Genomic DNA, 72,089 nt, shown 5'->3' with positions numbered 1-72,089 from the left:
ATTGCCCCAAAACCCGAGGGTGCCCCACGTCCGGGGTCGCCCCAATAAGGGGTTGCACTGTACTTCCCCACACGCCAATCAATCTACTGGCAATACATCGAACCCTCCATTAGTTATGCTTGTAAGGCGTGGGGAAGGTTTGTCAGTAAAATGAACGGTGAAAAAATCGAAAAAAATCAAGAAAGATTTTGGAAAGCACTACAAGGACCGAATGAGCATCTATCCATCGTCTCATTTAAAGAAATTTTGGGAAAGAACAATGGGCCTAAAAGCCCTAAAACTCCACCACCGCGCCCTCATAAAAATTGTGTCGGGACTAGAGGGCAGCACCGGGCAAGATGAAGACCCTCCTCAGAGAAGCCTGGATCACCAGATTAAATAGTTATATGTTTTGGACGGTGATCTTGGTTTTAATAATAAGAAATGTTTTGCTTCTTGAAAGAGAGTTATTGTCTATTTTTCTTTTATCTCATTTCTCATAACTAGGGCAAACAAAAGTCATTAAAGTCATATCAAAAAAGAATTGTTAGTTTATTATTTCCATCATTTTAAATTATTATTATATTTTTATTTACTTTCGATATATAGTTTTATAGGTCATTAATGTCATATTTTTATAAGGTCGTATTTTTTTCATAAAGTCATAAATCATCAATTTATTTACGAAACCAAAATTTAATTAAAGTCATATAATTAAATTAATAATAAAGCACTCATTGAAACAAAAAAAGAGATTAGAATCAGGAAAATGAAGTTGATTTCTAAAGATGTGGTTTCCAAAGAATCTTTCGCAATTAGTTTGGTCGAAGTGATGACCAAAGCAAATATTCCGCTGTTCAAATTAAGGAATGTCCATTTTCAAACTTTTTTTGAAAATATGATTCATAACCATACTGAAATTTGAGACTCTATAATCTTTGAAGTTTTATCCACAACCTTTGATCGTGATTAAAGTGATATTTATGAACATTCCACGTGTCAGTTGATAAAAATGTTTCAAATAGTGGCTTAGAATTTTATAGTTTTGTTTTAGAATACTATAAGTTTTACAACAGTAGTAACAATTCCATATTTGGGGGGAGTTGTTTTCGCGTCAGATACACGAGTGACTTTTTCTGCAAATGCTCCGACGAAAGCGGTAATAAATTTTTAGTATTAAAATATGAACATTCCACATGTCAGTTGATAAAAATGTTTCAAATAGTGGCTTAGAATTTTATAATTTTGTTTTAGAATACTATAAGTTTTACAACAGTAGTAACAATTCCATATTTGGGGGGAGTTGTTTTCGCGGCAGATACACGAGTGACTTTTTCTGCGAATGCTCCCGACGAAACCGGTAATGAATTTTTAGTATTAAAATATCAGATACAGATAATAACACCAAAATTTCCCAGATTACCAATAACGCAATCATTGGTTTTTCGGCGAACATGAATGTTTTTTATTTTTTGGAACAAGAAATTTCTCGTTATTTTTCATACTTTTGAATTTATTTGTTTTCTAGACTATCTTGTAATGTGAACCCAATTATGTTGAATAATTTAATAAATGAAATATTATCAAATTTTCTACTCCCAGAACAATTATCGATATACAGTAAAGTCTCTCGAATCCGCCGACTCTCGAATCCGCCATACCCTCGAATCCGCCAATTATAATTAATAAATTCTCTTATCCGCCATTTTTCCTAGAAAAATTCTCGAATCCGCCAAATTCTCGAATCCGCCATATTTTTTATAATGAATCCGCCATGTGTCCTAATTTTAAATAAATTTTTAATTAAATTTACTGATATATAATCAATTTATTAACACGTTACATCTGTCTTTGTTGTTGTATTAATGAAACGTAACTGTACAAGACTAAAAAACAATCAAAAAATTGAGATTTTGAATTTTATTCAAACAAATAATGAATTATCTTCACTAAAAATTTCTGAGATTTTTTCAAAAAAATACAACTTGCCTGTTTCTCGCCGATCTATTGATGATCTGAAAAGTAAAAGAGGATCTAACATTATGTTTCATAACCTAAGATCTGACATTTCCCGCAAACAAACTTTAAATATTGTTTGCGGGAAACTAAGCATAAAAGATTCAATATTATTTACATATTATGCTTGGAATAAAATAGAAAGTTCCTTAATTTTAAATTGTTCCATTCATGCAAAATGTACTCAAAACAATGAAAATATTAATTATGAAAATCCCTTAATTGAACATTATGATAATATTCTGGAAAAATGAATATTATTGATCCGTTAGAAGAAAGTCTTTATATTGAGATTGAATATAATGAAAGTGAAGAACTTGAATTAAATAATTCAGAAAAAATAGAACAAGAAATTAGCGAAGAACCGTGTGAACAAAGTCAGAAAGTTGTTACCATTAACGAGGCTTTTATCGCTTTAAACAAATTAAAAGAGTTCTATAATCAAGAAGAATTCTTTAATGTAGAAAATCTTGAGTATATTGAAAACATTGGATCTTCAATGATCCAAACTCTAAGAAGAAACAAGTCGAAACTTACTGATTTTTTTGTTTTTAATTTATTATTTTGGCTTAATAATTTAAATTATTAATGGATTAAAAAATCGATAAGTCTCTCGAATCCGCCAAATTCTCGAATCCGCCAGATTTTGCCGATCCCCGAAATTGGCGGATTCGAGAGACTTTACTGTATTTGTTTTCTTGTACTTGTTTACAATGGAGGAATCTATACGTTTGAAATAGATTTCTACACTATTGTAACCTATACAAGATAAGTTGCAAAAATTGGGTCCGGAGAAAGCATGGTATTAAATTGGATAAACATCCAGTATTTTCTTTTATAATGAATTCCAATTACTCCGAAATACTTACAACCCAGAGTGAGGCTATTGGATTAGCTCACAATGCGATTAAACAAACAGCACGGACTGACCGATTTACGGGAGGATTTACCCATATTCGAAACATACGTTGTTGTTGTGGTGCACTTTTTCTGTTCATTTGTTATTCAATAATCTATTGTTGCTTCTTTTTTTCTTTATCTCATCAATAATTCATTCATTGTTTCTTTTCTCATGTCATCTTGTTTTTCTTGCCAAACATCCAATTCTCGTAAGAGGGCCGCACGTGCTCTTCTTGTTCTCTGTATTTTCACTTATCCTGCGCCGGTCTTTCTAGGGCCAGTTCCGCTATGATCCAATGCTGGAAGTGCCCAAAATGTCTCGTGCCTAACCTACCCGAGCAGACTAATCTTCCACCCTCAATTCCCGCTTCCAGAGGTCCTAGAGACCGTTATATCGCAGATCTTATAGATCTCAGAAGATATTCAGAAATAAATCGATCAAACTCGTGGGTAAACTTAAATAATTATTTATATGAAGGTTCTAGTGGTCATTGATTCGTTTACTAAGTATACTGTTTACCGTCGGTTCTACTCCCCTTTCCGAACATAACGGCGACGACTCAGACTTGTGCACATTCCCTGTTGGATCTTCAATGGAAAGGGTTTTCTGGAGACAATGATCTTCTTAATTACACGCGGTTGCGCTCGTTGGTTTCTATTGGTGTGTTGCGTTGGCCACCAGAATCACCTAATCCAAGGATTTCCTTCAGATGTATGCATATGTCTGTTGTAACGGAGTCGGTTCTACTCCCCTTTCCGAACATAACGGCGACGACTCAGACTTGTGCACATTCCCTGTTGGATCTTCAATGGAAAGGGTTTTCTGGAGACAATGATCTTCTTAATTAGTTCGGATACTTGTTCTCTCATTTTCTTTTCTTTAAAGTATGCTGTTGTAGAATTAGCAAAGAATAAAAGTGCATTGGAAATTTCATCTCTACTTGAGAATATTTTTTACGTTATTGGAGAACCAGTCATTCTCCAAACTGATAACGGAAGAGAGTTTCGCAATTCTGAAATGGATAAGCTGTGTGAATTTTTTAAAATAAAGCATATCTGTGGAAGACCTAGAGCATCTTGGGTACAAGGACAAGTTGAAAGGTTTATTTTAAAGCTATAATAAAAAGGTTCAACCAATCAATTAAACGGTGGATATCCTCAACAAGTGCTTCAGCTGGAAGTTTTGGAGTTTACTTCAACATTATAAAGAGGATCGTATATGATTACAATCGAACAAAACATGACACGACCAAGAATATTCCTTTTCGAAGTTTTATGGGAATTAAAAAAAGACCAGACGAAAATGAAATAAATGCATTAATGGCATTCGATGGAACTGACCCAGAAGAAGAAATAAATTACGAAAAAAATGAATGCTCGGAAGATGACCAGCAGAATATGAAGATTCTGGAAAATCTTCAAAAAGCAGGCGAGAAAATGAAGAAAAAAAGAAAATGGCAATATGATGAGGAAAATATAAACGTGGGAGATAAAGTGATTATTAGACATGATTATGATGGAAATGTTTCAAACAGAAAGTATCCTTTGTATGATGAAATACAAACGAATATGTATACAGTGATTAATCAAGAATTTCATAATTATGATCTAGAACAGACGTCACCAAACTACGGCCCGCGGGCCGGATCCGGCCCGCGACAACATTTTATCCGGCCCGCGCACTATTTCGAGATATTCAATTAATACCTTAATAATTAACTTAAATAAAAACTTTAATTAAAAAATTAAACTATTTTGCAAGATTTAATTCGAAAAAAAACTTATCAGCATTAACGTTAAATTTTTCTTTGTTGCTATGTCTAATATGAAAAGAAAGGTTGACCGCGAATGCCGTGTATTCAATAAATTATGGGAATTGAAGTATTTTTTTGCGAAAGATGAATTAAAGCAGAAAGCTTATCTTAATAATAAAATGGTATGGTGTGTGTCTGTCTGTCTGTCTGTCTGTGTGTCTGTCTGTCTGTGTGTCTGTCTGTCTGTCTGTGTGTGCACCCAACTTCAAATTGGCAATACGATGTCCTCGACTTACATGATGAGGTCCTTAAAACCTTCCCCCCCAAAAAAAATTAAAAAAAAATTTTCTGCATTTTGGTTAAAATGAACAACTACGATGTCCTCGACTTACATGATGAGGTCCTTAAAACTTCCCCCCCAAAAAATTAAAAAAAAATTTTCTGCATTTTGGTTAAAATGAACAACTACAATGTCCTCGACTTACATGATGAAGTCCTTAAAACCTTCCCCCCCAAAAAATTAAAAAAAAATTTTCTGCATTTTGGTTAAAATGAACAACTACAATGTCCTCGACTTACATGATGAAGTCCTTAAAACCTTCCCCCCCAAAAAATTAAAAAAAAATTTTCTGCATTTTGGTTAAAATGAACACTACAATGTCCTCGACTTACATGATGAAGTCCTTAAAACCTTCCCCCCCAAAAAATTAAAAAAAAATTTTCTGCATTTTGGTTAAAATGAACAACTACAATGTCCTCGACTTACATGATGAAGTCCTTAAAACCTTCCCCCCAAAAAATCAAAAAATTATTTTCTGCATTTTGATTAAAATGAACCGCGAATGTCCTCGACATTCATGATGAGGTCCATTAAAACCTTCAAGGCAAAAATCTCACGTATTAAGAATATCCTTGATGAAAACGACAGCGAGAATATTAACAATGATGAACTCCCAATTATTCGCGATAAAGAAATTGAATTCATCCTATGTTTTTCTCTTTAAAATTAAATGCATATATCATTATCGACCATGAATCAAAATTAAAGCTATTATCATATTTGACTTTGACAGAATGTGCAATCACAGATTGCACGACTTTGAATAGAGTGTGCAATTAACAGATTTTGAAAAACCACTTTGATAGTTGAAACCACATTAGCACAATCATTAACACAATTTACCACCAATTGACGCACGACCTTGAATAGAGTGTGCAATTAACAGATTTTGAAAAACACTTTGATAGTTGAAACCACATTAGCACAACCATTAACACAATTTACCACCAATGACAGCGCAATCAGAAGAATTTGCGTAAAAATATTAACTATTTACTTGAGTTTTTCGTAAAGATAGAATTTATTTTCGGTATGCCTCTTTCCTAAACTTTTTATTATTCAAAAATAATTTTTTAAATAGATAACCGAAGGAGGAAAAACGAAGCTGAAGAAAAAACGGTCAGCTTAATAAGGTAATTAATTAAATTTTTTTTGTGTGTCGCTTTCTTGCCTGCCGCATTTCCGCCTGCCGTATCTCCCCCTGCCCCATTTCCGCCAGTAAAAAATAAAAAAGAAAAAAAAGGAATTACAAAGGAAAAATGAAAAAATTAAATATAAAAAAAAATAAACCACAAAAAATGAAAAAAAAGTTTGCAATGACAATAAACAAGGCCCAGGGACAGTCATTAAGGTAGTTGGGTTATTTTTAGAGAGTGAGTGCTTTTCACATGGACAGCTGTATGTGGATGCTCGAGGGTAGGCAGAAGAGAAAATTTATTCATATATGCCAAGGAAGGACGGACGACAAACATCGTTTATCAACAGGCGATAGAATAGGGTTACATTAAACCAGGTAGTTTTATACATCTACATAAACTTATAGTTGTTTGATGAAACAGGCCCTCCGCAGGAGCTAGGTCGCGGTGAGCGAAGCGAGCTGCCGAGCTAGTTGTTTAATATGCCACGAACATCTCTCTGTTATGAAGGACGTCAGTTTTCACACTTTTCTTGTTTTAAAAGTTTTTGTGAGGCAAACTGTAATGAGATCGACATTACTTTCCAAATTGGAATTATCAAAGAATTAAAACATCATTTTTTACATAAGTTTTCTGAACTTGACAAAATTGAAAGCGATATAATTTTGTTCGAAAATCCATTTTCTTGTAATGTTGAAAATGTTCAACATGAATTACAATTAGAAGTTATTGACTTACAATCAAATGAACAGCTCAAAGATTGTCACAGACGGACCAAACTCGCTGAGTTCTACGAATATCTCAAGGATGATGAGTTTCCGAGACTAAAGAATTTTGCGATAAAGATGATTTCTATATTTGGCACAACTTACCAATGTGAGCAAACGTTTTCGAGGATGAAATATGTTAAGTCTGCCCATCGTGCAAGATTGACTGACGGACACTTAAAATCAATTCTCATGATAGGATGCAGCAATTTAAAACCAAATATTGATGAACTTATCAAAAAAAGATCACAGTTCCATAGCTCTCATTAAAATTTTTGTTTACTTTATTTTTATTTAAATTAGTTTTTATTGTAAAAAACACACTTATGAATTTCTAGTAAAATTATAATCCTATGCACGTGCTCCGGCCCGCGTTCATTGTGTTGGGGTCAATCCGGCCCGCGAGTAAGAATGATTTTCTTCCAATCAAAATTGTTCGGTAGAAGTGCTTGAGGGCGTTGTTGATCGAGTCGAAATCATGTACATCAAAGTTAACCAGTGCTTTGTAAATGGAATAGGCAAAATTGACCCAATCTGCGTGCTTGTAGTCGTATTTCAGGTTGCGGGACTCCTTTCTAATGGGCGATTTGACTTGGACTTTTATAATTAACGGATTGTGATCTCTCCGTAGATCGTAGGTAACGCCCCATTTGACCAGAGGTGCGAGGTTGGAAGAACAGAGGGTCAGATCGGGGGAGGTAGGCTTGTCCTTGGTGTTGTATGGAGTTCTTGTGTGCAGTAAGGGGTTGTTCAGGATTACAAGGTTGTCCAATTGCTCGAGAATAGACTTTCCTCGGGAGTCAGCGGTTTGTTGAAAGGCGTTGAAACAGCCATTCGGTCTCCCTTCTATCTTTCGTCTGAACCGAGATCAGGGATCCAAGTTTCCTAATGAAAGAGATTGATTCCGGACCGAAGACTCCAGATGACTCCACAATAATCGGTTGCACTATGAACCTGTCTTTGAGCTCTGAATATTTTAATTTTTTAATTTTTTCGTAGTTCTGTGAAGCATATCCTGGAGAGGAGGCTGAGGCGATCAGATTTGTCTCTGAGAAGGTGTCGGTGCAGGCGCAGTCCCAAACAAGACACTTCCCGTTGGTGTACGGGAAAATTGTTATCCCATCCGGCCTTTTTCCGTCTGTGCGGATGAGACCAGGAGGCTCCAGCTGTGCCGGGAAACCAGCTGCATCCAAAGCGTTCTTGACAATTAGGTTCATTGCATGATGTCTTGGAAACCGGCCTGCACTGCGTCTGCATGAGAGAGCGTGCCGTCCGAATTCGTCAACGGAAGCCCCGCAACTACAGCGGTGCTGGCGACAGATCTTCATGCAAAGGCGTAAGGAGATTGCAATTCGCAATGTCTCGTCGTCCAGTTTGTTTCCGACTGAAGGGATAGGACATGGATTGAGCCACGCTACGGATTGTTTTTGTGAAGCGCTTCTAAGGCATGCAAGTCGAGATTGATCAGAGACCTCTTCCAAGTGGTGGTAAATTGACATAGAATACAGGTCGTCCCAACATCTATGTGAGAATGAGTTAGCAGGTGTCTTGAGGCCTTTGTTCGACCAAATTTCGATTGCCATCTGATACCAGGAGGATGCGTTACGTTCAGTGGAAAGGGGGAGAACAGCAACCACCAGTGAGTCACACGACAATCGAGAAGAGAGGAAAGCGGGTAATGCAATATCTGCTGGGGAGCGGAGACCAATGCCTCCGAATCGTATTGGAAGCGTGGCTTGGGTCCACGAGGCTTCGTCAAAACGAATGTTGCAGAGATTTTCGGCACTGTGTTTCAGCCCTGTTTCCAGTTCTTTGAGAAGTTCAGGGTTTATAAAGCAGGGGGCAGAGCGGAGAACGTGTTGTAGCTTGGGAAGTGATATGAAGTTTTTCAACAAGAAAAACCCTTCGTGAGCGTCCAGGATGGATAGCCTGCTTGACATAAACTCAAAAGTGGATAATTTTCCGGACAGTATTTTCTCGATTCCTTCCGGGAAAATGGGAGATCCTAAGACTTCAAGCGACCCTTTCCTGGTTATAATGCCACCCGGTAAGACTGAGTGATATTTTTCCACTATAGTCGCGAAATCTTCCTCGTTGGCGTTGAGGTTTATGATCTCACATTTTGAAGGGTTCAACTGTAATCCAATTTTGTTCAGACTTACAGCGAATGATTTGATATCCAAGATGACTTGGTGAGCAGGACCACCAATGGTAATGTCATCCAGATACCAAACGTTGAGCGGTGATTTTACGGCGTGTGCTGTTGGGTTAACGCCCATGGAGAAGAGTAATGGACCAAGGGGGTCACCTTGTTGCACCCCAGAGGAGGATAAGATCGTGTGTCCGTCTATCATTAGTTCAGGTGTGGAACCGTAGCACATGCTGGCCATCGGGAGTAATGGAATGTTATGTTTGCTGCATTCTTTAAGGAAGCATGAGCGGTCGATGCAATTAAAGGCATTTTTCATGTCCAATTTAGCAAGAATACAGTCGTTATAAGCAGAGTGTGAAAACTCTGTAAAATCCCTCACGGCGTGGACAGTGGCTTCGCAGCCACCTTTAACACCGACACCCATCTGTATGTTATGGAAAATTTTCGGAAACAGATGTGAAGACCTGGCGCAAGCGATCTTAGCCGCCAGTCTCCTGAAAACATTACCGACGGATATGGGACGGATTCCACCGTCCTTTTTATTCAGCGCGGTCAGGTTACCCGAGAGAAAAAGGAGCGTGGGAAATCAGACAGAGACCCTTCGAGGAATGCGTTCATTAGACCACAAATATCCGTCAAAAGACGTTCTCCGGCTGCGGAAGCTGAAGAGGAGACCAGATCCATGATATGACTTAGACGGAGGCCATCGATTCCACCGCTGCTACTAGGGCGAAAAGACTTCAGGGCTCTCAACACTTCGTCTTTATCGACATGCACAAAATCATGATCCGGGCTTGGTGTTGGTACTGTTGTAAGAGAAGATGGAGTGGGATGTTTTGCTAGGAGGGACTGTATTGTTTGTTCGTCAACCCTCGCAACTTTATCGTCTGAGGAAATTATTCTCAAGGCGGCCGAGAAGTCTCCCGACATTAACTTGGAACGTACTCTCTTCCGTAGGTTTTCGTTGTGGTTTAGTCTTGGTTTTGACAGTGAGTGGCTTTCCTGAGATATTAATGTGTCGATGGAAAAGGGGAGGTAAGAAGAAATAGATCTTTTAAGTTTGGAAGTAAAATTCCCGGGAAATTTATCTCCACGGGTCAGGCCAAGTCCGAAAAAGGGGAAGCAGAACGCTTTTGCCCAATCCTCGTCCCTGTTTGAGGACATAGCTCTGGATATCAGATGAGACAAGGCCTCCGCAGCTGCTGGACGAGCTGGTTTCGGTAAACGGATAGGGATGCTTCTCGAATGACGATATCTTGATAGATAGGATAGTATTGCGTTCGATGAAGTTAGTATATTGGGAGATTGATCATGGGAACTCTCAAACAATGTGGGTGTGTCGTGGAATGAGGCAGCTGCCAGGCAAGAGTTACAGTGCCATATTGGGATGCTGGAAGCAGATTTCTTCGAAATCTTGAGACATCCAATATGGAAGTAAGCATGGCATTTGGCGCAGTAAATGCCGTTTTTGCGGCAGTTAATTTTACTGCATTTACCACATGGTAATGGATCGTGGAAAAGGGATGACATGTAAAAATAGGAAAGAAGTATTAAGAAAGATAACAGAAATACCGACGAAAGAAATAGTAACAAAAAAGATATGAAAAATAACAGATAAATTGAAAAAAAATTATACCACAACATTTATCAAATATTATAAAAAATAAGTAAAATATAAAAATTTAAAACAGAGTGATTTGATGCGTCAGGTGACACTTTCTTGGGAAGAATTGAAAATTATCAGAGAATTCAAGTCCAAAGTGGAGGATTTGAGTGTCTTCAATAACAAGTCTCAACGAATGCGGCTTAACAGAATAGCTAGATTAATTGTCTTTATGGAGGAAATTCCTTATATTCTCGTTGATAATGTTCTCAAACTTTTCTTTTATGTGGAGGACCATGAGATAAAAATTAAATGCATAGAGGTTTATCGAAAAGTATTGTTTCTCAGTAGATGCACTTTTTGTCAAGTACGTTTCTTTATTTAAAATTAGCTAAAACGATTAATGAACACCAAACCAGAGATCAAACCCATTATTGCGAGCAGACTATGTGACCGATATTTCCCAGACTTGTCGATTCACGACATTGAATGACTCATAATATTAATAAGCAGCTAGGTATTACATGTGATAGACTCTTTTTTAAAATATGCCACGGTTGAGGTTATTAAAACGAAATCTGCCGTTGAGGTTGCTTCTAATTTACAATGGATTATTAATCTTGTCGGACTACCTATCATCCTGGATACTGATAACAGAAATGAATTCCATGATGGAAGAACTATGCGAAAAGTATATTTCCTGAATATTCAGTTGTTCGTCGAGACAGACATGAGAAAGTTGGTAAAGGCATCCTGACTATCATTCGGGTGTTACTGACAATGTATACACTTTGCTCCAGGATTGCGAAAACTTTGAACCTTTGACAATAAAAATTCGTTTCCCGAGACGTTCGATAACATTAGTCAACTTATATCCTCCTCATGTCCCACTTGTACTCACAGATTCTTCCCACTTTCCACATTAAAAGATGTGATTATCTGTGGAGACTTCAACGTAAAGCACCCGTTATGTCGAAGAGTCAGGTTCGAGACAAGAGGGACGAGATTTTTATTGAGGACCTCCACAGTCTGTGCATCCTCAACGAACCGGCTTCTCACACCAGAACACCCACTAGAAGAAATGATGGTACTGTTGCTTCATCCTGCACGAAAATAGCCTCTAAATGAATTAATGAAAATTTTTATGAATATTAGATCGAAAATTTAAAAAATTAAACTATGCCGAATTTGTAAATTTTATTCAAATTTTTTAAAAAAAAATTTGAATTTTTTACCGGCTTGTGGAGATGAATGATACAGTTGTCATGCGAAAATTTGCAAAACTGAAGGACTATGAATTTCCCCGTACTGATATGGAGTCAGTTGCCTTCCTTCAAGAGGTTGGAATCTTTCCCAAAGAAAAAAAATGTCAAAACAGATCTCAAGAAGAGCGTGGAGGTGTCTAACAGACAAGATCCTACGGGGTGTGGCACAAACGACGAGAAGTTTGTAACTTTCCTTCTTGTTGTGGCGAGTGTGCAATTAATAATAATTTACTAACTCTGCATCAATTGTGGATCATCAGAACACTGGACTACATATCGAGGCTGCTCATCAGTGAAAAATGATAAAACTACAGAAGCCAATCCACATGGTGTCCCGTGGAGGGATGGTGCAGTTGCTGGCAAGAGCACGGCCATCTTCTATATCAATAGGTTGAAGATTAAAAAACTTGAGAATAGAAAACGAAATCACTTGTGAATTTGTGCCTTTCAAGCTATTATGTGGACAAGAGTGGATTCTGATTGAGCGAATGTACTCTAAGAAATTAGCTGAAAACAAAAACTCGATTGCTGATTTCTTCAAACGCGGCAAGTTTGCACGAATTGCTGGAGATCTAAATTCTAAATGCCTATCTTTTGGCTGTCGAAAAGAAAACCGAGATGGAAAAATCCTGCGGGCTATATCCGATCAAGTTGGTTTTGATGTTTGGACATTGGAATAGCCAAATCATTTTTCATGCTATAGAGATGATTTCTTAGGACTGTTCCTAACTTCACTTTCATTGAAGCTCTTATGTGAATCCCTGAGGAAAATCGAAGACATCGGGAATGATCATGATAACGATATCTTTTTGCACTATAGAATTGCAAAAACGGACTGGGCCTTCTATAAACTATTCATTTCTTCTGAACTTGGGAACTCCTGTTTGACAGTCTAGAACAGGGGTTCTCAACCTTTTTAGCTCATGGGCCAAATCGATAATTAAGAATATCTTTGCGGGCCGCACAAAAAATATTTTATGTTATTAGTGAAAAGAAGGCTTTATTAAGTAATAAAAATCAATGCGAGACTTGATTCTGTTTGGCGTCTATTATTTTGTCGAAACAGGGAGTAAAAGTCGAACACGATGTGCGTAAAAGTTGATTTAGGTCTCCATCAGTCAATCAATTTCGATACTTTGTTTTTATTTGCGTAAGTTTGCTGAAAAGAGCTTCACATGTATACGTTGATCCGAAGACTGATGCATTTTTTTGAGCATTATCGACCAAGTTCGGATATTTCCACTGTGGAATTCGACCCCAAAAATCCAATAGTTCACTTGACTTAAATAGCGCGGTAAGTTGTAAATCTGCCTGCATTTCAATTAGTTCCAGTTGATATATGTATGGAGCGGTTGCAGCATCTGTTTCCATAGGTGACGAAAATATTTTCATAATAGGTAGAGCTTCTTTAAAATCATTAAAACGTGTTTCGAATTCATCGATTAAGTCACTAATAACGCAGATATATTTTTCATAGGATCCATCTTCCCTGTGATTTGAAAGTATTGGGAAATGAATGGTAACTCTACTTTCAATTTGTATATCCAAAGGTGTAGTTTTTCGATAAATGCAGAAACCATTCCGTACAATTCATGACATAGTTTGCCCTTACCCTGCAGAGAAGTATTCAAAATTGAAAGGTGCGTAGAATGTTTCGAATAATGCCTCTCGACATTATATGTCTTAAGACATCGTATGACAGAATGACAAATTAGGCAATGTGCGTTACCATTTTCTTCAAAAACGAAAAATTTTCCCTCCCATTCGGGGTTAAATGCACGATTTTCATGAATAATTTTTCTACTTCGTTTAACACGTTTATCAGACATCACAAACAATATTATTTAAACATTTAATATAAAAACAAAAAATATTTAATTTATTTTTATAATTTTAATCGGGCCGCACCAAAATTGTGGCGGGCCGCGGTTGAGAACCGCTGGTCTAGAAGAATGAAGATGCAATAGAAAGAACAGATGAGTACGTTAAAAGCCTGTTGAGCAGCTTCGTGGAGAATTACTCTGAAACAATCTACTCAAAACAGAAAATCCTAAATAGTTCCGGGGTCTATGAAAATACATTGTCTTTAAAAAATAATATTTATGTCAAAGCTTAAAAGATGCTAGGATCCCTAGGACAGAACTCTACTTGAAATAAAGAATAAGTGTTATTGAAAAATCACTCTGTCATACAGCTCAAAATGAAAAGGAACGTGCTTAGCTACGCCAATCAAAAATGCTCCATCCAAAATACCCCAAATTTCCAAAAGAAAGCAACTCCAAAAGAAACCTGCAGGAAGTTTCGACGTCGCATTGATCAGATCCCCAAAGTTCTAGTGCATACTGACAGAATTGTTGCTGTGGAGACAGTCTGCCTCGAATATATAGGGTAATATCGTAACATAAGGTATTAGTCCTAGATACTTTTGGCGGACGTTTTTCACGAGGATGTAGTGTGTTTTCGCAACGTTTAACTTGGGTAGCTTAAGTTATCTTTCATTTGAAAAGAAAACTTAATTATTAAAAGAACTCGTCAGAATAAAATAGTATGGTGTGTGTGCGCGCACCAACTTAAATTTTACAAAATACAGATAAATTGTGAAAATCCTTTCTCCTTATAATTAGCCAATAATGGGGAACAAGTCCAAAATGATGAGGTCCTCCAAGAACCATGAACCTAAAAATAAAACATATCAAGGATATCCTCGATGATAAAGACCTTAAAATCTTTCCGCCAAAAAAATTAACAAAATATTTTCTGCATTTTAGTTAAAATGAACAACAAATGTTAAACAATCTAGATATAGCCCGTATTAACTGTCGCATCATTTTTTTCTATACTACTATTCAGAGATTTTTTTGCAAATTTGGTTTGAACTTGGTTTATTTTCGACTTTCACTTCTTTGCACTTGGTTTGGACTGGATTATCCAAATAGTGCTAGATTAATTTCCCTATAATAACGTTAGATAAACAATATAGCAACTAGACTTTTTTACTAACACCAGCTATCCTGAGAGAAATTTCTGAGAGAACCAGCTACTAGATGGCTCTATTATTATTTCGCCCCTATACCCCGTATTGACAATCAATTTGCACATCATAACTGCGATTGATCATTGTTTCCACTGGTTTCGTCTTAATTAGGTATGGTTCGCCATCTTTTAGGTCTTAACGCATTAGCTAACACTTCCTAGTAAACCGTAGTTACAACTAGTGGCGTATATCGTAGGTTTAACGCTTTTAAATCCAGTTACTTTTATTAAGCCGCATGGAATAACTCTACTATACTTGCTAGTACGGTAATCTCCTTAGTCTGTGTTTTAAGACGGGTCGGACAGAACCCTTATGCATGTTAATCATCCAAAAGCTAATTCTCTGTACTCATCAACAAGCTGCTACAAGGCATAGTCCAACTATAGCAAAAGCCTACTAGCACGCGATTACGCACTAGCACACCGATATTAACTACGAGCTTTCCAACTGCAGTGACTTTAGTATGCTGGAATTTCCGCGGCAGCTGGCACCAGACTTGCCCTCCAATAACATCTATTAAAGCTTTTACAGTTATTTCATTACGATCTCTTAGTAAATGCCCGGATCCGTTATGTATGATCTTATGACAAAAGTGGATAATTTATGCACCTGTTACAATCCATAAATCTGGCAGTCATTTCTCATACTCCCTTTCCGGAATCGAACCCTGATTTCCTGTTACCCGTTGTAACCACGGTAGGCCACTATCTCACCGTCGAAAATTGACAAGCGCACATCTACTGCTTGTGATCAGCAAGTTTATCTAGAGTCAACTAATTCTAATAATTGCGCTGCAAGAAGCCGTACGTATGCATTAGCTCTAGCTTTACAACAGTTATCCACCGTCGTGTGAAATTATCAAGTAAGTTATGTCCGATTTGATGAGCAGCTTATTGGAAAGCATGAACTCTCACTTGCATGGCTTAATCTGTAAGATAAGCATATGACCACTGGCAGGATCAGGTATCTATTACTTCGACTAGAACGCCAAACAAAGGACGTTCAAGGGAATTTAATAAAAACCATTTTTTAGCGCAGCGGTTCTCAACCGTGGTCCCCAGAAAATTTTTAGTGGTCCCCAGGAATTTTCAAAAAATAAAAATATATTAAAGTTAAAACTAATTGTACAATTAAGTATAAATCAAAAACATTGAAATTAATCAAGCGGTTCTCAATCGTGGTCCCTAGAAAATTTTTAGTGGTCCCCAGGAATTTTCGAAAAATAACAATATATTAAATTTAAAACTAATTGTACAATTAAGTATAAATCAAAAACATTGAAATTAATCTGATTTGATTAGCGTGGTTTATCATTCTAGTTATGGTTAACAAGAATCGTCGTCTTTGGTCGGATTCTTACGTACAATTTGGATTCACTAAATTCATTGCCCCAAATAATGAAATAAAGGCAAAATGCATGATTTGCCATCAAATTTTGGGAAACAATTCACTGAAACCTTCTCAACTTAGGCGCCACAAAGAGTCTGTACACCCAGAAAATTCTTCCTCACATGAATATTTTAAAGTCAAAAGAACGAAGTTTGATTCACAGCCAAAGCTTGAGTGGTTTAATAAATCTCAAAATAAACCGAGATTAGAAGCATCATATGCTGTAATTTTAATTTATATCTAAAACAAATAGGTCTCAATGATTATCGCAAAAAACAAAGCTGCACATAATTCTGGTGAAAAGTTAATCAAACCAGCGGCTCTTGAAATGGCTCGAATTTTGTTTGGTCCGGATGCAGTTACCAAACTTAAGGACATACCATTATCCAACGATTCAATTTCCCGTAGAATTTCAGAATTGTCATCTGATATCCTGAAGCAATTAATTGAAAGAATCAATAAAAGTAAATGCAGAATAAGTATTCAATTGGACGAGTCAACTGACATTTCTAACGTCTGTCAGCTTGTGTCCTATGTTCGCTTTGTTGATGATGAGAATATTATTGATGAGTTTTTATTTTGTTTGGAGATGGATGGACACACTCGTGGAGAGGACATCTTTAATATTTTTGACAATTTTATGAAGACGAATAAAATCCAATGGGATAAAGTTGGATCTATATGTACTGATATCAGGAACTCAATTTTCAGCAGAGCTTGATTGAACTTCAATGTAATCAGTCTGCTCAGATTATTTTCAAATGTACTTCATTATTAGATTTTTGGTATTCTCATTAATAATTACTTTTTATTGTTAGGTGTCAGATGGCGAAAGAATTCCCCATTTTGAGTAAAACTGCATTGGAATCAATACTTGCATTCCCCACTACTTATCACTGTGAAATGGCGATGTCGTGTCTGACTTTTCTAAAAACAAAATATAGAAATAAACTACGGGTACAAGATGATATGCGAGTAGCTTTGTCGAACATAGAGCCTGGTATAAGTAAAATTATTCTGAACAAACAAGATCAGAAATCTCACTAAATTACTATTAAATTTTCTGTTATTTTCATAATGTTCATGTTATTTTTATAATAAATATTTGAACATGTTTAAACCTGGCCCTGACGAGGCCAAAAATTGTGCGCTAATACCAAAAAATGTTTATTTTATTTAAGGTGGTCCCCACAAAATTTTATAGTGCAAAAGTGGTCCCCAGTCTAAAAAAGGTTGAGAACCGCTGCTTTAGCGGTTCGAGTCCACATGCAGAACATAGAAAAAAAATTTAAATAAAATCACATTCTATCTAAATTATTAATTTTCTAATTAGATTGTTTGTTTCTATGGAATTTTATTTTAATTGTTATTAAATCAATTTTAAAGTCGTTTTAAAAACACAGTTTGAATGGAAAATTATCACACTTCACAATTGATTGGCGAAGGATCATTTGGCAAAGTTTACAAAGGTTTAAAAAAACATTCTGGAAAAGTTTTAAATCTTAAATTCATTTTTTAAGATTGTCGCTATAAAATTCATTCCAAAACTCAACCGTTCCAACAAAGAACTACAGAACATTAAAAGAGAAATCGAGATAATGCAAAAATTACAGCACCCAAACGTCATACAAATACTTGATAATTTTGAAACTGATTCTGAGGTCTTTTACTTTTATAATAAATTAGATTGTTGCGGTGACAGAATATGCATTTGGTGAGCTATTCCAAGTTCTCGAAGACGACGGAAGTCTTCCCGAATCTTTAGTTTGTTTCATAACATTCACAATTCTACCACAGGTCAGACCAATAGCTGCTCAAATGGTTTCGGCGTTGTTTCATCTGCATGCCAATTCTATCTTACATCGAGACATGAAACCTCAAAATATTCTCTTATCCGACAAAGGGACCACAAAGCTTTGTGACTTTGGTTTTGCAAAATCTATGAGAGTTAAAAATTTTGTTTTAACTTCCATTAAAGTATTTATATGATATTTATCATTAAGGGAACTCCGCTTTATATGTCTCCTGAATTGGTTGAGGAGAAGCCTTACGACCATAAAGCTGATTTATGGTTTTTTATGTTTTTTTAATTAAAGGGCTCTTGGGTGTATTCTGTATGAGCTTTTTTGTGGGCAGCCTCCGTTTTATACAACCAGCATATTTCAATTGGTGCAACTGATATCAAACGAGACTATAAATTGGCCGCAAGGAATGAGTGATATTTTTCGGGATTTTTTGCAGCGCTTGCTAGTAAAAGACCCTAATGAAAGATTGGGTTGGCCGGAACTTCTCGAACATGGTTTTATCTCAGATTTAGTTTTTGGTTTCGAATTTATGAGTAAATTATTTTAGTACATAGCGAAGATTTAAATCGACCTTCACCCTTTACACAGCCTCTTACCAATTCGTTGATGCTTCAAAGGACAGAAGAAATTAAAAATAAATCTCACCCAACATCAGATACAAGGGTTTGTTTCAAAAATCCAAATTTGAGAGTTTGTTTTTTAATTTTATTTTGTTGGAATTGAATCAAAAAGATGTTAAATCTCGGATTGTAGACGCCGTCTTCAATAAAACAATTACACCTGTAATCATCAAACATAAATTTGGAGTGGTAGTGTATATTAATATTATTTATAGACTAATATGACAATTACAAAGTGTGGCGAAATTATAGATCATCTTTTCAGGTCAAAGGAAGATATGATAAATTTCATGCAAGATTATGAATTTATAAATTTTTTAAAAAATAGTGCTCATCAAATATTTGATCAGGTCGTTAAATAAATATATTAAATAATATTAGATTCTAAGCTGTCCAAAACACGACTTGTTATCTTCTACCTTAAACGGAATCATCCGTTTCGTTACATACGTTTCCACGCACTTAATGTTTGAAAAATATTCAAATTTAACTTATTTTAAAGTGATGATGAAATTTTTGAAACTATTTTGGAAAAATTCAATTTACCATTTCTCTACTTTGATTTTGCAGAAGGATTGGTCCGTCTGAAGACTGAGAATGTTTAAAAACAGTTTTTCCTATATTTAGGTTCACTTATTGGAAACATTCGTTGTCTTACTCAATGGTTCGGTATCTACTATGAATACTTTGTGTTCTCTCAGGACATATAAATGCACTTTCAAGTATTTTTAATGATGCATGATATAAATCAGGCCTATTTGTTCTTTAGGGAAATCAATATTAAAAATCGGAAGACTTATTTTTCAATCACCAAGTCTAAAAACAGCAGGCTTTTCAAGTTTTTTAAAAGTTTATAATGTTTTAAAATTGAGTCATTAGAGTCTTAAAAGCTTTTTTCTTCTTGTCGATAAGCTTACTCTTGAGGAGTTGTCATCGTGTTATCGTTTCCCTATAATATGTGATAAAAACTGCAAAGAAATATTTTCTTTATATATTACAACAGAATCCGACATAGACCAAAAGATGTTGATTTATGAAATTTTTTCCATTGTGTTTTTTGGCTCTGTTAATTGGTACAGACAATCTTTAGAAAAGATTAAAGTTTATAAAAATTTATTTAATTATTTTAGTTATCAGAAAATGTTGCAAAGCTTCTCATAAAAGAAGAAAACAGTATTACAATTCAAACGCTCTTCCGTGATTTACAAGTCCCAGCTTGTCGATACTATTCATTGCAGGTGAATAATTAATATTTATGATAAAACATAAATTATGGAAAATTATAATAGATAATCTGTGCATTTTGTGAATCTTGCTCAGAATTTTCCAGCAATTTGATCAATTCTTACGAATTTTTTAATTTTTTTGTTAAAATCACAGTAAAAGCTCAAAAAAGTTTTACGAATTGCGAAACCGAAATTTTGATTCGGATTTTGGTACTTCTTCCTATCAAAAGATCAAAAGCTGGAGAAGGAAGGTATTCTTTTTATTTTACTTTTTTAAGAGAATGTCCATTTTATAAATTTGTTTTGAACATTTTTCACAAAAATACTGATTTAAATTGTAAAGTTGTTTGCATTTCGTTTTTCTACACAAATTATTTATGTCAGCGGATTATTGAAGACAACCATAAAACCACAATTGAAATAATTGAAGACATTCTTAAGAACGTAAATGAGGTTTTTATATTTAAAAACCTGGTTTTTAGATTCACAGCCGTCCTTTTTCCGAATGTGGTTCATGTGATGGGGTTACTTTGTTTCTTTTGATTTTTGCTGTACATTTGACCAGATTTACATATTAATAGACAAAGGAAGAATTTCTGGATTCAAAATCGATTCAGTTACTTGAATTAATTTGGACAAATGTTTTTTACTTTTTTGCTGCTTGGGAAGACGAAAATTCGAATAATGCAGCTCCGGGTTCTTTACGGTACCTTTTTTCGCTATCGGGTCTTGCAAACATCGTTGAACTGACTTTAACTATATTTTCAAAGGTTTTTTTCATAAGTAATATAAATTTTAGAAATGCTTTCTAGCTTATAATTTATTTAAAAAACCCGTAGGATTTGTCAAATCATTTAGTCTCATTTCATCAGTCCAAATGCTTCATATAATAGTGGATAGGTTTAGTATTTATCAAATATTTTTTAGAAATTCCCAACTTTGCGAAAGCATTATTTTGGGGTTCTTACAACTTCTTATGGTACCATTTTCACTAGATTTGCCCCAAAACGAGATTCAGCCAATTATACGGTATTTTTTCAAATGTTCATTCCAGTATTTACTCGCAAGATATCGATATTATTCCATCACTTTTTAATGTTATTTCAGCTTTAAAATTTTCGGAAGACGTCGTAGCAATATCTTTCTCTTTGGTGTGTGGTCTTTGTCATTTTGACAACGCTTTCGTTGCTTCAACAGAGGCTGCATTAAACGAAGGACATGTAATTAAGAATTATTTATGTTTAGATTTTCGATATAATGTGGGGACAAATTGGAATAGTCTGCGACCCGGTTTTTGCTGATATTGTAGCAATATTGAATGTCTTAACCAAAACTTCTTCGGGAAGGAATTGCGCCTTGATTTTAAAAAATATTTCAAAAATATCAGGTTTTAGTTGCTGTGTAGTTATTATCCATTATTCCATTTATTCAATCTCCATTTATTAAAATAATTAATTTCACTATTTCATAGATATTTCACGGGAATTTACTAAATTGTTAAAAAGTAGAAATGACTACGTTAGTTCGTTGTTTTTACATTTTATCGGAAATTTATTTTGCTTTTCTTCCCCTCAAAGCACTAAATTTATTTTACAGTATATGAATCTGTCTAAATTTTTTAGATATATTACAAGTGAAGATTTTGAAAGTCGAATTTGTTCATCTCGGTCACTGGAAATCAAAAAAGTTAAAATCTTATTTTCTATATTTTTCTTAGAGTTCATTGTATTGTTTATCTTGTGTCTTATGTAATCAGAAAGTTTGTAGTGACGTCTTTGAATGGGGGATTAAACAATTGGGGAATTTTTTAGTGGACATAGATTTGTCTGTTCGCAAAAAAGCTGCCGAGATTTTGATATCACTCTATGAAAAGTACGACGTTTGTAGAAACTTGTCTGAATTTTTAAAATCAAGGTGACTTTCAGTAGCTTTTATTTTTTAGATTTGGATATATTTTTCTTTCAAGCTCGGATTCTGCTTTTAAAAAGCTGGAAGAATTAATCCAGAATGTTTAAAATTTTTATGCTGTTATTATTTTGTGGTTCTAATGTGGTTTAAAAAGAATAACAAGCATTGTATTTTTTGGCACATCCAACTATAATGAAAAATATTAGAGTTTTATTATATTCTATTAGTACAATACAAATATTTTTTGTTTAGTGGTGTAAGGATGGTTGGTTTTTCTCAGTCTGGAAAAGTCATTTCCATGGACGCATCCACAGAATACCAAGTAAATGACGCTCAAGAAAATGTGGATTTGTCTGTTCATGGCTGTGTCTTATGCCCCTGTCAAATACAATGAAACTCAGCAGCTCTCGTCAACTTTGTTATCCTTAAAAGCTATTTGTGAGTCTATTGATTCGTCCAACCCAGGAGAGTGGATGTCATCTCTTTTGAACTATGTCAAAGATCGTCTCAAGCGAGTACCTAGGGGAGGGTGGCCACTTATGGCCAGCTATTTTAATTCTAAATTTGGTAAGAAAAATCGATATTCGAATTGAAAAAACTTGCTACTACTTTCCGCGGAAATAATGAAATCACCAAAACTGGACATAATATGAATAGAAAATTACCTGATTTGACACTGTACAACAAAATTTTTGAAGAATTATTAATTCAAATTAATCAAAATAAATCAATACCAATCGAAGAAAGGAAGCAAACAAGAAAGATTCAATCTCAGCATGTAAATCATGAAGTGTGATTGAAATGATTAATAAAGCCCTAATTGAATACACGTCGAATAACATTCCTGCAAGTATTGAGGATATTTCGTCTTTGATATACTCAGCACAATGTGTATATCAACAGATATCAAGTAAATTGACATTCAAGTCGAATTGGAAACAAAAAATCCAAAATAAAATTGAATCTTTGATGGAGAATGATCGGTTAATATCAAAGCATTTTATGTCCACCACTAAAGATGAAGAAAGGAAGAAGAAAGCAGTAGACATTCTCTGCTCCTACAATTATAAGAAGTCTAAAAGGGGGGAGTTTGAGAGAAATCGTCTACAATAAATGATCAAATCAAAATTCTAAACAAAAAGTTATCAGTTTCAGATTCAAGAAGGCAATATGGAATAGATAATAGAAACTTCGAGTTGAACAGAAGATGTTCTACAGAAAGCTGAATCCCAATTCTGATAACAAACAAATTGCTGGTTTTGACTCGTCTGAGTGTCTCAAGTTTTGGGGTGATGTTTGGAAGAAAAGGGATAAAACTGATTTGGGCCTTGGAGTGAACAAAAGAGTAACTGGAGTGGAAGATAATGCACCTGACGTTAGCGACGAGTTTATATCAAACTTAATTGAGTACCTTCCTAATTGGAAGGCTCCGGGATGTGATGCTGTGTACAATTTCTTTATCAAAAGCTGGACTCTCTTCACAAATTTCTTTTCCAAGAGATCAGAAATATTATTAATGGTGTCAGTCAACCACAAGGATGGTTTTACACTGGAATTACATTTTTAATCCCAAAGAAAGCAAACTCTGTTGATCCGAAGGACCTTAGACCAATTACATGCATGCCGTGCTTATATAAATTGGTCACAAAATGTGTGAACGAAAAAATCGCTGTATATGCTGATACTTACGATCTGATAACGGAGTTCCAGTTGGGATCTAAACGCCATTGCCAAGGAGCAAAGGAATTAGCGCTTCTAAATAGACGCGTTAATGAAGTTTATGGAAACAAATTATTATGTGCATGGATCGACGTAAAGAAAGCTTTTGACTCAGTGAGTCACGAATTTCTTTTTGAAGTTTTGGAAAACTCAGGACTACCTAAATGGATAACGAAATTTATGATGTCAATAATTCCTAACTGGAGAGTGTCGTTAAGATTAGGAAAAGAGCTGCTTGGAACAGTTAATATTGATCGTGGTATACTCCAAGGTGACTCACTGTCACCACAGTTATTTGTATTGGTCTTGGATCCATTAAGCAGGATTTTATCTTTAAAATATCCGAGTATGTCAATCAATACTGGTGAAGACAAGTCCTTAACCTTTTCTACCAATCATTTCTATTCATCGATGATTTGAAGCTTTTTGCTCAGAAGGAGAGACACTGGCACGCATGATGGAGGATGTGAACATTTACTTTAAACTGGCTGGTTTGGAGAAGAATTTTGAGAAATCAGCGACAAATTGTTATTTGTTGAGGAATGAAGCTACATTAATGGATGGACTAGATAGCTATCGCTATCTGGGGGTGCTAGAAGACAGATGCAGTAATGTTCTTAAAGAGGATGTACTCAAAAATATTAAAGAAGAAATGCAAAAGCGTATTGGAAGACTATCGGAAACTAAACTAAATGCAGTCAATCTATTTAGAGCAATTAATGAGCATGCTCTATCGCTGATTAACTATTATATCGGTCTACTCGATCTGGAACCATCTTGTTTCGAAGAAATGGACAAGTTTGTCAGAAAGCTGTTGGCTGATTTGAAAATTCACATGAAGCCAGCCTGTAAAGAAAGACTGTATCTGCCAAGAGATACACTTGGAAGGGGACTTGTATCAGTTGCCTTTAAGGCGGAAAAAATGCTGTTGGACTTCAAAACCAATTTGGAAAGGCGAAAGTTAATCTCCTTGAGAAAAGCAGCAATTTTGTGGGCCGAACAGAAAAGGAAAACCCATATGGCCACAATCACAGAATTCCTGCATTGTAAATATGGAACAACCACACTCGATGAGATTGCTAAATCACTACGTGACTTGCAGATAGAGTCACTGTTGCTTAGTATTAAAAAGAAAAGGTTGCATTCGAAGCTATTTGAGTCGCTTGAGAATAATACTTTTGATATCCCAACATCTTCAACATGGCTAAAGAAAGGGAATACATCTCCTAAATCTGAGGCAATGTTCTCTTTTCTTCAAGACAGAAACGTCTTTTTCAGAAACTCTGATGAAAAATGCCCACATTGTAAATCCTCGCCTAAAACCGTGGACCATCTTGCGACGCGATGCAGTAGAGATGCTAAATTCAGATTATACCAGAAGGCATAACGAGATTGTGAGGTGTGTTCACATGCACTTGTGTCGGAGATTTGGAATGAGAAGTCCAAGAGACTGAAAAACCACTCCGTGCAGTGTATAATGTCGAATAGCTCTGCGGAAATTCGGGTCGATACTACAATTCCAACTGAACTAAAAATACAATATAACAAGCCTGATATATTCCTGTATGACAGAAGGAAAATTTGATATGGATCATTGAAGTGGGTGTTACCTCGATAGATAATTTGAAATCGGTGGGAGTGGAAAAAATGCATAAATACGACATTCTAGCCAGTGAATTACAATAATTCACAAGGCTAAGGTAAAGATTGTACCGATTGTCCTCACGTGGGATGGGATAGTCTCTACATTCTTCAGAAAATATATGGACCTTCTTAAAATCAAAGAAAGTGTGCAAGCATACATCCAGACTGTTGGTTTGAAAAAAACAATGGAAAGCATGATAGTAGAACACAAATTTGGCTTCGAAAATATGTCTACCTCAGGTAACTCATTTGACGAAGGACGGAAATCGGTGAAGAGACGGCGAGATTCTGTAGTTTCCGCCGATGAAGGAAACAACTCCGAAGTGGGAACAGATAGCGGGAAGAGGATTCCGAGAGTAAACTTGGCGGAGCAAACTAATATGGAAAAGGAAAGTTAATTAGAACAAAGATCTTGAAAAATCAATTGTTTTTTTTTTCTATTAGTACAACCATCACACATAATTTTTGTCTATACAAATAAAGATTTCCATTTAAAAAAGTTAAAATAAAATCAAATTTAACGACTATAATCAATTATTAATCATTCGAAAGTAATAATATTCTTGAATTTGTAAAATTTGCTAACCTTAAATCAATCAGCCTTAATGGTTACAACGATTTACCTTGACTACAAATTAATTTAAAATTATTATTTAATTAGAAATTAACAATTAATCTGGTATTTCAAATAAATGCACTACAAAGATGAATTGAATATTTACAAACCATTATTGTTTATTAAAAAAATGTAAATTTAAAATAACAATCTTCAATTTAGAGAATTTGACACGCCTGTAATGTGCTGCAGATTTAACCAAGAATGCTCTATTTTAGCACTAGGGCTATCGTCTGGAAAAATCCATGTTAGTCCCTTATTTATAAAATAGATCATTTACATTAACTTGAATTTTGAGACGTCATGTCTAGTCGACTCAGATATCAAAACTAAACAGTTTCCGTGTACATGCATTCGATTTATCCCCGACGCCAATGAACAAGTTCTGATTGCTTCATGTAAATTAATTTTTGTATTTGAAGATTCAAATGGAACGACTAGAATATGGAATTATAAAAATGAATTTTGTCTTCGAACAATATTCGATCAAAGATCTACACTCTCTTTAGCAATGCATTTCTCAGGCGATAGATTCGTAACTGTCGGGGAGAACACTAATATATTTATTTATAATGTTGAAACTGGACAACGAATTTCTCATTTACAAGCTGGGTATATTTGAAAAAATAAAATATTTTTATTAGACATAAAAAGAATGTCTTGTCTGGTCATTCTCTCGCAGTATTTTCTGCAGTCTATCATTCGGAAAATTCATTTTTGACTGGTGGCTGGGACAACACAATTCAAGTGATTTTATTTTTATATTAAAATATATTTCAGTATTGGGATGATCGACAGAATCAATCTTTGAAGTGACGGATGAGTATAAATTGGTTTAGGCACATTTATGGACCTCATATTTGCGGTGAAGCTGTCGACATTGACCCAACCTCAAAGTTAATTGTCACTGCGTCTTGGCGTAAAGACAATCCAGTTCAGGTTTTTGTTGTTTATTCATTAAATATCAGATTTGGAACTATGATACATGTGAACTAGTGCAAAACGTTCCTCATAAGAAAAATGACACGTCCTTTGTATGTATTGGTATTTTATTCTTACAGTATTATGGGGGTAAATGGATATCTAATGATGACATTATCTGTCATGGAACTAATCAAAATATTTTAAGGATATATTCATATCACAGCGGCAAAGTATAAACATATATTTGTATACTAGGATATTGCAACAATAGCTAATCTTCCAAGTGCCGTAAATTGTGCTGATGGAGGAGTAATTCTCCTAAAAAATTAGTCGCATTTGGATCTGGAAAATTCATATATTTTGTTAAAATTGAATTTTAGTTTATTTATTTTTAAATTGAAATTAATTCTTTCAGATTTTCTTGATCGTAACTTTCCTTTTACAAATATATATTTGAAAGATATTAAGGAACAAGGTTAGATTGTTAGCTAGGGTAAGTGGCTGAAAGGGTAGCCGAGAGCCCTAGGGATCAGCTCAACGATGTCGCACTGCGTATTGAATGGCAGTTTCCGCGGTGCATGACGCCTGAGATTTGCTGAAAGAGCCAGCTCGTCTCCCTATTCGAAAGTTATTAAATTTTTTTTTAAAATTAAATTCATATAATTTTTATTTGTTTTTAATCAACTAAAATTTAAAAAGCAAATAGATAATTCTATATTCTATGAACAACACGTTGTCTGTTTATTAATGGGAAACTACATCATATATTTATTTAAAGGAGCATTGTATCTCTTACTACTGACTTTGAAATGCTACAATTTTTTATATTTAATTTTTACAAAATTAAAAAAATTCTTCAGAATTCTTAAAACAAGAAAACCTCAAAAAGAAAATAACTTTACATTAAACCAACCAAGAACATGTGCTCTTGTATTAAAACAAGACAACACAAAAACTGGATTAAACATAATAAAACATTATATTCAGTGTTGTGTCGATAATAAAATCTCAAATATACTCATATATGACCCACAAAGTAAAATTTTGAACAAAATATTTCAGATAAGTATGTTTTCGAGGAAAAATTCATCGGAAAAATCGCCGAATATCACAATTATGATTTTACCTGCGGAAGGGTTCTTTGTGGTTCTAAATTGTACTGCTTATTCTACATTAACATAGAAGCGAACCGTTAGTAGTACTTCTGGGACCGGAGGACTCTAAATTTGCGTATATTGAGTTTATTCGTGAATTGATATCACGAAATGTCAAGGCCGAAACTTTAAGCCAGGCTTACATTGAAAATGAATTGAAAAGTTCAATTCATATGATAAATTTATTCGTAGATTTTTATGGATTTCCTCCCCCTGATTTTCTTATAAAGTCATCTGATCTCCCCAATTTATGTGGCTTTATTCCATGGTATTGTGCATTTGCAGAGATTATGTATTTATTCAATGTCATTTCTAGTGACTACGAATCTATGGACTATGAAATTGACATTTCAGACGCATTTTCTATCTTTGCAAAGAGGGAAAGAAGATTTGGAGCATGAATCGTTTTAAGACAATATTAATAATACATTATTGGTTGAAATACTGTTTTATGAGTAAATCCGATGACTATAGACGTGAATTGATATAATAAATTATACTTGCATACATATTCCGTTTATATAACAAACTAATGGAACGAACCATGGTGATATATGAGGACGACGTGGTAGGCTTCATAATCATAAACGGTCATGTTAACGCTTTCTAAGATGTCAAAGCGGTTAATTGTGTGAAAAATGATTTTAATAGTGAGACAACTGTTAAAATTGTTTGCTAAATTAGAGAATTTTAGGGAATAGATTGATGCGATCTCTGATATAAAGAGCAAGTGGTTATCACTTGATTATCCTGTTTGACCTCCTTGACAAAATGACTCAAATTTTCTAATTTTTGTTATAAGTATGACAAACTAGAATTGCAGACTATTTTCTGTCCGATGTTAAAGGCTTCGTACAGAAACGTTAAAATCAGTCGGGTCATGTACATTTCAGTTCCTCGAAATTATGGCCGTCGTCCTTGAAAATTATATCCAAACAACGCTAATCCTATCACCCCTCAGAACAGTAAGACTGGTTTCATTAGGAAAATTATTTTTATTCAATCCAACTGCTCACATATAATCCGAGAACAATTCCCATTCAGACAATTCGGTTGCGTGTCACTAACATGAGATGGTTGTTTGTGTTTTAATTTTTTTTGAACTGGCGGCCACTCGTTGTTGCTGCTCCATGTACTCGGAGGTCATCACCTGAGAGTATGAAGATAAATTAGACTTCTTAAAAGTCCACCCTGAGTGATTTCACCGTGTAAAAGTGTGCGACCTGTTGGAAAAGAGGAACATGGAGGAGTCGACATTGAATGGCAAATCATTATTCCCATGGATGTAAATAATGCCAGATCTTTCATGATAATCATTAGAACTGGAATCGTGGATCTCTTAGAGTGATAGAGATAACCACATCTGCGTAAGGGAAGCGACTGGGAATGATATTATTAGCAACCACTTCGGGGATGTTAGCCATCTCGACCATCAAATAGCGACTATTCGTGACTATCATTCTATCATTCCTGAACAATATCATTTTCTAAAGAAAAAATCCCTCATCAACTTGTATAGCAAATTTACAATTACGTAGTCGAACAACCAACTGATTACAAAGGTCTTTAGATATATCATCAATTCTTCTAGCAACTGTGTTATCAACAAGTGGTATTTGTCGTAATTGTTTGCAAAAGATTCCCCAAAGCTGCTGGCAAAATTAAATTTTCTCCGATATTTTGCGGTTTCTTACATTTTTCTATATTTTAAGAAATTTTTTATGTAGCTAATAAAGCATTTGATGAGACATAAACAAGTTTTTGTTAACTTTTTCGTGTTTTGAAACAAAGCAAGTAGAGGAGTACGCCTGAATCCTAACAGTAAGTAGGATGAACAATATTTCCTCTTTTTTGGAGTCGTATTGATTATATTTCAATTATTTTGACTCTACTATTCGTGAATTTATCCATGTTGTTGAACTTATTTAAATTAAATTAATTTTTGAAAAAATATAATTCTTAAATTAATAACAATTATTATCAAAATCTTCTAAAAAATATTTATAAGATTTTTGCGCCTCATCATTTGGAAACCTCTAAAATAGTCATTCACGTAATCACATATCTACCCCACTTATCAGAAGTCTCAGCTTGTTTCATGCTGGAATAGTCAATGAATCCGGAATAGCAGGAAGTGCCCATCACAATTATTTTTACTAGAATAATTGGGCTGTTCAGGCATGTTGGTCTTAGTCGATGAGGATTGTCCGTCTTCGAAACACGTGAATTGAGGAATGAACGCCCAGTCTGTAGGACGTAAACTCAAAAAAATAAAATACCAACGCTTCTCTTTTTACGTAATGAACCTTTAAGTAGGACGGAGCTCATTCAGCAATCCTCCCAATGGACTGCCCGACCTTGTTGAGAAACAAGTCGGTCTCCTTTCCCGCGGCTCCAGGGCGATTAGCGTAAAACGGTAGCGGTCCGCGAGAGAAGAATAATTCTGTAATTTCATCCTTTCGGCGTGGTTTGCAGCCGAACAAGGGTTCGCAGCGGAAGAATGGATCCTCGACTTTGAGAAAGTATCCACAACAGTAACATCCCATACAAGGGCTTTCCCGGACAAGTACGGAAATATTGTCATCCCGTCAGGCCTTTTGCCGTCTCCCCGATCGAGTCCGACCGGTTCGAGGAGGCACGAATGGCCCGCCGATTCGAGACCGGCCTTCACGATCTCATTGATGGCCTTGTGTCTGTGTTCCCTGCCTGCGCTCCTCTTGCAGGAAAGTGGGTGGAGTCTCTTTTGTCAACAACCTCACCGCGCTTTTTCATGAAATCGAAAATTCAAAGGCAGCTCTGAGAGCACTAAGAGTAGAAATTGGATGTATCGACAACCAAGTTGTGGAACTTATATACGCGGATGATATTGATTTTATTGCGGAGGATCGGAAATTAATAAAAATTATTATGGAGAAAGCAAGAACAATTTTCGATAAATGGGCACTTAAAGTTAATGAAGAGAAAACCGAAATAACCACCGTCGAACGTATGCCAACTCGCATAGATGAGAAGTGGCGAAACGTCCGAAAACTCGGATCTCTTCTTGGCGATTCCGAAGATATTACCAGACGAAAAATATTATCAACAATTGCACTTAAACTTCAATCTATCTGGATGAGAAAAAACCAAATTTCGACTAAGATGCGCCTACGATTATATGATGCATTTGTCCGACCTGTCCTCATGTACAACGCAGGTACTTGGGGAACATCAAAGAAAAACATGGAGCAACTTGACTCTTTCCACAGGGGTCAACTGAGAAAACTCCTCGGCTATTCGTGGCCGAAGAAAATATCAAATGATGAATTATACAGGTTAGCTAACTGTGGGCCTATAAGTCTAAATATACTTGAAACCCGCTGGCGCCTGTTTGGACATATTTTACGAATGAAGAAAGAAACACCATGCAATATGGCCATGGAAGAATTTTTCGGCCATACTGAATACTCTAAATATAGAGGACGTCCAAGAGACTGTCTTCCGGGAATACTTACGAAGGAATATGCTATGATCGGAGGCCGATTGAAGGATGCAGACGATCTGGACGAAATCGGAAAGAGGGCAAGACGACGGAAGGAATGGAAGTGGCTAACGACAAGAATAGTTAAAAACATGGCACAAGCGAAACCATAAATTTTGTTTACTGGCAACGCGAACGTGCATTAACTAACTAATCTCGCTACATTATTAGTCATAAAACATCTGAAGAAAAAGACATAATAATTGGCATGTATAAATCTTGAAAAACATACAGAGAAATACAGGGTGATCCGGACAACCCGAAAAAAGTCCTCTGCTTTTCTATCTCTAGGAATTTTGAGCCAGCACACTTTCGGACAGGGTGCAGAGCCGTTTTCCTTAGGAATTCTTTTGACGTGCTGTAATTTCCTCTTTTGCGCTTATGTGTGGAATGCTCATCATTCTGCGGGAACACCTGAAACGACGAAGGGAGATGAAACCTTTGCCATTTTCAGGGGTTTAGGATTTTTCAACTAATTACATCTCAATTACTGGTCGATGATGTTAAATTTAATTAATTGGAATATTTTTTGAATAATATTTTATAGAATGAAACAAAAAGGAAAAAAAAGTACTAGCTAAAACCGGTTCGCAGGATTGAGAGACAATTCCCGCGTAAAACAGTCAGCGAGATCCTTTGAATAAGGAATGCAAATATCTAAAACGATGGATGCACAAACATCCAAATTTTTTAGGATGAGCAAGGTCTTTGACACCGAAAACACAAGACGTATCTACGGCACTTGCCCAAAGAAAAGCGTTCGCACAAGTGACCTTACTTCGACAGTTTCATAGATTCGGCCTTCTCAGCCGACGAAGCAGATCTATAAGCAGTAGAATTCAGAATTTATGGAGAAAGGGTCAGCACCGGTGACTTCCGACATAAGCTGTTTCCTGGATTCATAAGAAAATTGCGTACTGCCATCGGGAGAGAAGATGGAGCCAAAAGGGATCAACTTTAGCACCACAGCGGAAATGATGGGGCCTCCAACGGGAGGTTCGAAGCGATTACAAATATCCAAACTGAGTGAATCCATATCAAGGACTGCATTCAAAAGCCGAGAAGGGGAAAACATTAAGCCAGGAGTCTGAGTATGGCTGACAAGCGGTACGAAAACAGGTCAATCTGTATTGGTCGAAGATTAGTTCTAAGTAAACTGAAGATCGACGGCAAAAAATTTTGTCCCAATCCGGTTGGGAAGTAACATCGGAAGGGAGTTCATAATGATTTTGTTTCCATAGTGCAAGTGCAGAATCAATATCAGAGTCCACAGTTGATTCAAGTAATTTTTAAAAAATCTTATGGACCAGAAGATACAATCCTGAAGAAGATGAAAGAAAAGCGGAAACCCCAGACCGCAAAAAGGAACAGGAAGTTTGGCCTGACACCAACCAACGTCATCAAAATTGATATCAAAAATCTTCTCAACAGAAGAACGCATCAGAGAATGTCTTCAAGAACGCACGATCGATGTTAAAATTTACAATTTCAGATTTGAGAGAATTAATTTCAAGATCAATAAATGACAAACCTGGTATTAGAGATTCCAAGTCGTTTAGCAAAATATCGGGCGGACCACCGATTATAAATTCATTCAAATACCAAATATTTAGAGGAAGCGCATTCTTATGTGCAACAAAATCTAAGGAAAGGGAAAATAACAATGGACCAGAAGGATCGCCTTGCTGTACACTATAAGAAGATGAAATAAAAGAATCACCCGGAGCCAAAAGGCTTGGGTACCCATACAAAAGAAAAACAATTAGCAGCAATGAAAGAATTCTGTCTTTACAAACCTCAAGTAGATGCTTTATGTTGATAGAATTAAACGCATTCTTAACATCCAATTTTAATATTAGCCGGAGCTGTTCAGAGACCGAAGCCTCGCACCAGCCAGACACGCCAACGCTCAACTAAATGGGCTAAGAATTTGGACTACATCCAGAGTAATGGTGCGGACGGAATCAGAAGATAAAAGAATACGGACCGCACAACCGACGTCGTGGGCCATTAAGAGTTGATTCGTTTGCGTAAGCGATTTGTTCGAGCCCGAATCTTGAACTGAGGAGGCTAGGGCAAATATTCCAGAGCAGAACACTAGTTCCAATTCGGAATGATCTGGTCACAAATGACCCACTCTATTAAAGCCGATAAAGACTTCGCCAGATAAAAATAGGCAGATCTGAGTTCTTATGGGAATACGATAGGAAGCCCGATAATTAAACACGAGTTTTAAGACAGATTCTGGGTTAAGCAGGAAAGGTCCGTGATGGAAAATGGCGTCACGGCTGGATTAAACAATATAAAAAGTGAAAAAAGATGAAAAGGTAAGCGGATGCTATCACGAATAATTGGGAGCACATCATTGTTAAAATTCTTGCTGTTTTTTACATTAACATGTTGAAAATAATTCATTAATTTTTTGCCAGGAAAGTTTAGTGGACCTCATTTTGAGACTCGAGGACATGCTTGTTGTTCATTTAACTAAAATAGAGAAAATATTTTTTAATTTTCTTGGCAAAAAGTATAACAAAAAGTAAAAGAAACGAACCAAATTGTAAAAAAAGACACCTGTGAATCTAAAAATCAAGTTTTTAAATATAAGACGCCATTTACGTTCTTAATAATTTTTTCAAATATTTTAACTGTAATTTTATAGTTGTCTTTAATAATCAGTTGATATAGATAATTTGTGTAGAAAAACAAAATGCAAACTAATTTACAATTTAAATCAGTATTCCGTGAAAAATAATTAAGACAAATTAATAAAACGGCGATTCAATTTCGAAATTGTTTGAGAACTCGACATATGTATTTTCAGATTCAGTGACTCTTTTCGTAGTCGAAAAAATGCTTTTTTCCGTTCATGCTTAATCCAGATGTTGGCCCAATGCGGAATGCATTCCTCTTGAATAAAGTTAATTATCGCCCTCTTATTATTTCCACTGACGGATCTATAGAATCGTCTTTTATTTAGTTTATAACACCAACTCGAATCGCTTCCTTGAGTCATAAAATCTCAATTTTTCTACGATCTTGATCTCATCTCTATTTTTTTGAAGCCATATGAAAAAAACGTGTCGCGCTTAGTAAGTTTCTTCATCATTATTTCATTAGCAGTTTAGATTTTCTCGAGCTGTAGTTTGATTTTAGCAAATTTTTCCTTCATTGACATTGATCAAAAATTCCGAAAATCGTAATTTTATTATTTTATCTGATTTCTACCATAAATCCGTCATATATTGTCCACATAAGTCGTAGACTTTAAATGTATCTTGTAAAATCAAGAAAACCAACTAAACTCCCAACATTTGGTATATGTCATCATCATTAACATTAAAAAGGTCTTCGAATTCGTCAGGCTTCTGTTTTTCCTCAATTATAAAACCTCCTAATAATGTTTGCTGATCATAACCCCCAATTTCTATATTCATTTCCTCTGGCAAAACAATTTTAGATTCTCTCATAATCTCTGCAATTGTCTCTTCGATACGAATACGATTTTTCTAGAATAAACACAAAAATATTATACTTCCTCAAAATCCTCAACAATCGGAACAGGAATATTTTCTTTATTAATTATAACCGGTTCTTCGGGCACAAGAGACCTTTGAGGATACATCCGATCAAAATCTTTAGCTGGAAGTGAACGACAGACGTTCTTCAACTTGGTTATAACTTTATCTGCTAATTCTTGCACTTGTCTACTTTTCTTGTACTTCCTGATCTAGAAGAAAACACTAGTTATATTTGACTAACTTTTCTGAGGGTGAGAATGAATTCAGGGTATTTTAGAAGGGATTCCCCGTCAAACTGAGTAGACATTACTTGTTTTAGCGTTTCTACGCATTGTTGGACATCCTTGAGAAGATAAATTAAAAACTAAACTGGCTCTGAAACTTGAAGAGCACTTTTTATGGCCAAATCAAATTCCTTTAGGATATAATCTCCACTCATTTTCGATTTTTTGGGACTTTTTGGAATCGATTTTTCTTTATTCGGGGAAGGGGAAATCACTGGTTTGCGTATTTTTTTGATTTTTTGCTTACTATTTTTACGAGATTTTTTCTAAATTAATATATTCCATGTAATAAAAACAGTCGCAATCGGGGAGGGGATAGGGGAAACAAGCACAGGAGAATCCAAATATTCAATAGGCGGGGTTTTCTCACACTAAACGATAAAAATGAATATATCACCACAGACTCTTCCACAACAGGACTTTCCTGTATCTGAGTCTCAACTTTGTTTTCCAGACAGTTTTGCTGGCATATTCCAATTCGGAAATGCCTTTTATAAAGTCGAGACATTTGTTTCTCATTCCAAATATTTCTTTATATTCTTGATAAGGAAAGACATCCCTTGGGGGGAGCATTGCACTATAAGACATAAATATGTCCCAAAACATACATTTGGCCGCTTCCGTAAAAATATACTTGATATCTTCCAAGGCATTTCTCCCCTAATGAAGAATCAATTCTTGCTGGCCAAGGAGTGTAGCCCCGTAACTTTCCAAAGATGAAATCCCCTGGTGAATAAAGTTTTTTCTCTGTTTTTGAATTTTTATTATTCATTTCTGTTTTTTATTGTGTATTGAACCAAAATGGGAAGTAACCACCAGAATAAATTGTAATTGATTTTAAAATAATTATATTATGATATATTTTATAAAAATTATTATTTTAAAAATTTAATATGGGTTGACTGGCTAAATGATTCACATGATTTTTCTAACTTCCCGAAATACAATAAAGAGCCAATTATTAACAAATCGTTAATAAATATATATAAAAAACATATTTATTAAAAATAATGGTGATTCATTCAAAGTAACAAATTCTCTACACATAATAAACATTAAATATTTGTACAACATGACAACATTCCGTTGAAAAAACTTATTTAAATAAAACTGTAAATTAATTAATAATCAGATATAAATTTATCTAAAATCAGTTTAATAAATTTTCTTTTTAATTGTGGTTAGAACTTCGTTTTTGATTGGAGGCAGGAAAGTGACCTCACCAATATCTTCACTACCTAATTAATAAATTAAAATTCTACGAAAAAGAAGAAACTGCGAAATTTTCCAACGAGTCCACTTTTTTGATTATTTTCAAAATTGGAGAACTCATTTCCCTTCTATTTAAAAGCCGAGGTCGATAAACAGCACTGTCCACTACTATAAATTTAAATATAAGTAATTATACATTTTCTTATATCTGTATTTTCTTGTTGGAAATAACAAGATTTGTCTGTAATATGTATTTTATTCAAATTTTTATCAATCAAATCAGCGTCGGTAGTTTCAATGTTTGTATTTTCTAGAATAAAATATTTTTTATTAAATATAATATGCCGGTTTCATTAGAAGGAATTTCACCGTGCATTCTCCTTATGTCACAAGGAGAGTTTACGTTAAAATTTATTTCGACTTTTGAAATACTGAGTTCTCCTAATTCATCTGTTTTGTCACAAACTGGATTTCCACCAATGAATAAAGTCTTTAAATTGCCACAAAACAATAAATAATGAACATGTAGAACATCAGTTATTAAATTACTAAAATTAATAAACATTAAAAATGTATTGAAATTCAAAATATGAACAAACTTTTCAATGTTGATATTTTCTATTTTTTCCAAAAAAGTGATTGGTGACGTATCACAGATTTGATTGTTTGAAACATCTAATCTGAGCAAATTTGAAGCCATTGCTATTCCATGCAGATCTTTCAGCTGACAATTTCCTATTATTAAAGTAGTAAGTAACTCAAAATTGGTTCCTAATTCTCTAAATATAAAAAATATATTTTATACCGTATTGATGGAATGAAACTATTTGACACGTCAAAAACTTCAAGATTAGGAAAAAAATCTCCAAAATTGCAAATACTGTTTTCAGAACAATCGATAATTATTTTTAATTTTTTTATTGGAATAAAATTGTATACTCCTGTAATTTTTCTCTGAAAAAATTAGTTTTATGTATTATTTACCATTTCACTTCGAGTTGTGTAATCGTCAAAAATATATTTAGACACATTAATTGATTCATTTTTGTTTGTCATCTGCTTATTTGGTTTCTATGGTTTTAATTTTAATTTTATAAATCTAAAAACAATATATAATTAAAAATGACAATTGCGTCATTAAAACATTGTAATTTTAAGACCGCAATTTGGAAAAAGTCAATGACATTTTTGTGATTTTTATATTTTATTATTTTAATAGTGTTAATAAACAGCGTTTCTGTTTTGTAATATCAAACAAATTTTACTTAAACAAAGATTATTATTTTATTAATGCAATTATGTCGGAATCACATCATTTTTTGACAAAATGACTACATTCCCATTTAGGGGAGGTAGGTCTCTTATTTGGGACGTGACCTGTGTGGAATTTCTGTCGGAGACATTGTTGTCAAGGCCGGAATGTTCGTCAGGCTATGCTTGCGCGCTTGCGGAGGAGAAGAAAATGTTGAAATACGCTTATCTTTTGGAGGCCTATGAGTTCGTGCCCCTCGCCTTTGAGACCACTGGCGTTTGTCGGTAAAGAAGCTGAGAAGTTATGACGGCTAGTGGGCAAAAAATCGCATAGAAGACCAATGACCAGATGGGGACGAGCTCGGTCTTAATTCTCCGAAGGAACTGCCTTTCGATTTGCAACGCGTCTTCCCCGGAATGATCCTCAAGTCCGCGACACTCTGTAGTTATTTGCTTTTCTTTTCATTAAATAAACTAATTCTTGAAAAAATAATAATTCATGTCATTAATTAAATTAATTTATCTGATGATCCTGATATTCTGTTTTAGAGTCAACATTCTTCTGCCATATTATTTTGGAAGTTATAAATTTATAGGATCGTCGTCTAGGGAGGAGGTGCGTGGAGTGCCACCTTCTGCTCACTTCGAAGGCTCTGGACTTAGTTAGTAAAATTACTTAGTTAATTAGTTTCTTTTTTAATAAAGTAGGATCGTCGTCTATATTTACATTGTAGAGAACGAACGCGAGATACTTTTTTCCCTTGATTTAACTGGAAAATGCTCATAATTTATGATTATCAAAAAAAGAGCGTGTAGATTTCATCACATTTAAATTACAGCATTTACAAATCTTACTTAATCCAAAAGGCAAAATGAATTAACTTTGAAAAAGTAACTTTTTAGTGCTATAAAAAAATAAATATCACATGAAAAGATAACCGAATAAACAAACAGTCAAATGAGGAGAATATATTATCTAACCATGGAAGTTGAAATTGTCAGAAATACAGTTTATTTAAGAAACCACCTAACAACAAAATTTGATAAGATATTCAAAATAGTTAATTGAGTACTTAAAAACTTGTTGAAGGATTTAGCTTAATAAGACAGGGCACCTGCCTCAAATTAATTAAACACAAACAAGCCAATCGTCAAATAAAACACTTTAAATTAAATGATTAAGAATTTCATAAACCAAAAAAATGGAATAAATTGAAAAAAAAGAAAATTAGAGAGATTTGTTGATCACTTGTTGAGATTTTTGTACGAAGAGAACATGAATCCCAAGGAAAGAACTAATTTGATAGCAGACCGAGTAGATATATAAACAATAATCCCACAATGCATACATCTATTAAATAAATAAAATAGCATTATCTTACCACGCATATAACAAATAGCAATTCAAAATTCAAAAGGCGTGATAAACGGGCATTTAAAATCAAAATCAATTGAGTCAGTAGACATGAATCAAACATAGTTAAAGAACTACGAGTCATTCTTCTTAACTAAAAAGGCAAATAAATTACAATAAAAACGATTATGTCTGTACTTTGCTTCACAGGTGATATTGACAGTACCAGCAGTAAAAATAGTGGTCTTGATGCGAAATAATCATCGTACAAGCAAACAACATAGTAAGACGAAACCACAGAAATAAACAAGGGAATGGCGGGAGAAATAACACTTGTTTCTGCTACACTTGAGCCATTGCGGCCGACCCCGCCTTTAAAAATAATCGATATTTTAGCAAATATTGTATGCCAAGAAAAAATAAAAACTGTGACAAATAGATACATTCGCAGTGACAATCCGAACAGAATAACCTTCAAATATTTTAAAAATTCACGAAAAAGTACATCAGTCCATATATTCTGTCCAAAGTAACTCGTCAATCCGTAAACACCCATGATAAACAGCTGAAATTCAGTGACGTCGAGTCTAATATAAGTAAGACCAATATAACTTTCCCGCCTCCAGTACATCATTAACATAGACACCCCAGTGGAAGGTGTAGAACAAGATCAGTGCAGTAAACACGATTATAAAGCTAACCAGAGGATCAGTACCCAATTTTAGAGTAATAACGACCCCAATTGCATAAATTACTGACTTTTAAAATTCAACTGTTTACCAGTGGCCAAAGAATCACATCCATGGTCAAACAATTCTCCGAGAGGACTCACATTTCCCGTCCTTCTGGCATGTTTCCCGTCAATAGCATCAAGTGTCTGGTATAGGAAAAGGCAGACTGTGGCCATAATGAATGTCCAGGAAGGGATCTTTGAGGTAAAATATACTCTTTATACATTAGATGTGCCGTCTGGACTGTAATAAAGCATTATTACAGTAGAAACAACATTAACTACTAGTCCAATCAAAGTTATAAGATTGGGGGCAATACATGTAGGGACTAAGGTTACTACAAAGCACCAAAATTTTTGCAGCCATTTTTCAGTTATCGAGGAACCGGAACATTTGTATTTATGGTTAATAATTCTATCCAATTCGACTGGTGTCAAATATTCGTTATAAAACATAACACTAGAACGACACAATATCAGGATCTTATTTATTTTTTTAAAAGTTAAAATCATTTTTTAATTTATTATAATTATAATAATATTTTATTAAAATTATCTAGTAAAATATTATGTGAACAATTAAACAAAAGTAATTTAATTTTGTGATAATTATAAAAAACACTCAATTGTTAGAATTAGGTAAGAAACAAGACTGTGTATCTATTAGAAGTGTGTTGATCGTCCATATTTCAGAATCCTTAATTTAGTCATAATTATTTGATACCTCTTCACAGTCTTTGAGAGGTCGTAAGTGGCTTGCTAATAATCTTAAATCGACATTGATTTCCTACCTTATTATTCACAAAATAGACCTTATTCACGTAAGAAGACTCTTCGTTTAACTGTTGGTCTAATTCCTGAATATTGTCAGAGAAGAAGGGCTTTAATTTACTTTGGCATTATATACTAACACAGTTGTCACAATTTCGTGGATTTGATCATCTTGGTCAGCTTCCGGAATGAATTCTGAGATATTCCGAGATAGAAAGTACCTTCCGAATCACTGTCAAATATTTCGAAGGATTTTACAGAATCTAAATTCTTAAAATATTTATTATTATCTTACCTTCTTACCAGATTGAGATTCCGAAATATTCTAAAAAATATATTTATATATATAATTACTGATAAAATTCTCTGTGATCTTCTTGTCATAATACCTACCTTAACTTAAGGGTTGCCGTGGCAAAATAATTATAAATTTATCAAAATTTTGTACATTTTTTATTATTACAAATGAATTACAAAAAATAATCAGAACTCTGAGAAAAATAATAATATTTCAATTCCTGCAAAGCCACAGATTCTATAGCTGCGCATAGGCAGGACACACATTTTTTTAAATAAAGAGATTGAGGTTCCATGCATCTATGATGTTAAAAAACTTGACTAGTGACGCCGTTATCAGTAAAGATTCACTGCGGAACTGGATCGTCTATCTTGATGGACCCACACACAAAAAAGAAAAAACAAGTGAAGATCATTCCTTGACCCTACCTAAGATTAGTTAAAAAATGACTTCTCCTCTTTACTCAAAGTCGCAAAACAGTGATCAAAATCGCTTGAAAAACTGAGAGGTTTTCTAATGACTGTTTCTCTTTAATAAAAAAATAGTCAGATTTATTGATCAAACTTGACATCCTTTCGCTCAATCGTCAGGAGCTTTGATGATTCTGCCGCTGTGAGTGGCGTATATATTGATTACTGATATAATCCCATTGGTCCTTCTCTCTTTGCCAGATTTGTACTTGGAGCACTGAGATTCTATCTGTCACTTTCCACCATTGTTTGAGTCCACACCATAGGCTTTTGTGAATCACAAATCCTTGTCCGTAATGTCTGCAGTCAGGGGGTAGCAAGATCATTCGGTAGTTTCCGTATGTAAGGTCCGTTCCCGACTTTGGTTTGGTCTCTTGTAGGCATTCGATGTCAGCACTATACTTCTCCATGTCATTGAAAAGCGCTTCCTGTTTCCAGGTCTGGCAAAGACCCCAAAACATTGAAAGATAAGATCGATAGCCCATTCAGTTGTATTGTGTGTGTTTTAGACATCGTGCAAGAGAGGCACGTCACGACCCCGACCAAGAAGGTTAAATTAAATTTTTTAAGGTAAAATGTAACCGGTTGCCCATACGTATCCAGCTGCCCATGTCACATATTATCTCAAAGTGTGAAATCATCTTTAATATTGAGTTGATAATTGTCAAAAGCTTAACTGAAGGTTAAATTCAAGGTCACAGCGTTTCACTTTACACACGCGTTTAATTTATGGCGCGTGACAATAAACAACCGATCTTATTTGTTTTTCTATGTTTTTTATTCTTTTACCGACTTTCTATACCATTTTCAGTTCAAGTTTGACATTTTTTATACCAATTTTGAAAATGCGACGTTCAATTTTGACGCTTTTTGCATCAATTTTGACAATGCAACATTCAATTTTGACAATTAGTTGCTAGGCGACGTGGGGAGCCTCGAGAAGTGTCATGGTTATTCCAACAAATTGGAATAGCTGTCGTTCGCGGCAATGCACACTCCATCATGCGTGCAACCGCAAGTGCCTTTTAATCACTGACTAACTTATTTCAATCAATTTACTTTGAAAAAAAAAACCAAAAAAAAACCAAAAAAAAAAAAATTTTGACAATGCAATAAGCAATATTGACATTTTTTACATCGGTTTTGACAATGTGATATTCAATTTTGACATTTTTTGCATCAATTTTGACAATGCAATAAGCAATATTGACATTTTTTACTTTGGTTTTGACAATGCGATATTCAGTTTTGACATTTTTTAAATTAATTTTGACAAATATTTTTATAACGGACACACATAAGAATTTTTCTATGCGGCTAAATCAAGATGAGAGTTAATAAAGACAATTTATTAATCAGGTCAGGTTAATGGAATCCCAATCGTACAATTCGCAATAATTTTTTCTGCATTTCTGTAAAAATTCCGTATTTTCTCGCGAGTTAGATTTGTCATAGAATATTCTAAGGCATTTTGTAATAATAGTGCTCGAAATTACGTCAGCGTTCCATTTCCTGCTGCATGAACATCGTTATGAGGATTATTGTGATTGGATAAATATTTCTTAATCCCAGCCTTGATAATCGAAAAACAGCTTTCGCATGGATTTAGCTGCGGAGAATATGGTGCATCAAATCTTTGAATTGTATGTTCTACTCTCACGCCTTCAAAATTTCCTTGTTTTTTATGGATTGGAGCATTATCCATATAAATAATAATTTCCTCTCTAGCTAAACTGTCCGATAATGCCGTCATAAAATTGCAAAATTTCGATTTTATAGATCCAATGTGTGATTCAAATCTCACAATTGTTCCATTGTCATCAATTGCCAAAATAACGTTAAGATTCACTCCTTTGCTTGCCCTTACTGGAACTATCGCACGTGATCCTGTAAAGGATCGGCCGAATTTTTTTAACGTAAAAAGATTAAAATTTGTTTCGTTCAAATGTATTTTTCTATTTGTATTACGTTGATAATCCAATGAAAATACTAGAAATTGGTTCTCTTCGCAGCATTTTGTAAATAATCAATCGCCCATCAAGTCGGTTATATACACTAGGTGCAAAAAAACCGTTTTTTCGAAATATCAAAAATTTACTATGCAACTATATTGTTTTTATTAAAGAATTGAATAATTTATCATTTTTTAACACTAGTTTTATTTTTATTTTTGAACTTATAATCATTTTTACTTAACAAATTATAACTAACAAAAAATCAAACGCAATAAAAAACCGTTTTATTTTTGATTATTTAAAGTTACTTTGCCTTAAAAAGCTTTTGTGCTCTATTCGGCATGCTTTCGATTAATTTTTTTATAAAACTAATCGGTATTTCGTTCCAAATATTTTCGATTTTTTCTTTCAATTCCGAAACATTCTTTGGATGAAAGGTGTTTAATTCCCTCTTCATATGAGCCCATATATGTTCGATCGGATTTAAATCCGGTGATTGAGGTGCCCATAGTAAAAGGTTTACTTTCTTGAAAAAATCGCATTGTCATCTTGGAAGTATGACATGGTGCCATGTCTTGTTGAAAATAAAGTCACTAAGCTCCATTTTTTTGCAGATTCCCATAAATGGTTACATAGTGTGTTGATATAAAGTGCGGAATTCATATTCCCGTGTATAAAAGCAAACGAGCCCATTCCGTAATAGGAAAAACAGCCCCAGACCATAACTTTCCCCCCACCAAATTTTACAGTAGGCGAAAGGTTGCTTTTTTGAAGGCCTGTATTGTTTTTCCGATAACAATATTATTGTTGCAATACAAACTTTATTATTTACCAATTTGCGTAATTCCTTCAATGTTATCGATGGATTATTCTCAATTGTTTCAATTATCAAATTCATATCATCATCCGTAAGTATTATCGTAGCATCCCTTCTACCTCCACGTTTACAAAAATACGGATTTCCACTTTTTACAATGGCTATAGCTGTTGTCCTCTTGACACCAAGATCGCAAGCAAGCTGTATATAATCACCGCCCTCTTCATCCTTATTTATAAGTGCTCTTCTTGTACCTTCTGACACTCTTGAATTTTTTCTTGACATAAAATTCGTACAGGGACGACGAATCAGAAAATATAAAATAAATGACAAATCGGCAAAAGTCAAAATTGATGTAAAAAGTGTCAAAATTGAATGTCGCATTGTCAAATTTGAATATCGCATTGTCAAAACCGATGTAAAAAATGTCAATATTGCTTATTGCATTCTCAAAATTGATGTAAAAAGTGTCAAAATTGAATGTCGCATTGTCAAATTTGAATATCGCATTGTCAAAATTGGTGCAAAAAATGTCAAACTTGAACTGAAAATGGTATAGATACGCGAAATACGCTAGCAGCTTAACTGCTCAATTGAATAAAATCAACTTTCATCTTAAAAGAGGCACTTAAAAATACTAAATTTTTACTCTAGACGTTTTTAAGTGCTATTTTAATGAATAAAAACGACAAATTGGATAATATTTCATGCACTCAGTCATATGACAATCTGTTAATTTCTAATCTCCGTCAATGATTGTATATTTGTAAAATCGAATATAACTCAATGTAATATTATGACAAAAAAAGACGGTTGGTTTTCAGAATTTAATTTTGTGGTTTTTTCAAAGCCTCAAATTTTTATTGGCTTTATACGTCCTTCACATTATTTTTTGGTTAATTAAAAATCCGTGAAATGTTATATTGTTTATAAACAGAAGTATTCTAAAATAAATTAGTTAAATGATACTAATTTCTAATATAAATATATTTTATGTTTAATAAATTTTATTTTTTTATTATACTGATTATTAAAAATAATAAAATAATTCCTTTTGTCTTCATTGTGGTATGACCCATTTAAAAAATTAATTTTTCGGTCTTACCTAGGTTTACTCTATTGAACTATTATTAATAATTTTATTTATATTCTTATTCTTGGATAAATTATTCATAGATTAAATCATTTATAGATAATTTGTGCCAAATGTCTTCCAAATTTGAAGATAATTTCTGGGTATGTTTATAGTCTGATGATATTTTTTTAATTATAATTTTGAATGATGCTATTAGGTCGGTAAAATTATATATTTAAAAAATTATACATTCTATAAATATAATTTGATTAATAATTATATTTAAAGAACGGGAATTGGAGACATGTAGAGATTTTTTGCTATCCAATAAAGAACCAACCACTTATTGTTGAAGAATTGATCAATTATTGCCGAGAATGGTTCGGAATAAAACTATATGATATTTTTATAGCTCTATGAATATTGATTCCATGATAAAAAATTATTCGAAAAGATCTGCGACTTTGAGAAGCTGTGACTTTATTAGGTTTAACATATTCGAAAATGCAACAGTGGTTTTCTTCCGTTTATGGAGACATTTGCCAATATGAATGATATTTGGTGTAATTCTCTTACAAAACTCAATAAGGAAATTCTCATAGTCATCGAGAAACTTCAAAAAGTTAATTCAAAATGTTCTGCCGTGCATAAAAAAGTTTTGGATTGATTTAACCTAAATTTAAGTTTAGGGTCAAGGTAAATAACTGTATGATCGAAACAGCAAAAATGCAAAAGAAATTAGCTCGAATTAAAAAAGTAATTTCGATTTTTTAAATCAAAAAAGTACGAAAAATCTATCAGCGAGAGGCTCGAGGAATATAAACAAAAGAAAGGACAAAATATGTCTACCAAGGAGTTGACGAGATGTACAGAACGTGTGCTTTTTGCAGGTTTTGCCTAAGTTATGATTAAATATAATTAACTTTCTGAAATAACTGACAGAAAACCGATTTAATGTTTTGGCCGAATCGTATAATAAACGGTTGGACAAGGTTATTCCGAACGTTAAAAAGATTTTGGCTGAAGCGCAAGAAATTGAGAACGATTATGTAGAATCTTTATCCAAAATTTTTGTGGAGATTAGAGATTTAAATATTTCTTGTATTTCCGATATGTCTAAAGTATCTAGAGACATTAACTTTTTAGAATTTTGAGAATTTAAAAACTACTGAATCGACTGTTCAAAGCGCGATGGATGGTCTTGTGCGGTCACTTTCCGTCGGAGTAGCCCAACCTCGTTAATCAAATTGAGTTCTGTATTTTTAGAAAAGATTCCATTGAAACATTCGGAAATCAAGTACGACGAAATTTCGAAGAACACAGCAGATTCAAAGACAAGTTTGACGAATTTGTCTATTTTTAAGAACCCAATTTTAAATGTTGTACAAAAAATAAAAAAAGCATTAAAAATGCTGCTGATTCGTCTGAGGAAGAAAGTTCTGATATGTCATCGGAGAGCGAAGACAGCGAATTCAATTTAAAAAAACTAAGCGTCAATATCAATCCTGCCAAACCTGACGGTTGTACGTCGAGTACTTCAAGTCGCCTCAGTTCGATAAAACCTCCAGAAGTATATTTTGATTCTTAATTTTTAAGAAAAAAACAATCGATCAATCTTTTTCTAGAAACAATACTGTGGATTCAGGTCAAAATAGCGGTGAGATATCAAGTGGTAAAAATACTAATACTGATCCCTGGGATATGCTATGTGCTGTTTTTTAGACCTAACTTGTAGTTGATTCTGAAGCTGTTTCAAATAGTCTTGATATAAATCCTAAAAACTCGTTAGAGGGTTGTAAAAGTTCTGTGAGTTCATTCATCACACCGCCTCTCCCACAACGTAAATTTGAGAATATAACTAAAACCAGGTCCGAGTGTCAGATTACGTAATTGTGTTGAAACAAATTTTGGTTTATCGGAACAGAATATTTCTATTGGTGTTAGAACGGCTGAAGTGATTCATCTAAAACAAAATGTGACAGGGAAATCTTTCATGAGCTTGGTCACTGGGATTGTTAGCATTTCGCTAACAACGAATCAAGTCAAAATGTTCTGTGAATCGCCAAATAAATTGAAACAGTTGTCTTTTTTGTTAAGAATCCCGGAAACTAATTCATTTACTTTCAATAATTCAATTGCTACTGAAGTTTTATCTTCTAAAAACAACGAACGTATGGCAGAAGTCATAATCCCTGAGTTTATTCGAAATGCGACAACAAACTTGAATACAAGCGTGAGTGATGGACAGTGCTATGTTAATTTAGCAAAATATGAAGTTTAATTATTACATTTATTATCGTAGAATAAGAATACAACTCAAACGTCGTTGCCGCTTCTTATAATGTGTAATGTTTCCACCTTTGACGGAGGATGCTCTGTGGAAATATTTTATAAGATTAGAACTGATACTAGACTGGATTTTCTTCAGGTCTCTCTGGTTTTTCCTCCAAAGACGCTGTTTAATTACGTTTCTTCAATACCAGCAGGAGAATGGTATGTCTTGTGCGATTTATTTTTGTAGGAATTGTCAATATTCGTGTATTAATTGGAGAATTATTGAAGGATCCAGGAAGATATTAGTTGATAATGATTCTGGAATTTTGAAAGCAAATTTTAGCTGTCCTCCTGGATTATCAGGAGAAATATTCAAATCTCGGATACAATCTTCCTTCAAGACAATTTCAGCCACCATTGCTGGAGTAGAAATTGATATCGTCAACTCGCCGACATACTATTTGACAAGTAGGCATGTGTCTATGGAGTCTGGACAGTACTATGCTGATCTAGTAGAATGATTATTATTAATATTATCAAAGTATTCTTATAACATTTTTAATTTGGGATTTTACTTTTTTTATTGTATGCTATAGCTCTCAATTGGCACAATATTTCCTTTCCTAAATTCGTATTTTCCACTGTTTTGACAATTCGGATTTCGGGTTTAGTTTTCTTTCTCGGCGCACTCCAACGCTGATTTACGAAGCAGACAGAGTTAACTAACTTATCTGAAGGAGTCCATACCGGTGACATCCGAAACCAGATATTGCCTTCCTGGAAATGAAAAGATAAATTTTTATTTAGAGAATTATGGAAATAACTAATTGATTAATTTGATTTTATTTAGTTTTAATAGATAGTAATATTAAAGAAATTTCAGGTTTAATTTTCGTCTGTTCTTCTTGTGTGATATAATTGAATTACATACATTGATTTGAGAGTTATTTTCCAAATTATTAAAAGATGAAAACAGCTTTGGATACAAATATAACGAAATTGATGAAATCAATTTTTATTCAGCGGAAATATCTTTTGCCCAATATATTTAAGCAATGCATGTTATCCACAAATACCAACCCATCTCAGTCTATAAAAGATGATGGAAATAATCAAAAAACTGTAAATGATGAATCTTTTATATCGCTTTTGAGAAAGTATGTTTTTAATTGAGTTTCTATTGTTAATTGACTATACTTGATTTATCTAGTTCACCATTTATCCGACTTGGTGATCCCAAGAATAAAATTTTAATTGGAAATGTCACCATTGTTACAAAATCAGATATATATGTGGACTATGGGGGGAAATTTAACGCAATTGTGAAAAATTCTTTTAAAAGCGAGTTAATATTAAAATTAATTATTTTCTCTAGGGAAAATATTAAAATAAATACGAAGGTATACTTACTACTTAATGAACATGAAAAAGTGGCTAATTTTGGGGAAAAGCATTGGATAACCTTGAAAGAGGCTGATGCAATTTTACTGGGAGTTTGTAAAAATCAATAATTTAAAAATATTAACTTTTACTTTTTTGTAACAACTTGATTGATTAATGATGCTTTAATTTTGTAGAGTCCTTATTTTTATTTATTTATCGCTAGCTTTTAAAAGTAACAGCAGTCCTGAGATATCACATACTTGAGATAGAAAACGGTGAAGGAATTATAAATGAAGCGCAATGATGCTTATAAAACGTATCTTTGAAGAGCTCGGCTGCCTCGTATCGTCCAATTAATCATCTTTAGGTTTTTCAGAATTTCTTAAAATAAAATCTGTCTAACCTTTTCGTAATTAATTAGTAATTTCAATTTAGAGTTTGGTTTTCGATGAGAATAACTGAAATTTTCAACAGCTTTTTTCGAAATCATAGTTTGTCGAACAGTTCAAAAACAAGATGTTTCGCATTGAAACTGGCTTATGGAATACAACTTGACGAAAGGCTAGAGGGCTTGCAAGAATCCTCTGTGCCCACGATCCTGATGGTCCTGAAGAAAAGTTGTGTTGGATAATTATAATCGGGTTTAGCATGAAAAGAGACACTTCGGTGCCTTGTTTTTATCTCCCCGTTAATGATTTTTTTCTTATTCTTTGGGTTTTTGGTTTTTCTTGAACAATAAAAACTATTCTAATTATTGTCTGCCTTCATTGGGTAAGGGATTATTAATCCCTATCTAAAAACGGGAGAACAAAGGTGTAACCTGAGAAATCTGAGGCCGAAAGTTCCTATTTCCTGAAATGGACAATGAATCCGCAACATTTAAACTTGTTCTCACAATCGAAGTCCTGACTCACAGACTTGGCTGAAGTTCCTGCATTTTTCAAAAGTCATGTTTTCTGTAGTTTTATAAATATCTTTGAAACGGCATTATTCCCCAAAAATTGCGGAATATTGTGTGCCACCAGTAATAGTTTCCCGTTTTTAATAGTATCATAGTTTTTGTCTCATTGTCCACTTTCAAATTAGTAATTTATAGATTTGTTTATGTATTAAAATATTTTTATTATTTTTAATATTTCTATACATTATAGTACATTAAAGCGGGAAAAATATAACATTTCAATGTGTGCACGTCCGACTGTTGTTAGATACACTGAAAATGTTATTTGAATAATATCACCTAAATACTAGAATGCAATTTTTGGAAATAAAATCGAAGAATCAGACCAATCAACAATCTTCCTTAAAAAATTACTAGCAATATCAATATCCAGTATTACATATAACCGGGCTATTTTCCCCGAATCCGCCTACAATGATCATACTATTGACGATCTGAACTTGAAGATTCTCCGTGAGAAATCAGATTGTCCGAGTGCTCAAAAAATCATCAAATGGCTGAGAGGGTGCTTTGACGCTATAAACAGAAAATTTGTATTTTTTTAATTATATAGTCTAGTTGAGGGCGATTGTCTTAGAGGTAACATTTGATAGTAATAAACTTAATTAAATAGTTTTTAGACGACGAAAATAAATCAGAAGTATTTTTCCACTGACCTGTTATTTTTAGAAAATTATTGAAAAATACACATTTAAAATTTCCTATTTTAATGAAAATGGATTAGACATTTACAAGTTAGTTTTAGTAAATATAATTTTACAGCCAAAATGATGGAATACAAACTTTATTTTCTGAAATAGACAATAAATCCGCAACATTTAAACTTGTTCGCACAATCGCAATCCTGACTCACACACTTGGGCCACTTCCGTCGGAAATAAAAATAAACATGAAACTATTCTATTATGACGAAAGTAAATCAATTATTTGTATATTTTAGTTACTCCTGTGGACTATGAACCACAAGGATTTATTCCAACAGCTGAACTTCTTAATAAATTCACTGAAGATTGCATCTCAGTTGACGTCGGCTCAGTTCAGACGGTTTTTGTTAGTTTTTAAATTTTAGCCGTGGCATGGGTTTTTTATTTTTTAATTTTTTAAGTTTTTCTGTAAAATCGACCGCTCTTGAAACATTAAGCTCTGATTTAATTTCACTTGATTCTGCTGCCTCTTCTGTAAATGACACGATATGTTAGCACCAATCCTTTTTTATATAAAGTGACGGGAGAATGTGTGGAGAGTCCGTATCTCGGTGTAACCTGTCCTTGTGGTTTTCAAGAGGTCATTATTCTTTAACTGACGACCACAGGCCGACGGACTAATGATAATTTGTAATATTTGTAAACATTGGCAACATGCAATTTGTTTCTCAATTATTGAAGAAAAAGAAGCCCCGTCGATCCACGTGTGCTATAATTGTGCCAAAGTTATCTTAATATCTTTAATTTTATAGAAAAAACCTCTCTCGGATGTCAAAGTGTGATTTTTTAATGATTTTCTAGGATTTGAAAAAGTATGAATGCACTGACCGATCTCTTGGTTCATTAAGTGCGAAGGCTGTTAAAGTTGATTATAAAATGCCATCGCTTAGAATGTCTGTCTATTTCGACGTGTTCTAATGGCGGCAACTGAAACGCGAGAAATAAATTCAACTGCTATTAGTGAGAGACTTGGAGTGAATTCGCGACAAGCATCAGCCTTGGTTAAAAAACTAGAAAAGTGTCAATTTATAACAAGAAATGACCCACGGGCTCAAAAGTAGATACGAGAGTAATGGCAATATAGAGGGTGGATGATGGTATGTGAATGGAGGTTGGCTCAAGGACTTTTCGATTATTTTCCAATTCACTCTCAATGTATTTCTCAAGAAAAAAGAAGTTTTTCATCGGTAAAATGTCATGATATCCTAAAAATTTCTAACAGAGTGATAGCGGGGTTGGAAAGCGTTTCCGAAATGAAGTCTTCTAGTGTTTATCAAATTCATTTCTATAATTTTGTTTTTGTTCTACTATAAAACCGTTTTATCGTGACAAATCCTAGAATTATTATTCATTTTTAAAATGATTGTGGTTTCCATTAATTTTTGGAATAAAACATCATACTTTTAAAAAAATAATTCTTCAAGAGATTAGCAGATTCCCTTAACTATACCATTTTCAGTTCAATTTTGACACTTTTTGCATCAATTCTGAAAATGCAACATTCAACTTTGACAATGCAATAAGCAATTTTGACATTTTTTCGATCAATTTTGACAAAATTGGCCGTTTGGATACATACAAGGACTTTTTCTAATCGGCTAAATCAAGATGAGAGTTAATAAAGACAATTTTATTAATCAATGGATTAAGCTGCGGAGAATATGGTGGATCAAATCTTCGAATTGCATGTTCTACTCGCACGCCTTTAAAATTTCCTTGTTTTTTATGGATTTGAGCATTATCCATATAAATAATAATTTTCTCTTCAACTAAATTGTCAGATAATGCCGTCATAAAATTGCTAAATTTAGATTTTATAGATCCAATGTGATTCAAATCTTACAATTGTTCCATTCTTATCAATTGCTAAAATGACGTTAAGATTCACTCCTTTTCTTGTCCTTACTGAAACTATCACACGTGATCGCATATAGGATCGGCCGAATTTTTTTATGTAAAGAGATTAAATTTGTTTCTTCCAAATGTATTTTTCTATTTTTATTACGTTAATAATCCAATGAAAATATTTTTCTATATTTTCTGGATTTTTCCTTGAAATTGGTTATCTTCGCAGCATTTTGTAGGTATTCAATCGCCCATCAAGTCGATTATATATTGTCGCAATACAAACTTTATTATTACCAATTTTCGTAATTCCTCAGTGTTATCGATGAATTATTCTCAATTTTTTCAATTATCAAATTCATATCATCATCCGTAAGTTTAATCGAACATCCCTTCTACCTCCACGTTTACAAAAATACGGATTTCCATTTCTTCCAATGGCTATAGCTGTAGTCTGACCCAAGATCGCGAGCAGGCTGTACACTCTTTTCATCCTTATTTATAAGTGCTCTTCTTGTAGCTTCTGACACTCTTGAATTTTTTCTTGACATAAAATTTGTACAAGAACGGCGAATCAGAAAATATAAAATAAATGAAAAATCGGCAAAAGTCAAAATTAACATAAAAAATGTCAAAATTGATGAAAAAAGTGTCAAAATTGAATATTGAATTGTCAAAATTAATATAAAAAATTTTAGAATTGAACTGAAAATGTTATACTGAATTTATATTAATTAAGTTTGTCAAAATTAACTAAGCCCTAAGGAAAAAAGTACATATTAAAAGAATTTTAGCCATTTTGGACAAAATGAAATAATTCTTTTCAATTAAAAGTTTATTCACAAAGAATGGAGTATAAACTTACGATTATTGATGTTTTTGGTTAATAAATTTCACAGTCCAGACGTGTACGGTTTTAAATTATTGATGATTTTCAAAAAAAAGTTTTTTTAAATTCTATTTATGAATTATTCATTAAATATCTAAAATTATTGTTTTTGAATTTCAATTTCAAGTTTTTTCGAACAGACAGTAATTTTCCTTTATTCATGACTCAGTATTTTTTGGTAGAAGCTTGGTCATACAATGGGTACCATCTATTATCTTTGTGAATCGCCATCATGAGAAAGTACGATTTCGTTTCCTAATTCAATTTCGTCGCATTATCATCTTTTTTGTTTTTCATTTTTTGCTGGATTTTAATATATTTTATAAGGCAATTATTTGTTCCTTCTGAATTACAGGTAGAAGACGACAGAATCGGCTTGTCGTCTTTATTCTTCTCTCAAAATTTATTAAAAATTTATATTTTCATTATCATATTTTTTATTAAAATTAAAATGTAGCAGGACAACGTCTTGTAACGTAAAGAATAGAATATTTCATGCTGCAGCTGAAATCTTTTTAGAACAGTTTACATGTATCGCGAGGATTGGAGGTTTTATAAATTTTATTTTATCTCGTTTTTATCTGTCAAACATTAACTTAGCATACTTTTTTTAAACTTAATAGATTACCCATGTAATTAAAAATAGTCGATTCATCTATTATCGAAGGAATTAAACAAATGTGATGGAATTGAAACAAGAAAAAGATTCGTTAAAAAGAACAATATACAATTGCACTTTTCCACTATTACAGGAGTTAAATTAAACTTACATGCATTAGTCAAGTGGTTCTCAACGGTGGACGATTCTCCCCTTTTTTGGTAGGAGGGAGATGGTTGATTGCTAATATTTGAAAAATTAAGATACATAATCAATATTTTATTTAAATTTCTAAACGTGATTTTTATTTACTCTCAAAACAGTGTGAAATTCGTTCCAATTGCATTTGAGATGAGTAGTGTTGATAAGAGCACTCTTGAATGAGATCGATATAATGATTTCAAAATGCACTGTGAAGAAGATAGAGACGTTTTTACTTTCCAGAGAAGTTGAGTGCAATAATAAGACCGAAGTGAATGGCTATCTGGGGCACGACCGATTTTCCATTGCGGAAATGAATAAATGAAGTTTGTACCAGATTAATTCTAAATTTAGCATTGTAGGAGGCTCTATTTAGTTTATTGATACATTATTTACAAAAATAAATAAAAGAGCACTTGCATGTAGTCAGGTCTATGCCACATCCCCATCGGCAACTTTAGAATCTATCTTTTTAGTAAATAAGCAGAGGTTTATTGTTTTAGGGTAGCATTTTAGAATGTAATTTAACCAAGTATCGGATGGCGTAGGGGATTGTTTTTAAACAAAAATTTGGCGTCATAATTTATTTCAACAAAAAAACTTGACGACAAAAAGCAAATATGCGCTAAGTTTTATGTCAATGATGTCTATGTGTTTGGCAAAAAGAGACAATCCTGAACTTGACGCCAATTAGTGAGATAACTTAAGAAAGATTTACAATTTATGGCAATGTCGGAAAATAGTGGAAGGTCTTTCGAATTCCTTGTTAATTTTAATCTATGCAAAGATGACGACATAATTGGTAGATAAGTGTGTCATAATTCATTTACATAATTTTCATCGTTATTTGGAATATATCTTTTGTTTTTTAATGAAACACTTGATTTAACGAAAAAAGAAAACACAGTCAAAAATTATTTTACACTGACGGCGCACATAATGACCTAACAATACTCTGAAAAAAGATGACGAGTCTCGTTGGGATCCTTATTTTGCTAAGCAATCTTCGTCCCCAGCCGAAAAAGGAAAAAAAGTGATTCCGAGCCGACAACACTGGATGTTTCCATGGCTATCGTGCAAATATGTGATTTCTGGTCACGACGATATTTCTTTGTGTATGCGAGCTCCACGTGGCTCACCGCAACTGAAGAGATCAGATTATTGACTTAGAATGTGTCGGAGCATGTCACGTCCCAGATGAGGCATTTTCCGTAATTGAAAGAAAATGTTGTCATTTCCACCTCCGCGATCTAATCCGACTGGTTCCAGCACATTAGGGAATCCCGCAATGCCAGGGCACGGCTCACCACATCATAAAGCCCAGCTTGGCGAGAAAAACGGCTTGCGTAACAATAGCAAGATAGCGGTTGTAGTCTTAAGGTGTCAATCGACTGACCGCAGCGGCATTGATGCTCACGGCAGATGTTTAATTCCAAGCGCAGAGAAACTGCAATGTGAAGGAATTCGTCTGTTCTTTTGTTGATTTTTGAGATAGTTAATAGAAGCTTAAAAGATCATTTTTTGCTAAATTTTAGAATTAACACAAAGATAAACTTTTTGTTAGGTATTGAGAATTTATGAGATTTTTATTATCTATTTTCCTTGTGATTATTGAAATCTTGCAAAATATTGTTTATATTAAAGTAATTAAAGTAATTAATAAATCTTAATTATATATTGTCATATGAATCAAAGTAACCCTTATTATAATTTGATTTCGACATTTCCAAGAATAATAGCGCAGTAATCTGGAATAAATATCGTTTTTCCTCTCTAATTTTTATTTTAGTATGTTTCTAGGGTGTTTTTTATTATTCTTCATTGTATTATCCCGGGCACAGGACAGCCAAGTTTTGATATAATTTATTATTAATTTAGTTTTTTGACAAAATAAATGCAATTTTGAGGACAACTGAAAATAAGGAAGACATTAATATCTTTTTAGCAGACGTGGAATTATTAAAACAAGCATTTGAAAGTGCTTTTGAGGAGATTGCAAATGGATTTAAAGCAATAGCAAAATATTAATTTTTTAGTTATTCGAAATTTTGTATGAATCAAAAAATAGAATTTTAAGAAAAGTTGCAAAAATAACAAAAAATACTAAAAAAATTTCTCGAGTCAAGACAATGTATTCACATAAATAAAATATAGGTTTCGTAATTTATTCGAAAATTTTCATTTTCATAACACTGGGAATAATACTTGTTTTGAACTTGGCGGAAATGAAGTTTGCAGTGGTAGTGTGGGGATATCAGATCACCACAGCATATGCAGCATGTTGGCATTTTATCCTAATTTTGAACACCACAAATTTAATGTTGAGCTTCCCGAAAACTATCTTCGCGAAAAAAATTCCAGTCACTATATCTCATTATTTTAGACGCCAAAATCACATTTAATATTATCAAAAATCTATCTTTGTATTCTCAGCGTTATCAGACCTCTCCAGTTATCACCGCTAAGGGGAGGAATTTGAAAACGACATTTTCGGGTTCTTTGGTCAATATTACATTTGTTGTTATTTTTAAAATTTCAATTCAAGTTACTCGACTCTGCCGTTCGGGAAGGAATGAAATGCGGATATTACGATGACGATAATGATAGATGGGTGACCGATGGTGAGTTTAAAAGAGAAAACAACTCAATCATTTGTTCTTACTCTCATTTGAGCAGTTTCGCTATAATATTCGTATTATTGGCCATTTTATTTGTTAGAGTGAAAATCTGGAATATAACCCGGCAACGGATTTGCTCACAACCATTTGTCTTTGCTCATCAAACTTTTTTTCGTTCCTGACATTAGTCTTCTTTTTTGCAAATTATAAGTAAATCAAAATTTTGATTGACCATATCAAGGCAATGCATGTCTTCAGTTCTTCAAATTCTTATAGCAGTCCTTTCCGTTACTGTCTTAATCACGAACACGTCTTTTTTGCTGCTAGACTTGGGAAGAACCTCTCAGATAAATTGTACAGCCGTTGGGAGTATCTTTCATTACGGATTATTAGCAATGTTTGGAATCATGCTGTCTTTGGCTATTTTTCATTACCACAAATTTGTACAAGTGCTTATAATTCGATCAAAGGCTTACTACTACAGTCTCGTTCTATGTTCTATTGGTTTGAGTATTACCTTTAATATAGTGTTTCCCTTTATTATAATTGGCTTTGTCTTGGGAATCGACAAAACTTCCTATATCCCAGAACACAAGTAAGCAGTTTGATAAATATGTCTTCAGTTGCTGGCTACAGGGTATGAGCATATATTTGGCGGTCTATCTTCCTGTTGGATTTGTTGTAATCTCAAACTGGGTAATGTTTGTGACCATATGCTACAACATTTACAAAGTCAAAATGAAGCCGAAGTTAGTAAATAAACTCGCTCTCTGTTCTGGGATACTCCTTGGTAAAGTTTTTGAGATTATCTATCTAGGACTCTGTTGGATATTTGGATTCGCAATCAAAATTCAAAGTGAATTCAGAATTGTTGAGTATTTATTTGTGGTACTTTCTGCTTCAAGTGGAATATTTATTTTCGGAGTTCTTTTCGTTCAACTCCCAAAGGGATATTTAAGAAAACTAACCAGATTTAATTAAATATAAGCAAAATATAGATAAAATAATTTATTTACAACGTGTAAATGTTATAGTTTCTGACTACAAAATAGCGCAGTATTTTGAATTTAGTTGAACCGGACATATAACCTTAAATTATTAATACAACCAAGATCACCGTCCAAAACATAGAACTAACTAATCAGGTGATCCCGGCTTCTCTGAGGAGGGTCCTCATCTTTGCCCGGTGCTGCTCTCTAGTCCCGACACAATTTCTATGAGGGCGCGGTGGTTGAGTTTTAGGGCCTGTAAGCCCATGGTTCCTTCCCAAGATTTCTTTCAATGAGGCGAATGATAGATGTTCATTTGGTCCTTGTAGTGCTTTCCGAAATCTTTATTGAGTTTTTTCGATTTTTTCACGATTCGTTTCACTGACAAACCCTCCCCACGCCCCAAGCATAACTAATGGAGGGTTCGATGTATTGCCGGTAGATTGATTGGCATGTGTGGGGAAGCTGATCCATTGTTTGTATTTTCGAAGGAACATTTTTAAGATCTTCAATTTCTTCATGCAGTTGTAACATTTTCAACTTGTTGGGAGAAACACATATGACTATCGTAAGTCACGCCGAGGATTTTTAGAAATTTTTTAAAGGGGATTTTCCACGTTGGAGCGTCGTGTGATTCGCCTTTTGTGGTTTGATTAATGAAAAAAGATTCATTCGCTTATCCTCCCGTGACTATCGTCAGTCTGGGGTGGCCTTCTCTGTCGACATAACCTTAAATGAAAATATTACAATGAAATCGCGAGACAACTATTTTTGATTCTGAAAAGGTTATTCCTTGATCGTATAGGGTATTTTTTTCTTAACAAAGATGCCAAATAAGTTATGAAAAGGTTATTTCTTTATTGAAAGGTCGTTTCTTGTCATTGTCTCAACTTTACGATTACCTTTATTTAATATAAAGTAACTAGTAATCTAATAAATTGAATTTTATTTTTTCCTAAATTTAAATTACTTGTATAGTTTTGCGAAAAGTAAATCCTTAAGGACTACCCTACTGAAGCAATGATTTCAGCCTCAGTAAAAGGCCATTCCGCCAACAAATAGGTCTCGAACTTTCCGTTAGGTGAGTTTGAAAGATTATCTCAAAAATAAGAACTGTAAAAGGTGTTAATAATCCTTCACCCGGGAAAGAACCGATCATGCAATGAGAATAAGGTAGGCTCGTGATGAAGAAAATCATTTTGAAGGTACTAGGGGGAATCATTAAAGTTAAAGTCTTTTGACTACCTGTACAAGAAGTTTGATTTGTATCTTGAATACCTTTATAAGCAGTTTGACTACCTTTATAAGCAGTTTTTTTTTTTGAAACAAGAAAATTAGAGAAGAGAAGTTAACTAAACTAGATGAGTCGCCGAGCGGATGGACAGGCGATTTCCACGTAATATCGCGAACGATATCCGCTGAAAAAGCCAGCTCGTTTCACGACTGTCGTGACTCCCCCTCGAGATGATTGAACCAATCTCTAAGAGGAGTTTGAGGGCTTTGGGTCCAATTATCCCACTGGTCTCGAAAGCCAGGGGAATGAAGCAGCAGGTATCGGTCAAAGAGGCATATTTAGCAGTTTTCCTAGATTCAACAAGGCCAGATGCAGATCCAGGACGAGAAGCGGAGTCGACCAACGATGAAGGAGAAAATGAGTCTACGCAGGTAACATCCCACACGAGTGCCATTCCCTTCCTGAACGGGAATAAGGTCGACCCGTCAGGGCGTTTTCCATCTCCACGGTCTAGTCCTATCGGTTCCAACATCGAGGGAAATCCAGCGGCGTTAAGCGCGCGCTTCACAACGTCATTCAATGAGGCGTGCCTGGGGATCCTGCCGGCACTGAGGCGACAAGAGAGAGGGTGTAAACCTCTCCTGTCAATGAGTTGTCCACATCTGCAATGGTGCGGCTGGCAAATCTCTATGCCAAGCCGTAAACAGATTCCGATGCGGACAGATTCGTCGTCCAGCAACATTCCAGCAGAGGAAATCGGCAAAGCGTCAAGCCAATCGCCCAAGTGGGGTTGACAGGCACAATTGATGCTTGCCAACTGAAATTGGTCAGCACGTAGGCGGATATCTTCGAGTATAAGCAGTTTGATTAATATAGTTTAATATTGCATTTAGAGGCTTTTTAATAGTTAAAAGAGGGTGAAGGATTAACTATGATTCAATCTACATAAAAATTATATCATTATTTTCACTATCGGAACATTACGTAAAGAAAAAGCTATTTTTGTCACACATGAAACTGCGTCACACATATTTTTTCCGGATGGGCGGTTGCGTGCTATACCCCTGAGATTATCAAGGTCGTTTGCATTTTTCAGCCATCTTTTAATGCGTTGAAGATTTTTGAGGTCGATTTAGGAATCCGAGATAGAATAACTATAGATTTGTAGAATCCGGACGAGCGGGTGAAGAATGCCTTCACCAATTTCGTTTGATTAAGAATTTGTCTGGAGAAGAGACTACCGACTGCTGGACCAGGCTTGATTGCCTAAAGCTAGGAAGACAGCAGGGGCAAGGCCACCTCGACAGACAACTTAGATTTTCCGAAGCGGAAAGGTGAAAAAAACGATCAAAGGAAGAGCAATGGTAACCGTTCTTTCTGATGTTGCATAATTTACACGAAGAGCAAAAATGAGTTTCTCAACTTTAATTTCCCCATTGCCTCCCTTCGGACAAGAACGTCAGATAAATAGCATGAAACAAATCCTCCAAGCCAAGAAACGATTGGAATTAAAAATGTAATGTTCGTTTGCAATTTAATATTTATTCAAGAATACATTTTTTACTTCAATATTATACAACCCGTCGATTATCCACGAATTATAACTAATAAGCAAAAACACGCTATATGATTCTGCAGAATACGCAAATAATAAGGACAAAAAAACTTTTGAGGTCAGTGCCTGGCGCCACGGAAAATCCTAAAAATAAAATCAAAATTTTTCCTTAATAGTCTTGGAAGTTTTTACGGTAACGTTTTCTTCCAAAAATTTTTTTTCTTCTGAAGTGATCCATTTGTTATCCTTTGGAGAGTCGGTAAAAAAGACAAGAAAAAATATTAAATAAAGAGTTGCTAAACCTCCTGAAAATAAAATTAACTAAAAATATGCCAAAAATATAACACTCGTTTTTTGCCAGCCCAGAAACAACCGAATAAGATAAAATAGAACCAACATTGATCCCTGAATATTATCAATCAAAAATGCCTGGTATGATCATTCCATTGCCTGTGCTTCGATAATTGTCCGGAAACCAGTTCACAATAATGAGAAAGATTGCAGGAAAAATGCATCCCTAAAAACTATCAAAACATTTTAGACCTGTACAAGTTCCATGATTATTCTCAAAGCTATCAGGGCATAAACAGAGTATTCAATTGCCAAGGGCGAAAAAACACACATTACAGTTGATATTATGATCGAGATTGTAAGAATTAATTTTTGGCCATATTTTTTAGCCAACACTCCACCAAGAATTTAAGTCAGAGTGTATCCTATATAAAACGACATCAAAGCGCTTCCTCGTTCTCCAGTAGTCCGAACAAACAGTTTCTTGAAATCATATATGGTTATTTACATTCTTTGTGTCATATTTGTCAACAGTAACAATTCCTGCAGCAACCACATTTAGATTGACTCTCTGTGTATAAATAATACTCAAACAAAAAAATGTAGATGCCACTACTATTCCTCTCCCTCGGACATTTCCTAATGCTGAATTATAAGAGTTGTGTTATTACTTGTCAAAGACATTTAGTAAAAAATTGAGCGCCGGTATGTAATTTAAACGATCTAATTAGGTCAGATATTCGAATATTAAAACCTAATTATTTATCCATTTTTATAAAATTAAGTACATTAATTGTCCTTTTTAGTATAATAAATCCTCCCTTTTTTGTCATCTTAATGACCGACAAAAATATTGACTCAGCATATGACCTATCACGGCATTCAGCTCAGGCGAATTTATATCGAAATTTTCTTTTTGATACAAAATGATTTTAATTTTTTAACTATCTTTGATGCTTCTTCAGTATTCACAAAAGAATTTTTGGAATTTATCAAAAATCGAAGAATCAGAATTGATATCAAGCTAGTCTTCCATCTCATCTAATTTGTAAATGTTCGAAAGGAATTTTAAGTATAGTCCGACCCCGGTTTGGCCCAGACCTCAGCCTGGAGACACCCTACTTTTCGGGCTAACTTTTAGAAATAAGTAATTTTTAATGGCAGTTATTTCACGACCCTGGTCAGATTTGTTATTTTTTTGTGTTCGACAATCCCCAGGGAAAGAAACATTGTGTTTCCTACCCTTTTACAGTCATAGACAGTCCCCTCATCGTGAATTCCGAATGCAAAAATTAGAGGAATATTAAATAAACAGAAATTTAAAAAAATCAAAACAACTGATAAAACATAACCTGCCATGTCGTCTCTTCATTCGTAACATAACCAATCTCTTCAACAGGGAAAAGCAAGACTACATTTATTACAAATTTTTTTATTTTAGTTCCTGTCAGCATGACTAGACAGGACTTATCTGACAAAAGAATTTGCAAATTCTATTCCATCTTGCAACAACCCAAACTCTTTTAAAAATATTAAAACAATTCTTTTTATTTGTCACAACGTTTTTCAAAGTTTTCCATTTTGAAAGGAGACCATCCCAAAAGAACAGGAGGAGTGGCGTCCACAGGTAAGTAGCGAGATATGTGATTTGTATAATCCCGGTCTTGTTCAGTATAACGATTTTTAAACATTTCGTTCAGATTTTGCTCTTTTAGCAATATTTCTGTGTTTCCTTCTGCAGTCGTGTCGGCTTTCCCAGCAAAAATCAAAATTTTTTTTTTTTTATTAAACTAAAATAATTGTTAATTAAGTAAATTAATGATGTTAATTCTTTGATTGAGAGGACGCGCAAATAGATAGGCAGTTTCCGCGCAATATCGCGAGCGAAATGCGCTGAAAAAGCCAACTAGACTCACGTCTCTCGTGACTCTTCCTTGAGATCATCAAGCCGATTCCGAAAGGAACTCAAGAGCTTTTGGGCCGATTATCCGCTCGTTTCGAAAAACAGGGGGACGAAAAGGCAGGTGTTCTCCAATGCGGCATACTTTGTTATTTTTTTTGTTTCGGCATGTGCGGAGGCTGAGCCAGGGCGGGAGGCAGAGTCCATGAGAGATGACGAGGAAAACGAGTCGACACAGGTCACGTCCCAAACGAGAGCGAGTCCCCCCTTGAACGGGAATAGCGTGGACCCGTCGGGACGTTTTCCGTCGCCACGGTCTAAACCAACCGGCTCTAGGACCGAAGGGAATCCAGCGGCGTTGAGCGCGCGCTTGACAATATCATTCAAGGCGGCATGTCTGGGTATACGGCCGGTACTGAGGCGACAAGAGAGGGGGTGTAGCCCTCTCCTGTCAATGACCTTTCCGCATCTGCACTGATGTGGCAGGCAAATCTCTATGCCAAGCCGTAAACAGATTCCGATGCGGACAGATTCGTCGTCCAGCAACATTCCAGCAGAGGAAATCGGCAAAGCGCCAATCAAAATTTAAATAATTAACACATTTTTAGATATTATTTGAATTAATGAAATATTATGTCACGGTCCAGTGGTGTGCCTATGCCGTAGGTGTATTTTATTATATAGATATTTATTTTGTAAAATTATAAAATACTATTAATTACTATTTTTGTGTGGGCATGAAGGTTACCCTCTGGAATGCTGAAATGATTTAATCAAAAATTATCAACGATTCGGAGAATTCACGGAAGACATAGATCGATCGAAAAGAGTCCGCTATCGTCGGCTTTCAAAAATAATGATTTTTTTTTGTTAGGGTTAGGGATTAGGTTAGGGATAGGGAAAAGGGGTACTTTTGTCGTCTGAAAAAATAACTAACTAAAAAAACCTGCGAAATAAGATCCCAGATGATGTCTTACAGCTCCTCTTTGAGCTTTATTCTTGCATTTTGCACTTCCCCACATTCGTTCTACTGTCTGGGTGTGCACTCCCGTCGTTGGATCCACAAAGAATTTTCTGAATATATTATATTTCCTTACTTATGGTTAACGGTTTCGTGTGTGTAGCCGTTTTCAACCAATTGATCAGTTGAATACCCTAAATGTTAATCAATAATGCTAACCTTTCCAGCAGTCACTATAAATAATGCTTCCCACTCGACATATCGAATTACTAGACTGAGCAGTGTTTCTCTGCTCCTATCCGCGACTGGTTGCAGAAAAACACTGTTTGGTGGCTCGACAAATACCACCGAAGACCCACTGTTTTGGTAAAACTCTTCCAGAGTGTTTTCCGTTTGGAAAACATACTCTCGTCTACCTCCACAATCATACCAGGACCACCTGAAATAAACATTAATAATACCAATTTTGCCGTCAGATCTTTTAACAAGTGCGTCCACACAGACTTCACGTAAAAACATAGCCCAATCGACATATGTATGTTCACCCCAATTGTATTCGTGATGAAGCCATTTGAAGGTAGCCTATCGTAACTCCATAAGTATATGTAGGCGATGACATCCTCAAATGGCAATCTACAATCTCTAACCAGGTATCTAGAATTATTTGAGAGAGAAATTATACCTTTTTTAATAGAACATTGGACTCTACAACCAACTCTTGAGCATTTCCAATTGAGCTTCGGTCCCAAGACTAATTCCATCTGATGTCCCTTCGGACATATACGTGATTTTGAAAGGATATCCACATTTTGCAGAAAATGCACTGCATCCTCCTTACTTATTGGGAGCTGTCGGAATTTGATGTTGCATAAGTCCACAACAGAATTTTCCATGTGACCTATAGTGCCAGTTTATATCAATATTAGGTACATGCTCGCCATAATATTAAAAAATTAGAAATAAATTAGTAAAAAATTTAATAATATTTTAAATTATTGATAGAGCGACTTAAATAAAATATAATATATTCCACCTCAAAAATTATTAGATTTTTTAAAAGGCCTAAAAAACTGCGACCACTTCGACAAAAGTACCGGAAAAGGTTAGGGTTAGTGATAAGGTTGGGTTAGGGATAAGGTTAGGGATAGGGATAAGGTTGTGGTTAGGGATAGGGATAAGGTTGTGGTTAGGGTTAGGGATAAGGTTGAAGTTAGGTTAGCTTTTGGGATAAAGTTGCAATTTTATCATGCGACAAAAGTTGTGAAACAGAATGGCGACAACTATGAAGTTGAGAATGATGAGGGGATTTTGGTAAAAAAACATTTTTCACATTAAAATAATTATAAAAACATTCTTTTGTAATTTTAAATGATTAGGTTTTAGAGTTAATGCATCCTTAGGGTTAGAGTTAGGGTCAATCCATCCTTATAAATTTTTTTTAATTAAAAAATTTTTACTCAATTTTTTATATATATTAGTTATTAAAAACATATTTTATAAAATCAGGAAATATATAAATATTTAAATTGTGATACTTTCAGTATTTTATTGTTGCTGTAATCACCGACATTGGAATATTTCCAATAAGTAACAAAAAACTAAATAAATAATGATTTAGGACTAATCGATATAGATGCACCGATTTACAAAAAAAAACGGAAAAAAATTGCGATGGAGGCACACCTACGGCATAGGCACACTCGTGGACCGTGACATATTATAAAATAAGTTTCTGTTTCACGAATTGAGAGGATTATCATGGTAGACGTGATGACATCATGGCAATTGGAATGCCCTCTACAGTGTTGGTTGTTCTGTTGGCAAGTTAGTCCCCATATGAATACATTGTTAGTCCCCATCATTATTCGCTGCATCATCATTTGATTCATTTGGGTGTTCTCCATCATCATCATTTCGAAATAATCTCAAATATACTTTTCATATCCACCGTGCTTATCCAAATTCCGATCATTGGGCTGTTGAACCTCCACGTGCTCACAAATCACGGGTTGGTCACAATCACAGGCAGGGGTGCACGGTTCCTGCACTTCACAGGGCCTATACTTTGAGCGGACTTGGCAGACTGTCGTCGATTAAACACGCATTACTGTCATGACAAGGCAGGGGGCACGGACTGCACGTGGATTGCAAGTTCTAAAGGAGTGTGACTTTGAGCACCTTCAGTTTATGGAGCAGATTGTTTTGATTGATGAGTGCTTTGTAGAGACGATAGTCGTGGAGATAGTTGTGCATGTGCGTGCTCAGTTGCTGGCTGAGTTCAGTAAGTTGTCATCGGATGATAAGAAAGTTTGCTACTGCTGGTCTGATGTGTTTAGTATTGGAAGGATAGAGCTCAGTGAGAGGACTGATTTGTTAAATCCATTTTGTCATTTAAATAAATACGCATTACTACCAATAGAATAGAGATTACTTTGCCGATTAACTTATTTTTCAGGAATCGATCTCTCTCTAGTCAACTATTGCAACTGGACGATACAAATTGTGAGCAACAAAAGTATTAAATCAGCACATTATGAAAACTCTAACAATAATAACTATGTTTGATTTGTAGAGAAACTAATTTCTTCCTACCTCTCGATTGGTAGGTCTTTGGCAGATTTTCGAATTTTAGCCATCACGTCTCCAACCCTCTGAAATCAAGTGCTAAATTACCCTCCTTCTTTCCTGTCTCTCCAATTCAAGGACGCTGGTTTTATAGACCGCCTCCCCAATCTCCTCATATTGTGCATTAGTCTCTTCCTTATTCAACCCGGCCTCCACTCCCGAATCTGTCTTGTTCGACAAGGCTTCCACAGTGTCGTGCTGAGGTAATTCGTCCTCGCTTATTGATGAATCGCCTTGTTTAATTTACACACTCACTCTTAGATTGCACAAAATGACAATCGGATTTGTCAACATTATTCCGAATAACAGGGCTGATGGATTTCATAAGATTGTGGTCCTTAGTAGTGCCTACATCATGCACTCGGAAATATAACTCTGCAGTCTTGGCTGTAGAGGGCGAGATGTGGCTTTGTCGAACAGGGAGTGCTGCTGCTGAAAACCATTTTGCTGGTTGATGTGGGTCGGTTCTTGGAAAGACAAGTTTTTCCCTTAATTTTATTGAGTGTTTTTATCTTGAATAGTCAAATAGAAGTGGCACCATCTGGTCCTCTTCAAGTTTCTTTCTTTGTTGTGCTGCAGCTGCATGTCTGTCGAGACTGATTAAGTTTAGTTGTTTAATTTTTTGTAATTTTGGTGTATTTTTATTTATCAGTGTTTGTAATTAACTCAATTAGCAGATCGTATTGATTATATATATTCGATGGGGAAACTAATGAAACAGGCATATCTGTGGAAGCATCTTGTTTGTTTACCATGACGGTTTAGAAGGATAAATACAACAAATAATTGGGATTGTTTAAAGATACTTACAGCACTACTTGAATTGAAGTGCGTATTATTCCCGCCTTTTTATTACACCGACGTTGCATAACCAATCAATATATTATCCAATATTATCGAAATGGATGTTTGATATAATATTCTCTAAAAACTCGAATTGTTTATTTTAATAACATTAATTAAGATCAATTAAAATTAAAGATTTACTCAGGGGTTATAGCCCGGCCGAACGGATTGCTTACGCGTTCCCGCGCACGATTGCGAGCGAGATCCTCTGCCTCAACCAAGTGGACTCGAGAGCATCCGTCTTCTTCCGAGCAATGAGGATATCCAGTTCTTTTAAGAAGCATGAGGTCAGCGGACTAGAAGCACCTGATGTCTCCAAAGCCACAGGAACGAAGGAATGCCGAGTGGCAAGATTTTTGTACTTTTCTACTTTGCGGGCTTCCGCCAGAGCCGCGGCCGAGCCGGAAGAAGAAGCAGATGACAATAGATCGGATGGGGACCACGTGTCTGCACACGTGGCGTCCCAGATCAGGCAAATTGCCATTCCAGAATGGGAAAAACTGCCCCTTCGGATTTCATAGTAAATGAGGCATAGATTTAAAATGCATCCAATTATATGTATATTCTATTCTTTTCGTGCAATATTTTTATTCCATCAAGGGTAATTGTATTACTGTCTTCGATGCATGATATTAAAAGTCGGTATGTTCCTTGTTAAACTTTGTCACCGGTTTTATAGCCCACTGGGTTGGATAACCCACCTACTGCCATATTTTATAATAATAATATTTTTCCTATATTTAATTTCATTGGAAAAAATGATTTTCTTAATTATTTTAATAATTTATTGTTCTTTTTTATTTAAATATTTTAGCGTGAAAACTATAACTTTTTATTAATAAAGTTTAAAAAACTGTGAAAATAAGTAGGGTTGTTCAATAAAGTTCAATTAGAATATGGTTCTTTTGAAATTAACGACAAACCAACTTAATGAAATAAAAAATTTTGATGACACCACTACTATATACGATAAAGAGAAAAGGAGAAGGCTCAGGACGCTTAAAAATCGTTTTTGCTTCAAAGTTCCTGAAAAAACGTATATAAAAGTCGGAAATAAAAAACTGCGTTTTTTTACTCTAGAAGAAAGTGAGCTAAAGTTAAAAATTATTGAGGTATCTATTTCAAAACAATTGAAGATCGTGCATATGAATACTCATTTTGGTAGAGACAGAATGCTATCGTTACTAAGAGACTAAATATATTCAGTAACAAGGGAAGAAATTTGTAGTGTGATAGGAAAATGTGTCTATTGCCAAGTAATGTTGTTAATCAGTGTTAGTCGAAAAATTTCATGGCAACAAAACCAACTATCACCCCCATAATTGCAAGAGGACCTAGAGATCGGTATATATTGCAGATTTAGTGGATCTGAGGAGATATTCAAACCTTAACAGCAATTATGGATGGGTCTTTTTTTGAATAAGTCATAGTTGGTTGTTGTAATCGACTCTTTTTCCAAATTTGCAGTGGTAAAACTCGCAAAAACGAAATCAGCCGAAGAAATAACAAGAAAGGTTAAAAAAGATTTTCTTCTCAATCCGACCCCCGTTTATCTTGCAGACAGACAACGGGAAAGAGTTCAAGAATAAATGCATGGAAATAATGTGCTCCGAAATAAACATCACTCATATATGTGGACGACCTAGAGCACCCTGGGTTCAGGGCAAGTGGAGAGGTTTCTTATAGTCAATTTATTTGTAGGTTTAATCAATCAATTAAAAGATGGATTAGCTCTACAAGTGCATAAAACGGAATGCTAGGGAAATTCAAGGATTTTTATCAGGAAATTGTATACAAATATAACTCCACACAACATGAAACTACCAAATGGGCGTCCTTCAAATTTTTTATGGGGGATAAAAAGATTCGGAGAGAACAGAAGATCAAATAAATGCATTGTTAATGTTCGACGGAACAAATGCAGAACAAAGTGATGAGTCAAATTCGAATTATTTTGAAAATGACGATAAAAGAACTGAGGAAGAAGTGCATGAAAACCTTGTTAAAGCTGGAGAGAAAATGAAAAAACGTCGTAAGTGGAAATATGACGCAGAAGACATTGAAATTGGAGATACAGTGCTGCTGAAACACGACAGGGATGATAACCCTGGTAACCGGAGATACCCATTATATGACGAACTGGATATAAATAAGTACACAATTTCAGAAAAATTTGAAACTACGTGTACTATTAATAAAGATAATGGAGAATCACTATCAAACGTCCATTTTAGTAGATTAAAAAAAATTTGATTAAAATTTTGATTTTTTTAAATGAATTAATTCTTATTTTTTATCCCATTAAATAAATAAAATTTTATTTATTTTAAAAATGTAAAGCACAAATGAATGATGTGTGATTATGCAACAAGCAGAAATATAAAACTAATAAAAAGAAGAAAATCAAAGTTAATTATATTTTCTGATGATTTTAGATTAATTTATATTTTTTTGATAGTTTTTTCGATGGTGGGTTATCCAACCCGGTGGGCTATAAAACCGGTGACAACTTTTATCTATAATTTCCACCTTTCATGTCAGGTTTAACTCAATCCTTTATCAAACGATACAATATAATGAATTTCCAATCCCTACTCATTCTCCAGCTGAAATTAAATGTATTTTGTTTCTATGCATTTGAATTTTTCTTCAAATGATTTACGTGGCATTTTTATATCCCGGTTCGAAATATAATATTTATAATAAGCGTAATCTTTTATTGCTTTCATTTAGTTCGTTATTAATCCCAATTAGTTTATTGTTAGTCCCAGTTAGTTTTTGCTAGTTTCTATTGATTCTATTTAGTTTGGTTTTAATGCCATTTAATATGGAAAATAGTATAGATCGCTGGCTCCCGTAAGCCTAACCAAACGATCAGGTTGCAGAGAAAAGAGAATATGTGGCAGAGATCGGCGGGGGCAAGAGAAGTATTGACGAGTTTGCATTTGCCGCCGTTTAGAGATTGAAATTAGATCGCATTATTAATTAAACAAAGTTTTTCCTATAATTATTTACAATGAAATGGCTATTCACATAAAGAATACAAAATTTCTTTGTGATCAACAGTGGGGTTTTCAATCTAAATAATCATTTGCGTATTGCTTTTCTGAACTTCACCTAAATAATCTCTGCTAATGGTGAAAGCATCGTCAACTTGTTTAACAAGACAAGTAGATAGCATCGAAATTACCTTTCAGAAAAAGAGTTGACTCACCATGACTAAGCAGTGGTTCTCAAACTTTTTTTCCTTGCGTACCCCTTGCCATCTAAATAATTTTCGCGTACCCCTTATCGATTTTTAAAAATTAAGGAAAAAAAATATTTAATTAATGAGATGGATGGTGTTGTTTATCAATCACTAATCTATCGATTTCTGGATCCTTTGACGAAAGACACACCCGAATATCATGAACAACATTCAGCCTCGCACGATGAACTGATTTTAAATTAAACAACGATGAAAATCCTTGTTCGCAGAGATATGTAGTCGGAAACAAAAGCAAAAAATCGATTATATAAAATCCAATATTGTGATATTTTGATGTCATTTTACACCAAAATTCAATTAATGGTGCAGATTCAAATAAGATTTTTGACTCGTAAGAATTTATTAATTCAATAACTTCTTCTTGAATATTTGAAGGCAAAACATTAACTTTTACGGAAAAAGGATTGACAAAAAACTTAAGATCTACTTCATTAATTTCAGGTATATATTTTTCAATTTCATTCTTCAATCCAAGTAAATGGGAAGTTTTGATGTTTTTAAATTTTCTATTTCATTTAATTTTAGATGGAAAATGTTTTCATTCAACTTATCAAACATAGTAAAATTAGAATTTGTTGTATTATCTATCCACAGTTGGAGCTTCATACGAAAAGACCTACAATATTGCATTATTTCGTAAAAAACCTTGTTTTTTCTAAAAAGTCAACAATGGTAACTCCCTTAGTTTGTACCGATAAATTCAAAGCATTAATTCGCGAAAAAATGTCCGTTAAATAAGATAGCATTACACCCCAATACATATTTGATAACTTTGATAAATATAAATTTTTATTTTCGCGAAGAAAATATTCATAAATTTCATTCTTCAAACTGTGCACTCTGGAAAGAACATTTCCTTTGGATAACCATCGAACTTCTGTGTGATATAGTAAAACCTTCTCATCTGAACCAAATTCTTCACAAATTGAATAAAAAATTCGCGAATTTAAAGGACTTTTTTTGATATGATTGACAATTTTAATAACATCGTCAAGAACATTTTTAAGTTCAAGAGGCATTGTCTTCACAGCAAGAACATAACGATGCAACATACAGTGAAGATGTTTTACATTTGGATTGACAGATTGTACTCTACCTCGGAAACCAGAGTTACATCCAAGCATAGCTGGTGCTCCATCTGTGGTGCATGCACTAAGATTTTGCCACAATAGGCCTATCATAAGTAAAAAATCAAAAATGTACCTTCTGTTTCAAAAAAACAATTAACTGCATCGAAATATCAGAACCTTTTGTGTTAAAGGTAAGGAATAGTTGAACAAAAATTCTTCCTTAATATTTTCCATATAAATATATCGCACATAAACGAGTAACTGAGAGCAATTTGCTACATCTGTTGATTCATCCATTGAATTGAAAATTTTTTTTTAAAGGCAGCACTTTTTATTTCAGTAATGACCTAATAATAATTAACCAGAAAATAACTTGTTCTTTATGTTTTCGGATAGATCTCGTATTCTTCTATTGACGGTATCATTTGAACATGGAATTTTTCGAACAATATGCTCCAATTTATTGCCAGGGAAACATTCAAACATGTCCTTAATGCACGGTATAATAAGATTCTCGGCAATTGTATGTGGTTTTTTGGCTTTTGCGATCCGATATGAAATCATGTAAGAGATTTGATAGTAAAAAATTAATGTCAAAATTGAAAGAATCGTCTATTTTCCGAATATTATCTTTTTTGTTCTTAAAAAAGTCATTTGGTTTTCCGATAGTT

The 72,089-nt window shown here is 34.3% G+C and overlaps 5 protein-coding genes and 3 long non-coding RNA genes across 8 annotated transcripts; 5 read left to right on the top strand and 3 right to left on the bottom strand.

The window, feature by feature from the left end:
• Positions 1-8,356: 8,356 nt before the first annotated feature.
• LOC115228448 lies at positions 8,357-9,468 on the bottom strand. The gene is made up of 2 exons (XM_029799026.1): positions 8,530-9,468; positions 8,357-8,413 (listed from the first exon to the last, which is right to left on the bottom strand). The coding sequence occupies exons 1-2, from the start codon at positions 9,466-9,468 to the stop codon at positions 8,357-8,359; spliced, it is 996 nt and encodes a 331-aa protein (XP_029654886.1).
• A 9,919-nt stretch (positions 9,469-19,387) lies between these two features.
• LOC118761201 lies at positions 19,388-19,811 on the top strand. The gene is made up of 3 exons (XR_004997212.1): positions 19,388-19,482; positions 19,513-19,609; positions 19,640-19,811. It is a non-coding gene; the product is annotated as an uncharacterized LOC118761201 (long non-coding RNA).
• Positions 19,812-24,070: 4,259 nt separating this feature from the next.
• On the top strand, positions 24,071-25,000 carry LOC115228447. Its single transcript, XM_029799024.1, has one exon. It carries the CDS (start codon positions 24,071-24,073, stop codon positions 24,998-25,000), a length of 930 nt encoding a protein of 309 aa, XP_029654884.1.
• A 957-nt stretch (positions 25,001-25,957) lies between these two features.
• LOC115228435 lies at positions 25,958-26,667 on the top strand. The gene is made up of 4 exons (XR_003883215.2): positions 25,958-26,005; positions 26,036-26,485; positions 26,518-26,620; positions 26,654-26,667. It is a non-coding gene; the product is annotated as an uncharacterized LOC115228435 (long non-coding RNA).
• A 10,108-nt stretch (positions 26,668-36,775) lies between these two features.
• On the bottom strand, positions 36,776-37,254 carry LOC115228436. Its single transcript, XM_029799014.1, has 2 exons — positions 37,085-37,254; positions 36,776-37,033 (listed from the first exon to the last, which is right to left on the bottom strand). The coding sequence occupies exons 1-2, from the start codon at positions 37,183-37,185 to the stop codon at positions 36,796-36,798; spliced, it is 339 nt and encodes a 112-aa protein (XP_029654874.1). The 5' UTR covers positions 37,186-37,254; the 3' UTR covers positions 36,776-36,795.
• A 1,710-nt stretch (positions 37,255-38,964) lies between these two features.
• On the bottom strand, positions 38,965-43,112 carry LOC115228446 (choline/ethanolaminephosphotransferase 1-like). The gene is made up of 7 exons (XM_029799023.1): positions 42,856-43,112; positions 42,162-42,225; positions 39,846-40,018; positions 39,596-39,677; positions 39,275-39,562; positions 39,119-39,244; positions 38,965-39,087 (listed from the first exon to the last, which is right to left on the bottom strand). Exons 1-7 carry the CDS (start codon positions 43,110-43,112, stop codon positions 38,965-38,967), a joined length of 1,113 nt encoding a protein of 370 aa, XP_029654883.1.
• Positions 43,113-45,287: 2,175 nt separating this feature from the next.
• On the top strand, positions 45,288-45,693 carry LOC115228451. Its single transcript, XR_003883216.1, has 3 exons — positions 45,288-45,367; positions 45,495-45,586; positions 45,619-45,693. It is a non-coding gene; the product is annotated as an uncharacterized LOC115228451 (long non-coding RNA).
• Positions 45,694-48,446: 2,753 nt separating this feature from the next.
• Positions 48,447-48,991, top strand: LOC115228445 (28S ribosomal protein S28, mitochondrial-like). Its single transcript, XM_029799022.1, has 3 exons — positions 48,447-48,637; positions 48,691-48,825; positions 48,856-48,991. Exons 1-3 carry the CDS (start codon positions 48,447-48,449, stop codon positions 48,989-48,991), a joined length of 462 nt encoding a protein of 153 aa, XP_029654882.1.
• Positions 48,992-72,089: the final 23,098 nt, after the last annotated feature.

This window comes from Octopus sinensis, unplaced genomic scaffold (assembly GCF_006345805.1).
Source record: "Octopus sinensis unplaced genomic scaffold, ASM634580v1 Contig10522, whole genome shotgun sequence".
NCBI lineage: Eukaryota > Metazoa > Mollusca > Cephalopoda > Octopoda > Octopodidae > Octopus > Octopus sinensis.
The sequence above is the reverse complement of the archived record's forward strand: the minus strand, read 5'-3'. Positions and strand labels throughout refer to the sequence as shown.

Excerpts from the sequence above, each read along its gene's own strand:
- LOC115228448 (XM_029799026.1), bottom strand. The coding sequence starts at position 9,468 with ATGGGTGTCGGTGTTAAAGGTGGCTGCGAAGCCACTGTCCACGCCGTG. Across the intron at positions 8,414-8,529 it reads GATTGTCGTGTGACTCACTG|ATGTTGGGACGACCTGTATT; the intron begins GTGGTTGCTGTT and ends ATTCTCACATAG.
- LOC115228447 (XM_029799024.1), top strand. The coding sequence starts at position 24,071 with ATGGAGGATGTGAACATTTACTTTAAACTGGCTGGTTTGGAGAAGAAT.
- LOC115228436 (XM_029799014.1), bottom strand. The coding sequence starts at position 37,185 with ATGGCTTCAAATTTGCTCAGATTAGATGTTTCAAACAATCAAATCTGT. Across the intron at positions 37,034-37,084 it reads GAAAATATCAACATTGAAAA|TAATTTAATAACTGATGTTC; the intron begins GTTTGTTCATAT and ends TATTAATTTTAG.
- LOC115228446 (XM_029799023.1), bottom strand. The coding sequence starts at position 43,112 with ATGACGGCATTATCGGACAGTTTAGCTAGAGAGGAAATTATTATTTAT. Across the intron at positions 39,678-39,845 it reads CAGTTGAATTTTAAAAGTCA|ACTCGACGTCACTGAATTTC; the intron begins GTAATTTATGCA and ends TACTTATATTAG. Across the intron at positions 39,088-39,118 it reads TGCTATTTGTTATATGCGTG|ATGTATGCATTGTGGGATTA; the intron begins GTAAGATAATGC and ends TTTATTTAATAG.
- LOC115228445 (XM_029799022.1), top strand. The coding sequence starts at position 48,447 with ATGAAAACAGCTTTGGATACAAATATAACGAAATTGATGAAATCAATT. Across the intron at positions 48,638-48,690 it reads TTTATATCGCTTTTGAGAAA|TTCACCATTTATCCGACTTG; the intron begins GTATGTTTTTAA and ends TGATTTATCTAG. Across the intron at positions 48,826-48,855 it reads AAAAATTCTTTTAAAAGCGA|GGAAAATATTAAAATAAATA; the intron begins GTTAATATTAAA and ends TATTTTCTCTAG.